At 46.3% G+C, this 72,089-nt stretch overlaps 1 protein-coding gene across 1 annotated transcript; it reads right to left on the bottom strand.

Annotated features, from left to right (window-relative positions):
* Positions 1–50,138: 50,138 nt before the first annotated feature.
* Positions 50,139–52,367, bottom strand: LOC123404716 (AT-hook motif nuclear-localized protein 25-like). Its single transcript, XM_045098663.1, has 2 exons — positions 51,934–52,367; positions 50,139–51,693 (listed from the first exon to the last, which is right to left on the bottom strand). Exon 2 carries the CDS (start codon positions 51,604–51,606, stop codon positions 50,611–50,613), a length of 996 nt encoding a protein of 331 aa, XP_044954598.1. The 5' UTR covers positions 51,607–51,693; positions 51,934–52,367; the 3' UTR covers positions 50,139–50,610.
* Positions 52,368–72,089: the final 19,722 nt, after the last annotated feature.

Genomic DNA, 72,089 nt, shown 5'->3' with positions numbered 1-72,089 from the left:
CCAGATCCTCTTCTGTCTCCCGGATGCCCCTGTGCCCCCCAATCTCGCTCCCGTGCCCTTGTTTCCCCGCCATGGCCGAAGGAGCTCCGATGACCTCGGCTCGAATTCGGGCACGTTATGCATCCCCTCCTCCCCTGAGCCACTCCATGCCCCCCCCCCTCGCTGCCTTGAACCTTCCCTGCAGCTCCCCATCCTCCTTGGTGGCCACGCCGCCATGTCTCCGTCGCCGTAGGCTGCATCTACCATGGCAGGAGCTGGCCGCGACCAGGTCCTCCCTGTAGTGTGGAGCCTTTCCCTTCAGGTCGCCGCCTCCCCGTGGGGCTCCGCGAGGCCGGGCCTCGCCGGACGCAGCGCAGGGCGCTAGCTCGAGCGGCGTCGGTGCCACTCTGCTCGACTCCAGTCGACAGAGGCGGGAGGTTGAAGAAGGCATGCGGGCCCCGCGCATCAGCTGCGTGGTGAGGCAGCCAGGTGGGCCGCGCCACTTAAGTGGCAGCGCCTCTGCCCTTACCGCCTCTCTGCAGCAAACGCGCACTTGGGAGAATACGCCTCCGGCGTGCACCTCGCGCGCTCCAGCTGCTCAGTTGGGCCGGCCCGAAGGCCTATCTAAGGCCCTGGGCACAAGATAACCCCCGAGATTGAGCTCCTTTTTCTCATTTTCCTATTTTGCATAACTTCAAAATAAATATAAAAATAATTCTAACTCCAAATTGTTTGATTCAAACTCCTACAGGTTCCTAAAATTCAGGGCTATCCAAATATGTGTCTTGCACATTTTTCCAAGCAACCTTTTTGTGGTGTTTTTATTTAAATCCAGATCTGAATGATTTAAACCCCACCTTGTGAAATTCCTAGAGAATCCAAATCAGCTCCAAATGGAGTGATTCCAATTTCCAGAGACTTATTATATCATGCCCCATTTTGGAAGCTTTGGTCAACATTTTTATCAGGCTTTATTTTGTTGCATCAGATAAATAGCTTCCTATTGCCATTTATCTAGTATTAGAAAATCCATAGAATATTCATTTCAACTCCAAATTCAGTGAAACAACTTCCTAAATATTTCTAAAATTGTTCTCTGTTAAATGAGTGCCACCACTCATTTTTATCCTAATAATTTATGTGGGCTTCATAAAGAATCCCCTACCCCTCCATTCCTCCATCCAGAAATCCCTGATGGTGCAACTCTCCTCTAGCAAGCTTCAGGTATTTTTCTTATGACCAGAGAGGTCGAAGAAAAATATAACTTCCATTTTTGTAGCACCTTATTTCTGCTTGTTGTGTGGCTTACTATGCTTTTTCCGACGATAGTTGACGGAGTAGATGGAATACTCGGAGTTGTATCAGAAGACCTCAAATACCCCAAGAACTTATGAGAGCAAATGCAAGCAACCCTTTGACCATGACTGGGCATATGTTATATTGCATGCTAGTGTTGCAAATATTTCCATTGCATATGATCATAAGTGTCGGTAAATCACTGAAGAGATGTTACCGATAGCTCCTCCGAAGCACATGCATTGAGCTTGATCCTACCACGTATGAGGGTCATGCTAACATCATGTTGACAAGTAAAGCTAGAATAATATTAGCATGAGCATGTTGATGACATAAATCAAAGGTTTATGAAAACCCCGTCGGGTGCCACTAATGCCCGAGGGTGATGATAAATTCGGTGGCCACTTTTGGTGAAGTGGTGCACCGGGTTTGTGTGAGTATGGTTTCGAAAAGGGGATTAGATTTATGATGTGTCGACCGTCCCAACCTTACATGTACGACCACTTTACCCCTTATGGGACGGGGCTGTGTTGATTACTCTGGTCGGTGCTAGTAAAGAGCCACACTACTAGTGGCAGGAGTGATGTGTGGCCACTCTCGTCATGGGGTCATGCCAGGTAGGGCGACTATACCGTTTTTACGTGTTCCAGGCACAGCGTTGGTCCCCGCATGGTTGATACTGTCCAGAGTTGGTGCTCGTAAGACGTACAACATGTGGGTTGGGTACCAATCGAGTGGACCTCTTTGGCTAGTACCGTCAGGGGAAAGGCATTGATCGGGTACTTACCTCGGGTATGTTATATACCACGAGTCGTGGATGACACGGAAGTTTCCCGGATCTCGTGGGTCGAGCGTACTACCTCTGCAGAGTGTAAAACTATTCGAATAGCCGTGTCCACGGTCAAGGATAGTTGGGTGGTGCTGCTTAAACTACGTCCAGTCATTTCCGCATAAACCAAGTGTGTGTGAGTGTGTGGTAAATGGAGTTTTATGAAACAGTTGATATGACCAAGTTTGGTGACTAGGCATATAGGGTGAACTCGGAGTGTTTAGCCCTTGGCAGATATATTGATATCTGTAACCTATTCTTCAAAGTGACATTTAACTTATGTTGCATACCAAGATCATGTTTATTACCACCAAGATGATATCCACCAAAGATGCATATTATTGTTATCCTTCACTTGCATTGTTCATATCATGGGTTGTTTGCGAGTACAATCAAAAGTACTCATTGGCTTGCCACTAGTTATTTCATTGACCAGGTATGAAAGAACATGATATGGTGAAGAGTAACTCGGTGACGTTTTTGCGAGCTAGGACGCTTCCCAGTCAGAATTCCTGTAGGTTAAGGCTGATGGCATGGGTTCACGCTTTTGATCAATAATTCCGCTATTGGTACAGTTTGGTGTGTTGGCCCTCAAGGCCCTATATATGTAAGACTTGACCTATAAGGTCATTTATTGTATCAAACGGTATGTATGGATGTAAGACTATTAATATTCAGTATCTGTGTGTTCGGTGAGCATTGATCTCTGGGATCACTGAGCACGTTCATTCAGCGATCTCGACTCGTAAGTCGGGGTCCCCACAGAGTATCTAGGTGACATTGGGGTTTATTGATATGTATCATAGGTGCTATTCTAGTACGAACTCTAGGGTTGTTTGTGACACTTATAGAAATAGCTCAAAACATTTATCGGAAAGAATAACTTTGAGGAGGTTCTACTACCTACACTAATTTCATCTTATTTTCTCCGCTACTTATGAACTTTGTAGTGATTATATGTTGCACGTTGAGGGATGATTATATGATTCTATTTTGTTAGCATTGTTGAGAGATTGCACTAGTGAAAGTATGAACCCTAGGCCTTATTTCCAAGCATTTATACAATGTTTTTCTCGCTGTTTCACACTTGCTACCTTGCTGTTTTTACATTTTCATATTACAAAAACATATATCTACTATCCATACTACACTTAAATCACCATCTCTTTGCCGAACTAGTGCACCTATACAATTTGCCATTGTATTGGGTGTGTTGGAGACACAAGAGATTGCTTGTATTTGATTGCAGGGTTGTTTGAGAGAGACCATTCTCATCCTACACCTCCCATGGACTGATGAAGCGTAGGTCATTCACTTGAGGGAAATTTGTTGTTTTCCTACAAAACTCTGCACTTGGAGGCCCAACAACGTCGACAAGAATAAAGTTGCATAGTAGACATCAATACCATGGTCAAGTTTGCAACTACCATGGCCGAGGTGTCTCACCTCAATACCTGAGAGAACCAACTATGGCAGAAACCGAGAGGTTCTTGGCAATCTTAGAAGCAAGAGGGTGCCCAGGTTTGCTTAGGTCTCTTGACTGCATGCATTGGAAATGGAAGAATAACCCGAAGGATTTGCAAGGGCAATATTAGGATCATGTTAAGAAGCCCACCACCATTCTTGAACCAGTTGCATCACATGATCTTTGGATTGGGCACGATTTCTTTGGCATGGTCGAGTCTGAGAATGACAACAATGTTTTGCAACGATCGTCGTTGTTTGCAAGGCTGATTGAAGGAAAAGCTCTTCCTTGCCACTATACTATCGATGGACATGAGTGCACCATGTCTTACTATCTGGTTGACGGTATCTATCCTTCATGGACTACCTTTATTAGCAACATCTCTAACCCAAAAGGCCAAAAATAAGTCTCACTTTGCCCAAAGACAAAAAGCGGCTAAAAAGGATGTTGAGAGGGCATTTGGAGTTTTGGAGGCCCTTTTTTGCAATTGTTTGTGGACCTGCAAAACAATGGGATCCAGAGTATAAGAGAACAATTTATTCTAAGTAGTTTAGGTGGTTGATGACAATGCCCCTTGTGGATTAATCGTGTGCATTAAACTTTCAGACAATTATCAGGTGGCATGAGACGATTATTATCCCCTAAGTGGTTGAAAGATAAGACGGTGCTTAGCTATTTATTTAGTGTTGGTAGACTTCAGTCATGGGTAATCTCGTGCTATCAAGAGGGCTTCCACGTAGGGAAAGATTCGGTGGAACAAACTAACACACACTTACACCCCATCCGATTCCCGGAGCAATGGGGCCTTCTTGAAGTGCCCAGAAGTTGTATAAGGGGAAGTATCGCTCCAGCGGTACTGCCACCCTCTAGGACCGGTCTCTCTTCCTCTTATATTATTGTTCTGGTATCTTTGGGGTCTTTTATTTTCTGAGCGGAAGTACCGCATGGAGGGGGAGCGGTAGTACCGCTCTAGCGGCACTGCCACCCTCCCCTACCGCTCCCACTTCCGCTTAATTTGTTCATGTGGTATCATTGGTCCCTATCATCAACATTGAGCGGAAGTACCTCTTGGAGATGGCTGGTAGTACTACTCGGCTGGAACTATTGCCCCTTTGGTTGTGTTCTATCACATCTGATGGCTGGTACTTCTGTGCAAGCAGAAGTACCGTCCCCTTGCATAGTACTACACCTTAGTTGCGACTTTGGGCAAAATAACGACCAATTTGCTTCCCACTATATATAGAGGTATTCTCCCCTCAGGAGACTTCACATTTTTCCTCTCCAAGCTGCATTGTTGCTCATGAGCTCAAACTTGCCTGATCTCTCTCCCTAGCCATCGATTCTTGTTGATGGTCTAGTGTTTGGATGTAGCGACCCGACTCAAAAAGAGTCAAGCCTCTGTGTATCTGTCCCATCCCAGGATCGGTATGCTGGCACACACAATACATCAATGTATATATCAAAGTGCAATCACATGTAAATAACGTAAATCTGATATATACCTCAAAATCTCAGCGGAAACTGTCAAAGGGAGTGCAGTCCCAAAAAACACCAACGGCAAGTTGAGTGCAGACCGTAACCCTGAATCGTACTCTTACTCGTCGATGAAAGTATCTGCAACATAAGACGTTGCAGCCGTGTAGGTCAGCATATTGAATATGCCGGCAGGTCACAAAAGACAGGTTTAAAATATCATCTATACTATATGCATATATGACAGGTGGGGCAGTAGTTTAAGTTTTGTGGAAAGCAAATTTTTTCCTACAACAAGAGAGAGGGTAAAAGCAAAATTTACTACATTGTTGGTTGTTCATGAGAAGGTTCCACCAACCATTTCTTATACCCAAATTATAATATTACCCACATCAACAATAAATGGTGTTGACAATTCCTGATAGCTTCAGTTCCTTTGGCTCAAGTTGTCCATGACCATGGACACGGCTAATCGATTAGGTTTGAGTACTCTATAGAGTTTTTCACACGTTCTCCACAAGATTTGATCGCCTCCGTTGCACTCCTCGCACTTCAGGATGTTTGAGAACCGGATGATCAAAACATGGTCTTTCAACGGGTTCCTCTGAGCCTTTGACGGTGCCCATCCAATCCTACCGTTCTTCTACATCTCGTAGCACCGCCTGTCTAGAGTCACCATGTTGTCCAACCAAGCTAGAGCCCATAATGACTAGTGGTTGTGTAGGTAAGCCTTGGGTCTTGAAGTATCCATCCATCTCTTTGTTCCTGGGTGAAGCTTTCCGCAAGATGTCATGGCGCTTCTCCATGCTGGTTTTTCCCAGGGAGCCCATCAGAACCGTCCTTCACCCAGAGGTATAATTTTCTCTGAGGTCTTGCAGGTCTTGGAATCTTCAGGTCTTGATTGTTAAGTTCTCACAACACTCATGATAAACACTCAACCAAACCCCGTCTACTAGGAGCATAGCAAAATAACGTCCCGGCCAAAGTAACAAGGTGATGGGTGCCTATCACATGATACTACATGAAGATCCAAATTTCCAAGTACCTACTTTGCATGCAATTGCGTGAAGGAGGCAGAACTACAATGCATATCAAACATAGGTAGAAACATGTTCAACGTGACTTGCCTTGTTGACGATTGTCGAACTCGAGCGCGTCTAGATAACAAACTTCGCACTTCGGATAATCTAACGAAGCAAAACCACACAATAAGCATCACAATAACAAGTAATCAAAATAACACAACAAACACAAATAACTATAACACGTGAGAGGAATTTGTTTTGTTTTGTGAACCAAAACAGAATCTGTTTTGTTGAAAACCCCAAGATAAAAATACCCTAAAAATTCTGAAATTAAACCTACTGATAAATAAGATCACTGGTGATTAGTAGCAAAAAGAATCAATTAAAAATCTATTTTTAAACTCTAGATATAAGCAAAACAAGATTTAAACCAAATATTTTTAAATTCAAATTTTATATTTTCAAACATGGCAAATTTTATATCTATGGAAATTACATTAAATTTGGGATCCAATGCAAAAAGAATCACCTCAATTGGAGTTATAGATTAAAAGTTATAATCAATCTAAAAATAGGTTCTAATGTGTTTCACGAATTAAAAACAGAAAAGAAAAAAAACAAAGGGGTGATGTGGCAGGTCCTGATTGGCTGATGGTGTGCACGAGTTAGGCTTATCTAAAGGTCGGTCGCTATATAAGAAAAACCCTTTCGGTTTTTATAATCTAACTAACAAAAAATAGGTTTTGTGACTAGACCAAAGGGGTAAGTTAAATCTAATCTACACCGTTGATATAAGATCTAATGTTGGAAAGAAAAGTAGAGACAAAGAGGAAGAGCTTACCTGCTACACGGAGCTCCGGTGATGGCAGGTGATGCGGCGGCGAGGTGGGGGGTGCTCCGGCAAGGGAAACCGATTGGGAGAGGTGGAACCGACGGAGGAGCCTCGGCGGGGTAGTTTTTTTCCACGGGGGGAGCAACGGAGATCTGCTTGGCATCGAGGGGTTCCTCGAATGTTCGTGAGGTTCCAGCAGGAACGGCGGGGGATGGCGTGGGCATGCAGGGGCGAGGAGGTGGGAGGAGGCGGCGGTGGGGAGGCGCGGCAGGTGAATGGGGAGGTGACGGCGGGGGTTCCAGTGGCTGTGGGGGCTTCCTGGTGATGGGGGGCTGCCTCCAGGGCCTCTGGTTCGGTCCTGGAACGGGCTCAGGCGAGATGGTGGTGGCGAGCTAGAGGCGAGGGGAGGGCGAGTTAACTAGGGAAGTGGAATGAGGAGGGTGTGGGGGTTCTTATAGGGGCGATGGGGAGTGCGGGGAGGCAAGGGATCTCACGAATCCCAGGGAGGAAGGTTCCTAGAAGGTGTGTGCCATGGCCAGGGAAAGGAATGACGTGAGGAAGAAGAAGGTGGAGTTATGGGCCAGATAGTTTTCCTAATATGGCCCAGATAGTTTTCCTAATAAAAGCTAGTTTCCTATTTATTAAAAACAGGAAAGAAATTCCTGAAAAGGAAATTAATCCTTTTTCAAATAAATAGGTATTATATACCAAAATTCTAAGAAAAATATTTCCCACCACGTGGATATTTTATTTTCGAAAAATATTTCCTACCACGTGGATATTTTATTTTCGAAAAATAAAAACTTCACAAAAAATTATTTTTTTGAGAATCCAATAAAATCCAAATTTTGTCTTTAAAATTTTTGGCACTATTTTTCTTCTGACTTTTTATTTATTTTGGGGTGTCACGTTGCCTCCTCTCTTTCTTTCTTGGCAAGCATAGTGTGAGGAAGAATTTTAGTGGGTGAAATCTTGTGCCAAAATAAATTCGAATCAACTACCAAAATAATCTCTACTGCCACCATGATTCAAATTCTTTATAGTTGAAGAAGTCATGTTATCTTCTCTCACGGATTTTAAACGGAGGAATTTGAATTCACGGGAAAAAGGGGAAAGTCATTTTATTCCCTCTCATTCAAAAGTTTGAAAAAGTTTCAAACTTCACTCAAGTTTCAATCACTCAAACAGGCAAACAATCAATCTAATAATTGTATTAACATTCCAAAATTTGGGATGTTACATTGGAGGAGAAGGCCTTGATCCACACTTCCACCAAGAGACAAGTTGTTCCCCCCCATTAGTCCGTCATGAATCTTGTTACTCTTGGGTGTTTGAGCACCCTAGACGGAATAGGTCACCTCGAAGCCATAGGCCATTATGGTGAAATTTCGTGGTTTGGTAGGAAGCCTCCAATTTAGTTGTGGAGATTGTCCTAACCTTGTTTGTAAAAGTCCGGTCACTACCTTCAAGGGCACCACTTAGTGGAATCATGGCATCTCGCATTGTGTGAGGGCATGAGGAGAATACAGTGGCCTTAGTGGCATCTTGGGGAGCATTATGCCTCCACACCGCTCCAACGGAGACATACTTCCCCTCAAAGGGAAGGAACTGCGAAAACACATCCTTGTCTTCATCGGTTCCAGTTATGGTTACTTCTTTCCTTTACTTGTATTAGTTAATTGCTTGTTATTATTGTTGCTAGCATCATATAGGTTGCTCACTTAGTTTCATATCTAGACAACCTATTTGTTGCTAAACTCAATTTATTAAAGAAAAGCTTAAAATTGTTAGTTGCCTATTCACCCCCCCCCCTCTAGTCAACTATGTCAATACTTTCAATTTGTATCAAATCTATTCTCTTTATTAAGGTTTTCACCACCCAAAGAGTATGGCTAGCGATGAGGAATGGGTTGCGGAGTTGCCTGAGCCCGGGGTTGTGAACTCGGTCGCCCGAGAGGATCTAAATGAGGCTTTGTCCACCTTTAGATCCTAAGTGGTTATGGAGGTCAAAAACATGCTCAAAGATTTCCTTGATGGTTTCAAACTTTCTACCGGTCCATTGCATGTGGTTAATCCCACAGCTTTGGATTCGGGGACCAACTCCGAAAAGGAGAATGCTAGTAGTGATAGAAATAAATTGCCTCAAGGAACGAGTGGGGCAAATACCTTTGCCTCGGTTCCTCCTCCCGTGGTCTATGGAGGACCGGTTCACCCACCGCATATTATTAAACTTTATCCTCCTCCCAAACTTGTTAGGAATGATTTTCTTCTTGGGATTTACGTATCAAGGCTCATTTGAATCATAGCTCAACACAACTTTGGAGAATCATTGAGCAAGGCTACTACCCACACGATCCAAGCAACGTTACTCCAAGAGAAGAGGTCGACAAGCAGCTCAATCACTCCGCCTTGTTCATCCTTCAAGAAGCAGTACCCATTGAAGATCTTGCTCATTTGTGTCCCTACACTTGTGCCAAAGATTGTTCGGAGCACATCATTTCCATGTACTATTATGAAGTGATCCTTGATGAGGCCAATGAATTTATTATGATTGAGGATGAGGACCATCGTGAGCTCAACTGAAGAGTGACAACGCTTGTCATTTCTCTTAAAGATCATGGAAGCAAGGATGTGGATGACAACTGGATCAAGGGTAAGTTTCTCAAGGGTATCATGCCTTTCAACAAGTCCATGGCCTCCGTCATCCATCAAAGGTCACATTTTCACTCCGAGTCCTCAAGTGATGTCTTGGATGAGTTCATTGCCATGAACATATTGAACAAGACCGCTGACAATGCTCTAGCTCATGTCCAACGGTCAATAAAAGATTCATCCAACCTTGCTCTGAAGGCCAAGGCTGTTTTGAAGGAAGATGATGAAGAAGAAGAGGAAATTTGCCTCGAAGACACCAAGTATGCTTATCACGAGCGCATGACTCTTCTGTTAAGGCAATTTTGGAGAAAAGAGAAACTCAAAGTCCAACTTCTCCAAGAACAACTCAAGTGGGTCATGTTAATAAGAGTATGCTTAATAAGAGTACCTCTCCGATGAGGATGATGATGATGACGAAAGTGGTCATGTTATGGAACGGCCTCAGTGACTATTGCATCCTCCTCTCCAACAAAGGTGTCCCTCTTCAACGACACCAACGAGAACTGCATTGCCAAGTGCCTTATGACCAAGCCATCCAACAAGGCAACCTCAAACATCAAAACTACCATTTCCACTACCCCTTCTCCTATGGATACTAGAGATGAACAAGAGGAGGTAAATGTTGAGGAAAAATAATTTGATAGTTTCATGAGGAAGGTTAAGGCTAAATCCAAGAAGCATTTTGTTGCTCTCTTGGAAGAACTAGGAGAGGCTAGTGAACTAACTGAAAATCATGAAGAAACTATCTCTATGTTACAAAGACATAATCCTGACTATGCCGATGAGATAGCGGATCTTTCCATTGCTCTTGAGAAACAGCAAGGTCTCTGTTTGTCCCTTGCGGAGTCACACAACGTTGACCTTGCTAAATTACAAAAGGGTCATGATCATGCTCTTACTCTTACTCGTGTGCTCCAAACCGAAGAGGTTGCACTTGGGGTTGACCTTGATAGACTTAAGGAAGAGTTTTCCACACTTGACAAGGCTCACAAGTCTTTTAAGAGTGTTCATGCTTCTCTAAAAGAGTCGCATGTTCAACTCCAGGTAAAACTCACTAAGGAAATAGCCACATGTCTCCTTTTGTTTTAGTTGATAATGCTCATACTACTAACCCTTGTTGTGAGCATGTGCATCCTGTGAAGGAGAATGCCAAATAAAAAGAGCAACTTGAGAAAAGGCCTTGTGACATGCATTCAAGGCGAAAAGAATCTTAATGACCTTTTGAGCAATATAAGGAAGTGGTTGCAAAGGAAGGAGTTGGGTTTGCACCCAAGTCCAAGAAGAACAAGAAGATCAAGACCAAGCAACCTCCTCCTCTTAGGGAAACCTTTGTTAAAGCTGAGGAGGGTACTCATGAAAAGGAGATAAAGCTAAGGGTGGTAATTCCAATAAGGGAAAGAGCCTCCTTCCCAACAATGCCGGTGACTTTAACCCCTCTTATGTTTTATGTAGTCCTAGTGATATAAATGTCTTTGCTAAATTTGTTGGTTCCCCTTACGAGTACATTGAATTGTCTATGTGGGTTCCTAAGATCCTTGTTACTAACATTAAAGGACCCATTAAAGAATGGGTATCTAAATCCAATCATTGATCTTATGTAGGAGTTTTCTTCCCGTGGAGTGTCATGGCTGCTTGATAGTGGAGCAACAAATAATATGATTGGAAGCAAGGATATGGTGGTGGACGTTTATCCCGACCCATCTGTGGCTACCCAAGTCTCTTTTGGTGATGATGCGATTTCGAAGGTATTGGGTCTTGGCATGGTGGTAACTTCTTCGGAACTTGCCATTGAAAAGGTCACTCCAAGATTTGTTTTTCTTCGTGTTTGAACTCTTGTGGTCATCCTTCTCTCCACTGCATAGTGAACTTATAGATGTTTGTGTGTCATCCTTCTCTCCACTGCATAGTGAGATAGGTCTTATCTTGCTGGTTTTGTGGCTGTCTTTTTGGTCGCACGCGGTACTACCGCTCCAGTGGTACTACCATGCAGGGCAGCAGTACTGCCACCATGGGGAGTCCCTCGATGGTTCAAGTAATGGGAAGGGGGAGTTCTAATTCCCCCATACCCATTAAATTACCCTCCCCTCGACTCTCTCTCTCTGTGTGCCAACCAAGAGCACCAATGGAGGCCGGCTCCGGATCTCCCATTCCGTGCCGCCCTCCACTTTTTGGTTTGGCGAGATCACTCCCCCCGTCTCCCTCGTGCCATGGATTCTGGTACTTCCCTCGATCCCTGATCTTTGTGGTGTTGTTTTTTGAATCTTGATATAGGGCAATGTTTTGGGGAACGTCGCATGGGAAACAAAAAATTTCCTACGCGCACGAAGACCTATCATGGTGATGTCCATTTATGAGAGGGGATTTCTCATCTACGTACCCTTGTAGATCGCACAGCAGAAGCGTTAAGAAACGCGGTTGATGTAGTGGAACGTCCTCACGTCCCTCGATCCGCCCCGCGAACCGTCCCGCGATCCATCCCACGATCTAGTGCCGAACGGACGGCACCTCCGCGTTCAGCACACGTACAGCTCGACGATGATCTCGGCCTTCTTGATCCAGCAAGAGAGACGGAGAGGTAGATGAGTTCTCCGGCAGCATGACGGCTCTCCGGAGGTTGGTGGTGATCTAATCTCAGCAGGGCTCCGCCCGACCTCCGCAGAAACGCGATCTAGAGGTAAAACCGTGGAGGTATGTGGTCGGGCTGCCGTGGCAAAAGTCGTCTCAAATCAGCCCTAATAGCTCCATATATATAGGAGGAGGGGAGGGGAGGCTTGCCTTGAGGATCAAGGAGCCCCAAGGGCTGCGCCACCAAGGGAGGAGGAGTCCTCCTCCAATCCTAGTCCAACTAGGATTGGAAGGTGGAGTCCTTCTCTACTTTCCCACCTCCTTTTTTTTCTTTTCTCTTTGATTTTCTATCTATGGCGCATAGGGCCTTCTTGGGCTGTCCCACCAGCCCACCAAGGGCTGGTGCGCCACCCCCAAGGCCTATGGGCTTCCCCGGGGTGGGCTGCCCCCCCCCCCCTCCGGTGAACACGTGAACCCATTCGTCATTCCCGGTACATTCCCGGTAACTCCGAAAACCTTCCGGTAATCAAATGAGGTCATCCTATATATCAATCTTCATTTCCGGACCATTCAGGAAACCGTCGTGACATCCGTGATCTCATCCGGGACTCTGAACAACATTCGGTAACCAACCATATAACTCAAATACGCATAAAACAACGTCGAACCTTAAGTGTGCAGACCCTGCGGGTTCGAGAACTATGTAAACATGACCCGAGTGACTCCTCGGTCAATATCCAATAGCGGGACCTGGATGCCCATATTGGATCCCACATATTCTACGAAGATCTTATCATTTGAACCTCAGTGCCAGGGATTCATATAATCCCATATGTCATTCCCTTTGTCCTTCCGTATGTTACTTGCCCGAGATTCGATCGTCAGTATCCCATACCTATTTCAATCTCGTTTACCGGCAAGTCTCTTTACTCGTTCCGTAATACAAGATCCCGCAACTTACACTAAGTTACATTGCTTGCAAGGCTTGTGTGTGATGTTGTATTACCGAGTGGGCCCCAAGATACCTCTCCGTCATACGGAGTGACAAATCCCAGTCTCGATCCATACTAACTCAACGAACACCTTCGGAGATACCTGTAGAGCATCTTTATAGTCACCCAGTTATGTTGCGACATTTGATACACACAAAGCATTCATCCGGTGTCAGTGAGTTATATGATCTCATGGCCATAGGAACAAATACTTGACACGCAGAAAAAGTAGCAACAAAATGACACGATCTACATTCTACGTTTATTAGTTTGGGTCTAGTCCATCACGAGATTCTCCTAATGACGTAATCCAGTTATCAAGCAACAACACCTTGTACATAGTCAGAAGACCCTGACTATCTTTGATCAACTGGCTAGCCAACTAGAGGCTTGCTAGGGACAGTGTTTTGTCTATGTATCCACACATGTATATAAGTCTTCATTCAATACAATTATAGCATGGATAATAAACGATTATCTTGATACAGGAATTATAATAATAACTATATTTATTATTGCCTCTAGGGCATAATTCCAACAGTCTCCCACTTGCACTAGAGTCAATAATCTAGCCCTCACATCACCATGTGAATTACATTGTAATAAATCTAACACCCATACAGTTCTGGTGTTGATCATGCTTTGCCCGTGGAAGAGGTTTAGTCAGCGGGTCTGCTACATTCAGATCCGTGTGCACTTTGCATATATTTACGTCCTCCCCTTCGACGTAGTCGCGGATGAGGTTGAAGCGTCGTTTGATGTGTCTGGTCTTCTTATGAAACCGTGGTTCCTTTGCTAAGGCAATGGCACCCGTGTTGTCACAGAACAAGGTTATTGGATTCAGTGCGCTTGGCACCACTTCAAGATCCGTCTTGAACTGCTTCATCCAGACACCCTCCTTAGCCGCCTCCGAGGCAGCCATGTACTCCGCTTCACATGTAGAATCAGCTACGATGCTTTGCTTGGAACTGCACCAGCTTACCGCACCCCCATTAAGAATAAATACGTATCCGGTCTGCAACTTAGAGTCGTCCGGATCTGTGTCAAAGCTTGCATCGATGTAACCCTTTACGACGAGCTCTTCGTCACCTCCATACACGAGAAACATCTCCTTAGTCCTTTTCAGGTACTTCAGGATATTCTTGACCGTCGTCCAGTGATCCACTCCTGGATTACTCTGGAACCTGCCTGCCATACTTATGGCCAGGCTAATGTCCGGTCTTGTGCACAGCATTGCATACATGATAGATCCTATGGCTGAAGCATAGGGTACGGTGCTCATATGCTCTCTATCTTTATTAGTTGTTGGGCACTGAGTCTTACTCAATCTCGTACCTTGTAAAACTGGTAAGAACCCTTTCTTGGACTGTTCCATTTTGAACCTCTTCAAAACTTTATCAAGGTATGTGCTTTGTGAAAGTCCTATCAGGCGTTTCGATCTATCCTTGTAGATCTTAATGCCTAGAATGTAAGCAGCTTCTCCTAGGTCCTTCATAGAGAAACTTTTATTCAAGTAATCCTTTATGCTCTCCAAAAACTCTAAGTTGTTTCCAATCAGTAATATGTCATCCACATATAATATTAGAAACGCCACAGAGCTCCCACTCACTTCCTTGTAAATACAAGATTCTCCAACCACTTTTATAAACCCAAATGCTTTGATCACCTCATCAAAGCGTTTATTCCAACCCCGAGATGCTTGCACCAGTCCATAAATGGATCGCTGGAGCTTGCATACCTTGTTAGCATTTTTAGGATCGACAAAACCTTCGGGTTGCATCATATACAACTGTTCCTTAAGGAAACCATTAAGGAACGCCGTTTTGACATCCATCTGCCAGATTTCATAATCGAAAATTGCAGCTCTTGCTAACATGATTCTGACGGACTTAAGCATCGCTCCAGGTGAGAATGTCTCATCGTAGTCAACTCCTTAAACTTGTGAAAAACCCTTTGCCACAAGTCGAGCTTTATAAACGGTCACATTGCTGTCAGCGTCCGTCTTCTTCTTAAAGATCCATTTGTTCTGAATAGCCTTGCGGCCCTCAGGTAGTACTTCCAATGTCCACCCCTTGTTTTCATACATGGATCTTATCTCGGACTTCATGGCCTCCAGCCATTTGTTGGAATCTGGGCCCACCATTGCTTCTTCATAATTTGTAGGTTCATTGTTGTCTAACAACATGATTGACAAAACGGGATTACCGTACCACTCTGGAGCAGCACGTGGTCTCGTCGACCTGCGCGGTTCGACAAGAACTTGAACCGGAGTTTCATGATCATCATCATTAACTTCCTCCTCAACCGGCATCGCAACGACAGGGGTTTCCCCTTGCCCTGCGCCACCATCCAGAGGGATGAGAGGTTCGACAACCTCATCAAGTTCTATCTTCCTCCCACTCAATTCTCTCTCGAGAAACTCCTTCTCGAGAAAAGCACTGTTTTTAGCAACAAACACTTTGCCCTCGGATTTGAGATAGAAGGTGTACCCAACTGTCTCTTTTGAGTAACCTATGAAGATGCACTTTTCCGCTTTGGGTTCCAGCTTTTCAGGCTGAAGCTTTTTGACATAAGCATCACATCCCCAAACTTTAAGAAACGACAACTTTGGCCTTTTGCCATACCACAGTTCGTATGGTGTCGTCTCAACGGATTTTGATGGTGCCCAATTTAATGTGAATGCAGCTGTGTCTAATGCATAAACCCAAAACAATAACGGGAAATCGGTAAGAGACATCATAGATCGCACCATCTCTAATAAAGTACGATTACGATGTTCGGACACACCATTACGCTGTGGTGTTCCAGGCGGTGTCAACTGTGAAACAATTCCACATTATCTTAAGTGAGCACCAAACTCGAAACTCAGATATTCACCCCCACGATCAGACCGTAGGAACTTGATCTTCTTGTTATGATGATTTTCAACTTCACTCTGAAATTGCTTGAACTTTTCAAATGTTTCAGACTTGTGCTTCATTAAGTAGACATAACCATATCTACTCAAATCGTCAGTGAAGGTGAGAAAATAACGATATCCGTCGCGTGCCTCCACGCTCATCGGACCGCACACATCGGTATGTATGATTTCCAACAAGTCACTAGCACGCTCCATTGTTCCGAAGAACGGAGTTTTAGTCATCTTGCCCATGAGGCATGGTTCGCACGTGTCAAGTGAATCAAAGTCAAGTGACTCCAAAAGTCCATCGGTATGGAGTTTCTTCATGCGCTTTACACCAATATGACCTAAGCGGCAGTGCCACAAAAACATGGCGCTATCATTGTTAACTCTAACTCTTTTGGTCTCAATGTTATGTATATGTGTATTATCACTATCAAGATTCAGTATGAACAATCCTCTCACATTGGGCGCATTACCATAAAAGATGTTACTCATAGAAATAGAACAACCATTATTCTCTGACTTAAAAGAGTAACCGTCTCGCAATAAACAAGATCCAGATATAATGTTCATGCTCAACGCAGGCACTAAATAACAATTATTCAAGTTCATAATTAATCCTGATGGTAACTGAAGTGAAACTGTGCCGACGGCGATTGCATCAACCTTGGAACCATTTCCTACGCGCATCATCACTTCATCTTTTGCCAGCCTTCACCTATTCTGCAGTTCCTGTTTCGAGTTGCAAATATGAGCAACAGAACCGGTATCGAATACCCATGCACTACTACGAGAGCCGGTTAAGTACACATCAATAACATGTATATCAAATATACCTGATTTTTCTTTGGCCGCCTTCTTATCAGCGAGATACTTGGGGCAGTTGCGCTTCCAGTGACCCATACCCTTGCAATAGTAGCACTCTGTTTCAGGCTTAGGTCCAGCTTTGGGTTTCTTCGTCGGATTGGCAACAGACTTGCCGCTCTTCTTTGAATTACCCTTCTTCCCTTTGTCGTTTCTCTTGAAACTAGTGGTCTTATTCACCATCAACACTTGATGCTCTTTACGGAGTTCAGACTCTACGACTTTCAGCATCGCAAACAACTCGCCGGGTGACTTGTTCATCCCTTGCATGTTTTAGTTCAACACAAAGCCCTTATAGCTTGGCGGCAGTGATTGAAGAATTCTGTCAGTGATAGCCTCTTGCGGGAGTTCAATCCCCAGCTCAGCTAGACGGTTTGAGTACCCAGACATTTTGAGCACATGTTCACTGACAGACGAATTCTCCTCCATCTTGCAAGCATAGAATTTATCGGAGGTCTCATACCTCTCGATCTGGGCGTTCTTCTGAAAGATAAACTTCAACTCCTGGAACATCTCATATGCTCCATGACGCTCAAAGCGACGTTGAAGTCCCGGCTCTAAGCCATACAAGACTGCACATTGAACTACTGAGTAGTCCTCCTTACGTGTTAACCAAGCGTTCTTAACATCTTGGTCAGTTGTAGCGGGTGGTTCATCTCCTAGCGCAGCATTAAGGACTTAATCCTTCTTCCCAGCTTGTAGGATCAACTTAAGATTACGAGCCTAGTCTACAAAGTTGCTTCCATCATCTTTCAACTTAGCTTTCTCTAGGAACGTATTAAAATTTAGGGTGACTGTCGCATGAGCCATGATCTACAACACAAATATATTCAAAGTGGACTTAGACTATGTTCAAGATAATTAGAGTTTAATTTAATCAAATTATTTGCTAAACTCCCACTCAAAAAATACATCTCTCTAGTCATTTGAGTGGTTCATGACCCACTTACACTAGCTCAAGTCCGATCATCATGTGAGTTGAGTATAGTTTCAGTGATAAGCATCCCTATGCTAATCATATCAACTATATGATTCATCATCGACCTTTCGGTCTCATGTGTTCCGAGGCCATGTCTGCACATGCTAGGCTCGTCAAGCTTAACCCGAGTGTTCCGCGTGTGCAACTGTTTTGCACCCGTTGTATGTGAACGTTGAGTCTATCACACCCGATCATCACGTGGTGTCTCGAGACGACGAACTATAGCAATGGTGCACAGTCGGGGAGAACACAATTTCGTCTTGAAATTTTAATGAGAGATCACCTCATAATGCTACCGTCGTTCTAAGCAAAATAAGGTGCATAAAAGGATTAACATCACATGCAATTCATAAGTGACATGATATGGCCATCATCATGTGCTCCTTGATCTCCATCACCAAAGCACCGGCACGATCTTCTTGTCACCGGCGCCACACCATGATCTCCATCAACGTGTCGCCATCGGGGTTGTCGTGCTACTCATGCTATTACTACTAAAGCTACATCCTAGCAAAATAGTAAACGCATCTGCAAGCACAAACGTTAGTTTAAAGACAACCCTATGTCTCCTGCTGGTTGCCGTACCATCGACGTGCAAGTCGATATTATCTATTACAACATGATCATCTCATACATCCAATATATTACATCACATCGTTGGCCATATCACATCATAAGCATACCCTGCAAAGACAAGTTAGACGTCCTCTAATTTGATGTTGCATGTTTTACGTGGTGACCATGGGTATCTAGTAGGATCACATCTTACTTACGCAAACACCACAACGGAGATATATGAATTGCTATTTAACCTTATCCAAGGACCTCCTCGGTCAAATCCGATTTAACTAAAGTTGGAGAAACCGACACTCGCCGGTCATCTTTGAGCAACGGAGTTACTCGTAGCGATGAAACCAGTCTCTCGTAAGCGTACGAGTAATGTCGGTCCGAGCCGCTTCGATCCAACAATATCGCGGGATCAAGAAAAGACTAAGGAGGGCAGCAAAACGCACATCACCGCCCACAAAAACTTTTGTGTTCTACTCGAGAATACATCTACGCATGAACCTAGCTCATGATGCCACTTTTGGGGAACGTCGCATGGGAAACAAAAAATTTCCTACGCGCACGAAGAACTATCATGGTGATGTCCATCTACGAGAGGGGATTTCTGATCTACGTACCCTTGTAGATCGCACAGCAGAAGCGTTAAGAAACGCGGTTGATGTAGTGGAACGTCCTCACGTCCCTCGATCCGCCCCGCGAACCGTCCCGCGATCCGTCCTACGATCTAGTACCGAACGAACGGCACCTCCGCGTTCAGCACACGTACAACTCGACGATGATCTCGGCCTTCTTGATCCAGCAAGAGATACGGAGAGGTAGATGAGTTCTCCGGTAGCGTGACGGCGCTCTGGAGGTTGGTGGTGATCTAATCTCAGCAGGGCTCCGCCCGACCTCCGTAGAAACGCGATCTAGAGGTAAAACCGTGGAGGTATGTGGTCGGGCTGCCGTGGCAAAAGTCGTCTCAAATCAGCCCTAATAGCTCCATATATATAGGAGGAGGGGAGGGGAGGCTTGCCTTGAGGCTCAAGGAGCCCCAAGGGCTGCGCCACCAAGGGAGGAGGAGTCCTCCTCCAATCCTAGTCCAACTAGGATTGGAAGGTGGAGTCCTTCTCTTCATTCCCACCTCCTTTTTTTTCTTTTCTCTTTGATTTTCTATCTATGGCGCATAGGGCCTTCTTGGGCTGTCCCACCAGCCCACCAAGGGCTGGTGCGCCACCCCCAAGGCCTATGGGCTTCCCCGGGGTGGGCTGCCCCCCCCCTCCGGTGAACACGTGGAACCCATTCGTCATTCCCGGTACATTCCCGTAACTATGAAAACCTTCCAATAATCAAATGAGGTCATCCTATATATCAATCTTCGTTTCCGGACCATTCAGGAAACCCTCGTGACGTCCGTGATCTCATCCGGGACTCCGAACAACATTCGGTAACCAACCATACAACTCAAATACGCATAAAACAACGTCGAACCTTAAGTGTGCAGACCCTGCGGGTTCGAGAACTATGTAGACATGACTCAAGTGACTCCTCGGTCAATATCCAATAGCGGGACCTGGATGCCCATATTGGATCACACATATTCTACGAAGATCTTATCGTTTGAACCTCAGTGCCAGGGATTCATATAATCCCGTATGTCATTCCCTTTGTCCTTCGGTATGTTACTTGCCCGAGATTCGATCGTCAGTATCCCATACCTATTCCAATCTCGTTTACCGGCAAGTCTCTTTACTCGTTCCGTAATACAAGATCCTGCAACTTACACTAAGTTACATTGCTTGCAAGTCTCCGAGTGGGCCCCAAGATACCTCTCCGTCATACGGAGTGACAAATCCCACTCTCGATCCTTACTAACTCAACGAACACCTTCGGAGATACCTGCAGAGCATCTTTATAGTCACCCAGTTACGTTGCGACGTTTGATACACACAAAGCATTCCTCCGGTGTCAGTGAGTTATATGATCTCATGGTCATAGGAACAAATACTTGACACGCAGAAAACAGTAGCAACAAAATGACACGATCTACATGCTACGTCTATTAGTTTGGGTCTAGTCCATCACGTGATTCTCCTAATGACGTGATCCAGTTATCAAGCAACAACACCTTGTACATAGTCAGAAGACCCTGACTATCTTTGATCAACTGGCTAGCCAACTAGAGGCTTTCTAGGGACAGTGTTTTGTCTATGTATCCACACATGTATATAAGTCTTCATTCAATACAATTATAGCATGGATAACAAACAATTATCTTGATACACGAATCATAATAATAACTATATTCATTATTTCCTCTAGGGCATAATTCCAACACAATGCATGAGGATTCCATGTCTACTTTTCTTTCTCGTGGCATGAGAGGGATGTGTGATGGATACTAGTTGTAATAGATTAGGTAGAGGTATCAGAAAATTGGGGTCTAGGGCTTCGCACTGCCGTCCCCATTGTCATGGATGTTTTCTGCCACCTGGGCGGCACTACCGCCTATGCACGAGTGATACTACCATTGTGGCGGAAGTACCTCTCGTGCCCCTACGGTACTATCGCCCAAGCAACAGAACCCAGTTTTTCCTCTACATCTATCTATTCTATTTTGTTTGATTCTTTGACTTATGCAGTCCTTTTACACCTATTTTTCTTGTCAATCATCTTGTGAGTTCCAGGTGATGGTAGCTCTCCTCCATTTGCTCGTCGCGTGAACCCTCATCGTGGATCCAACCGACCATGCATTTCTGATGAGGCAACGGCTGGTTCTAGTACTCAACCGTAGAGGCAGTCTTTGAAGAAGAGTATCAGCAAGAAGAAGGGTCCCAAAGAGCCTCTACATATGACTCATGAAAAGTTTGTGGTTTTTCATAAGAAGGATCCCTATTGCTTTCCTCAGGACGAGGCTCTTGCTGGGCGTCCGTTCTGGAACAAGGCTCAGTCTCTCACTTATACCAAGATCATCAAGAAAAGTACCTGATGGGGTTATAGTCCCAGGGTAGGGTCATAGGCCTGCCCTATAGGTCCTACCCAAGGACTACCCTTCATAGAGGGAAAGGCCCTTAGACAGTTCCGACTGAACTAAGGACCCCCCATCATCCAGTCGGTGACGAGCATTCGGAGCATATTTATCGTACCGACTGAATTCCACTCTGTACATCGTAACCTCCCAGGAGGGCAACGGTCGTACATTTTCATACACCATTATTAGCATTTAAGGCATACGTTACCTGTAACGTAGGCATTTATTCGCCACTACTCCACCCCTGTCAACCGGGCCGTTGTGGAAGGCAGCGCACTCTATATAAGCCGCTCTTCCCCACTGGTGGAGGGGTTGGCATTTACTGTAATCCCATGTTCCACTCCACACTAAGCTCCCAAGAGCACTGAGACGTAAGGCTTTTACCTCCACCGTAGAGGGGCCTGAACTCATACAACCTCGCCGTAGCTAAGGCTCTGCCCATCCTTTCGTACCCTACACATCTACTGTCAGACTTATACCCACGACAGTTGGCGCCCACCGTGGGGCAGGCATCTAAGCGACTTCCGGCGAGTTTGCAACTTCACCTTTCATCATGTCGTTCGGCGGAGATTTATGCATGGGTCGTGAGATCCTCTTCGGCGCACTCTCCTTCATCATCGACGATTCGGTATGGCTTCGAGATGCGTCTCTCGACGTCGAGGCGCTCCCCAATCGCGGGGCTACGCACTTCCGTGCCGGTGCCCGCGGCGTCCTTCTTCTCCAGCAGTCGGCCCCGGTGTCGACCTTCGCCCCCGTCACGCGCCGCAACAAGCGGTCCCGCCGTCCGCGGCTTCAGCGTTGGGTGCGAAACGCCCAGGCGCGACACAGCGTGTCTTCTCAAGTGGCGGTCCTCGAGTCAGTTGTGGTCGCGCCGTCGTCCTAGTGCTTGGACTCAGTTCCGACTGAGTTACCTTCCGAGTACTTGGGTCGCGGGCCTGCAGCCGAAGTTCTCATGGCCAATTCCCATGAAAGTCCCCACCGTACTGGTCGGAACGAGCACGAGGTCGGCGAATCGTCCGGCGCTCGCCGTCAACCCCACCGTTCTGCCAGTCGACGCACTCGTCAGAGCAACGTGGACGTGTTCCGCACACCCGTCCTCAACCTGGCTGCCGCTGCCAAGATAGCCGACTCCCTCCAACCGACTGATTCAGAGGCTGGTAGAGGGATCGAGCAGATTCGTGCCCTGTTGCACACGGCGCAGCAGCAGAATTCGGCAGTCTCCCAGTCGCACAACAGGATCCACAACAGTTCTCTTCACGCGAACACGCATCGGTCGGTTTACAGCCCCCACTCTCATCAGCGACGCAGAGGGGGCAGCCGTTCCACGAATCCCGAAGATCGTCGCCGTTCATGCACCCCTTCACGGGGTGGCCCTTACGGGTGCCGACATCACGATGATCGGCGTTCAGTCGGTGACACGTATGATCCAAGGCCCGATGCAAGAGGGTACATCGCCCAGAGAAGGTCGACAGGAGTCGAGCCCACCGTGATGGTCATGATAGAGACCGTACGAGTGGAAGCAGGACCATGGTCTCTGGCCCGAGTGCTTCAGTCGGGCCATCCGTTCGGCTGACATCCCTCCCAACTTCCGATTGGCGACGGGGATCAGCAAGTTCACAGGAGAATCCAAGCCAGAAACGTGGCTGGACGATTACCGAGTGGCGGTCCACATCGGTGGCGGGGATGACCAGGTCGCCATGAAACATCTCCCCTTGATGCTCGACGGCTCGGCACGAGCGTGGCTGAACCAGTTGGCTCCAGCAAGCATTTACAGTTGGGCAGATCTGTCCCGAGTGTTCATCGGGACGTTCGAGGGCACGTGCAAACGCCCTGCTAGTCTCATGGAGCTCCAGCACTGCGTCCAGAAGCAGAATGAGCCCCTGCGCGATTTCATGCAGCGCTGGATGACCCTCTACCACACGGTGGAGAACGTCACAGAGCATCAAGCAGTCTGCGCCTTCAAGGCAGGCATGCGTTACAGAGATCTATACCTGAAGTTCCGTCGGACAGGCGACATCTCCATGAGCAAGATGATGGATATAGTCGCATGCTATGAAAATGGCAAAGAAGAGGATCGCATACGTAGCGGCAAGCACAAGGCAGTCGCCGATGGAGATGGGAACAGCAATCGGAAGCAAAAGCAGAAAGCTCCGTCCACTCCGCAGGCAGAGGCAGCAGCCGTTACCAATGCCAAGTTCAAGGGCAAGGGGAAAGCTCAATACACCCCCAAGAAGAAGCAGTTCGAAAACTCCATCCTGGATCAGCCATGTCCAATCCACACGAAGATGAATGAAGAAGGCAACGCCATATTCCCGAAGCACACCACTCGGCAATGTCGCCTCCTGATGCAAGGGTTCGGCGAAGGGCAACCGAGTGAAAAGGACAACGAGCGGGATGATGAGGACAAGGAGGATCCGTTCCCCCAAGTCCATGCAACATTGATGATTTTTGTTGACGTGGAAAGCAAGAGTCGATTGAAGCTGGTGAACAGGGAGGTGAACATGGCCACCCCAATCAACCCCACGTTCCTCAAATGGTCTCAGACTGCGATCACCTTTGATCAGTCGGATCATCCAGCACACATGCCCACCCCGGGGAGGCAGGCTCTGGTAGTCGACCCGGTGGTGGAAGGAGTCCGACTGCGCAAAGTCCTCATGGATGGCGGCAGTGTCTTGAACATCATGTACGCCGACACTCTCAAGGGGATGGGCATTCCGATGTCCAAACTTAGCGAGAGCAGCATGCAGTTCCACGGAGTCGTCCCAGGACGAAAGGCCAAGTCACTCGGCCAGATCGCGTTGGACATCGTTTTCGGCTCCGACAAGAACTTCCGCAAGGAAAAGCTGACATTCGAGGTGGTGGACTTCCAGAGTGCATACCATGCAATTCTGGGCCGTCCGGCGTATGCACGTTTCATGGCCCGTCCATGTTACGTGTATTTGAAGCTGAAGATGCCGGGTCCCAAAGGTGTGATCACGATCACACGCAATCGGCAGCGGGCCGAAGAGTGTCTGCAGCAGGGGTCGCGGATTGCCGATCAGCAGATGGCTATCCTCGAGCTGGATGAGTACAAGAAGACAGTCGACCCCGCTGACTTGATGCGTTTGAAGAAGCCAGCTTTGGAGTCCGCATTCTAGTCGGTGCGCGACACGAAGAAAGTCAGCATCCACCCGACGGACGACACCGTCGCCCCGATGAACATCTCCACCACCCTGGATCCAAAATACGAAGCCGAGCTCATCCAATTCCTCTATGAGAACTGGGACATTTTTGCATGGAAGCCCGCTGACATGCGAGGTGTACCCAGGGAGTTGGCTGAGCACCGACTGCATGTGGATCCTGCTGCTCGGCCCGTCCGAGAACGCCTGCGTCGGTCCGCCGCGCACAAAAGGAAGGCAATCGGAGAGGAGGTGGCTAAACTTTTGGCAGCCAACTTCATTCGCGAGGTACACCACTCCGAGTGGCTCGCCAATGTTGTCATAGTGCCCAAGAAAGAAAAGTCCCTCCGTATGTGCATCGACTTCAAACAACTCAATAAGGTCTGCCCGAAAGATCATTTCCCGCTCCCCCGCATTGATCAAATTGTCGATTCAACTGCGGGTTGCGAGCGTTTATCATTCCTTGATGCCTATTCGGGCTATCATCAGATCCGTCTGTATGGTCCGGATGAATTAAAAACAGCCTTCATCACCCCATTCGGGTGTTTCTACTACATCACTATGCCATTCGGTTTGAAGAATGCAGGAGCAACTTTCATGTGCATGATCCAAAAATGCCTCCTTGACCAGATCGGCCGGAATGTGGAGGAATATATGGATGATATCGTAGTCAAGTCACGCAAAGGTTCCGACCTGCTGACTGACTTGGCAGAAACATTCGCCAACCTTCGTAGGTACGATATCAAGCTCAACCCTGCCAAGTGTTCATTCGGTGTTCCCAGCGGAAAGTTACTCGGTTTCTTCGTTTCCGAACGAGGGATCGATGTCAACCCCGAAAAGATCGGGACCATCGTCTGAATGGAGCGGCCGGTCAGAATACATGATGTTCAAAGGCTCACAGGTTGCCTAGCGGCTTTGAGCACGTTTATCGCTCGACTCGGCGAAAAGGCGTTACCTCTGTACCGACTCATGAAGAAATCCGATACTTTCGAGTGGACAGACGAAGCCCAAATTGCATACGATGACCTCAAAGCCCTGCTTTCCACCCAACCGGTTCTTACTGTCCCTCTCAGTAAAGAACCCCTTCTTCTGTACATCGCGGCTACAAATCAAGTCGTCAGCACTGTTCTCATAGTCGAACGTGAAGAAGAAGGCAAAGCGTACAAGGTTCAGCGGCTAGTATATTATGTCTCCGAAGTCCTGACTCCTTCCAAGCAGAGGTATCCCCATTATCAAAAGCTTATTTACGGGATTTACATGACTGTGAAGAAGGTGGCTCGTTATTTCCAAGACCACTCGGTGTCTGTCGTTTCTGATGCTCCGTTGTCGGAAATCCTCCACAATCGAGACGCATCAGGCCGAGTGGCGAAGTGGGCTATGGAGATGTTATACTGCGACATCAAGTTCGAAGCCAAGAAGGCTATAAAGTCTCAAACTCTGGCTGACTTCATAGAAGAATGGGTAGAACAGCAGCAACCGACTCACATCTACTCGGCTCATTGGACTATGTTCTTCGATGGGTCCAAGATGTTGAATGGCTCCGGCGCTGGCGTAGTAATCATATCGCCGAAAGGTGATAAACTTAAGTATGTGTTGCAGATACATTTCGATTCCTCCAACAATGAGGCAGAGTATGAAGCTCTCCTTTATGGATTGCGCATGGCCATCTCACTCGGCGTCCGTCGCCTGATGGTCTATGGCGATTCAGATTTGGAGGTTAATCAAGTGATGAAGGAGTGGGATGTCAGGAACCCCACCATGACTGCATACTGCAACGCAGTAAGGAAGCTCGAGAAGAAGTTTGAAGGTCTGGAACTTCACCATGTTCCGCGACTGAAAAACCAAGCAGCTGATGAGTTGGCAAAACTCGGATCCACTCGGAGACCAGTCCCGAGTGATGTCTGCCTCGAGCGCCTACATCTCCCTTCGGTGAAAGAAGATCCTTTTACAGAGGAACCGATACAACCGAAGAGTTCAACAGATCCGACTGAAGTCAAGGTCCCTGCTGTGGTTGATTTGATCATGGAGATTCTTGCTATCATCCTTGATTGGACTGTGTCGTTCATTGCGTACATCCTGAGGCAAGAATTACGAGAGGACGAAGTCCAAGCGAGGCAGATCGTCCGCAGGTCGAAGTCCTTCACCCTCATTGATGGACAGTTGTACGAGGAAAGTATTTCAGGCGTCCTTCAGCGATGCATCTCCCCTGAGGAGGGACAGTTGATCCTGGAAGAAATTCACTCGGGAACCTGCGGCCATCATGCCTCCTCAAGAGCAATCGTCGCCGAAGCATTCAGAGCCGGTTTCTTCTGGCTGCAGGCGAATGAAATGGCAAAGGATATGGTCGACCGATGCGAAGGCTGTGAGTTCTATTCGAACATGTCCCACAAGCCAACATCTGCGCTGAAGACAATCCCTCTTGTTTGGCCGTTCGCAGTGTGGGGATTAGATGCGGTCGGTCCATTCAGAACAGGCCAAGGGGGATTCACTCAATTGTTGGTGGCAGTCGACAAGTTCACCAAGTGGATTGAAGCTAATCCCATCAAGAAGCTCGACGCCCTTACGGCCATCAAATTTGTTAGAGACATCATCTCCAGATTCGGAGTCCCGCATAGCATAATCACTGACAATGGCACAAACTTTGACTCGGACAGATTCAAAGGTTTTTGCACAGGCCAAGGTATCCGAGTGGATTTTGCATCTGTGGCGCACCCCCAAACCAACGGGCAAGCAGAGCAGGCGAACGGACTTATTCTTCAAGGGTTGAAGCCTCGACTCCTACGAGAAGTTGGACATGCCGCCAGCGCATGGGTCACCGAGCTGCCTTCGGTGTTGTGGGGCCTCCGCACAACTCCGAATAGATCTACAGGGTGATCCCCGTTCTTCCTCGTTTATGGAGCAGAGGCGGTCCTTCCGAGTGACTTGCTTCACAACTCTCCACGAGTCGAACTCTTCTCCGAAGCCGAAGCAGAGCAAGCCAGGCAAGACGGAGTGGATCTACTAGAAGAAGAGCGCGAGATGGCACTGACTCGCTCAACAATTTATCAACAAGATCTGCGGCGATTTCACGCGCGGCACGTCAGGAGTCGCACATTCCATGCAGGCGACCTCGTGCTCCGAGTGGACCAGCAGAGGCCTCACAAGTTGGCTCCCGCCTGGGAAGGACCCTTCATCATCTCTAAGGTGCTGAACAATGGAGCATATCGACTCTACAACCTCGACAGGGAAACGGACGAGCCGCGAGCATGGAATGGAGATCTCCTGAAGCGCTTCTACACGTGACCGCCGACGGAGGCAATGTAAAGAACAAGTATCATTGAAGTAATACAAAGCAGACTGATTTTTTGCAGGTCCAAAATTCTTCCGCGTTTGCAGACTCCGGTCTAAAAAACTCTCTCCGAGTGTGCGCTAACAGCCGCACTCGGGGACTTAGCTGCGACCTAGAGTCGCCTAAGTAAAAAACTCTCTCCGAGTGTGCGCTAACAGCCGCACTCGGGGACTTAGCTGCGACCCAGAGTCGCCTAAGTAAAAAACTCTCTCCGAGTGTGCGCTAACAGCCGCACTCGGGGACTTAGCTGCGACCCAGAGTCGCCTAAGTAAAAAACTCTCTCCGAGTGTGCGCTAACAGCCGCACTTGGGGACTTAGCTACGACCCAGAATCGCCTAAGTACAAACTCGCTCCGAGTGTGCGCTAACAGCCGCACTCGGGGACTTAGCTGCGACCCAGAGTCGCCTAAGTAAAAAACTCTCTCCGAGTATGCGCTAACAGCCGCACTCGAGGACTTAGCTGCGACCCAGAATCACCTAAGTACAAACTCGTTCCGAGTGTGCACTAAAAGTCACACTCGGAGACTTAGCTGTGACCCAGAATCGCCTAAGTACAAACTCGCTCCGAGTGTGCGCTAACAGCCGCACTCGGGGACTTAGCTGCGACCCAGAGTCGCCTAAGTAAAAAACTCTCTCTGAGTGTACGCCAAAAGTCGCACTCGGGGACTTAGCTGCGACCCAGAATCACCTAAGTACAAACTCACTCCGAGTGCATGCCAAAAGCCGCACTCGGGGACTTAGCTGCGACCCAGAATCGCCTAAGTACAAAACTCGCTCCGAGTGCGCACGAAAAGCCGCACTCGGGGACTTAGCTGCGATCCAGAATCGCCTAAGTAAAAAAGCTTCCTTCGAGTGTATCCTCGATATCCACTCGGAGGCTTAGCAGACCCTCATTGAGGCTCATGTGGATGTGAAGACAACTGACAACTACATGAGTATCAACTCACTCCGAGTGCGCACGAGATGCCGCACTCGGGGACTTAGCTACGATCCAGAATCTCCTAAGTAAAAAAGCTTCCTTCGAGTGTATCCTCGAGATCCACTCGGAGGCTTAGCAGACCCTCATTGAGGCTCATGTGGATGTGAAGACAAATGAAAATTACATGCTCCGCATGTTTGCCATTGGCTTCACCAAGAAACGCCAAACAAAAACCACGAGCCAAAATCGTGTCAAAAAAACTTGGCAAAAGAAGAGCAAAATATTCGATTCGAATTCAAAGTTGGATCGGCTCGGTGTGAATCAAGCTTATCCACACCGAACCACAAATGTGACGGCCAACAGCAGTGGCCAAAGTTTGATACATATACCACTCGGCATACCGAGGTAAAGTTTTTCAAGCGTCATCAGGACTGGCACCGGGACTGGCAGGCTCCACAAAGGTCTCAAGGTCGACCCCGTCCGCGATACGAGTGGCTGTCTCCAGGAAGGTCTCCATGAAATCTCCGAATCGAAGCTTCTTGGAGTTGGCGACCTGCAACGCCTTCAGCTTTTCTTCGCGAGCTTCCTTGCAGTGCACTCAGACCAGCGATAGCGCTACGTCCGCACCACAACGAGCGGCAGACTTCTTCCATGCCTGCACTCTGTTCGGGACGTCCTCCAGCCGAGTCATCAACCCTTCTATTTCCTGCCGGGAATCGTCTTCGGGCCACGGCTCCTTGTCGATTTGGCCGATGACTTCTCTCAGACGGCCGATGAAAGGTCCCACTCTACCAAGGCGAATATGTACTCGGAGCATGTCCCGATTGGCTTCGTCGATGAGTGGAACGTTCGGAACAACCGACCGTTCAATGTCGGCTGCTTCAGCCTCAGCGTCCAGAAAAAAATCTGCAAAGAAAAGACGAGCAGAAAGTAAGCGCAGAATGAATTACAAAGTCAAGAAGCACTCAGCAAAAAGCTTACCACCGAGCAGTGCAATCATCTTCCTTGCCCAGTCATTGACATACTTCTCCTGCGAAAAGCATCGACGGTTCATCACCTTCATCTGACCCATCAGTTCAGTTATTTGCTTGCCCATTTTCTCAATTTCGGCCACCAATGCCTTGTTGGTCTCTCGGGACTCCTCCAAAGACTTCTATCGGTCAGCAAGAGCCCCCTTCACACCAGCCAAGTCATTCACAGCCGCCTCCAATTCCACAGCAAGCTGAACCTTTCCAGCCTTCAGAGCATTCTACGCAGATCCCATTTCGCAAGTCTTCTGCCAAATCAGCGCAAAGGGAAGCTCAGACACATTCAACAAGGAAAACAAACAAAGCTCAAAGTTCTTCAGACCCCTGCCGATGCAAGCACTCGACAGCGGTCTCGGGGACTACACCCAGTGGGTTCACTAAGAGTGACCCCACTGGCATGAAGCTCGAACAGGCCGGCCCTATTGAGCTACATGACAAACAGACAAATCTACGAGAATGTTATTACCCGACCTGAGTAACACTACTCTCGGGGACTACATCCAGTGGATGCACTCCGAGTGCCCCCACTGGTAATATTCGGGCAGACCAGCTCTGATCTGCTCAGATAACGGGAAATACATATAAAGACAATGGCCGGTGCAAGCACTCGACAGAAGTCTCGGGGACTACACCCACTGGGTTCACTCTGAGTGAACCCACTGCAAAATAATCCTAGTGTATCCGAGTATATCACTTAAACCCCCAGTGGGTTACAAGAGGAAAGTAAACACTTACTAGCGCACTTACTCGGATGTCGTCTCGGAGCTCCAAGCTTCTCTTGTACAAAGACGCGATGGAGTCGTACGCTCCCTTGGCATCACCCACCATCAACTCCACCTGCACCATGGCCTCCTTGGCGGCTCCCACTTGGTCTTCCGGGAGGTGTCGGGTGTCGTACTGGACGGTCGATGGACGTGGCATGACAGAAGACTCCTTGGGCATCCCAAGTCCCGCTCCAGTCAGTTCCGCCGCGAGGGGCACCGCATCAGTCGACGGCATCGGCTCGGTCGGCGGCGCGTCCATGGTGGGAGCAGCAGCAGATGGAACAACCTCAAGGACAGGCGCCAAAGTTGGCCCTGATCCCATTTGGTCGTCCTCCTCCAGATGAATCACCTCCGAAGGAAGCCCGACTGAACAACATGAGGTTGCAGAAAAAGGGAAAGATTAAAGACAGCACTCGCGAAACAATAATGCAAACTCTCGGAGTCGTCACAACGTACCTTGCTGGGATGTGGCAGCGTTATCCATATCCATGGGATCATTGTCCTGGCGCGGCAGAGAGGTGGCGGAGGTAGCAGCTCTGTCGAGTAAAATCCACTCGACCGATAAGCATGAGTTCAATCAAATACTGAAAGAAGATGGGAGAACAAGACACTTACGCTGAGGCAACTGGAACAACGATCCTCATCCAAGGCAAAGCTTTCCGAGGCTTGGACCCACTCGGTTTGGCCACCTTGGATGGTTGGTCCGTGGGCTCGGCAGCAGCGTCCCTGGTCCTCTTCACGCTCCGAGCACTCGGAGCCACGGGAGGAGCTGGCGGAGCACTCGGAGCCACGGGACAAGCACGCGGAGCACTCGGAGCTGCTGGAGGAGCCGGCGGAGCCGCGGGTTCGTGATGGCGCTTAGTTCGAGGCTCTGATGGTGGAGGTGGCGAGCTCTGCTCCCCAACCTCCCCCTCCTCCTCTTCAGTCTCCTCCTCCATCTCCCCACTGTCGGAGACGTAGTCGGCGCTATCCACGCTGCCCTCCTGGCTGCCCTCCTCTTCCTCAGCGGGATTCCCGTTCGAGACGGGAGAATGCCAATTGGTCCACTCCTATACAAAACACAGTCAGCAACGTCGAACGTCAGGCGGTGATACAAGAAAAATGATAGATCTAAGAAGATTGAAGGCACTCGACAAGATGCACTCACCTCATTCGGAGGAGGATTGTCGGCGCGGAAGGGCCTCACTCGCCGGGCTCCTTGGGGGTTGTTGCATGCGCCTGTAATGCCGCGGACCCACGCTGTCATGGTCTCCCCGGTCACGCACTCTGGATGAGTCCGAGTGGAATCCTCGGGCCCCACGTAGTGCCACATGGCGTGGTGTCGGGCTTGCGGCGGCTGGATGCGCCGACCCAGAAAAGTCTCCAGCAAATCTGTGCCGGTGACTCCCTTGCGGACGACAGCTATCAGCGCGTCGACCAGAGGTTGGATCTGGATCTTTTCCAACTTTGAGAGCGCAAGCTGCCTGGGAGGGGCCGGACGGTCTAGGCTAAAGGGCGGCAACCCAGTCGCGGCATTCGGACAAGCTATGTCCTGGCAGTAGAACCAGGTCGACTGCCAGTTCCTAACTGACTCGGACAGCTGGAGAGGGGGATAGCTACTCTTTGTTTTCTTTTGGAAGCCTAAGCCCCCGCAGAGCTGGAGGAGATGGGTTTTATCGTCCGACTGGCTAAGCTTTTTGACAGTCTGAGACCTAGCGGAGAAGATGTACTTAAAGAGCCCCCAATGGGGGGACATCCAATAAAGCACTCGCACAGAGTGACGAATGCGGCGAAATGGGCTATCGCGTTGGGAGGAAAAAGATGGAGATGCGCCCCGAAGTGATTCATAATACCTCTAAAGAAGGGGTGGGGAGGCAAGGAGAAGCCCCTGTACACGTGGCTGAGCAGCAAGACGCGCTCTCCCTCCTGCGGCGCCGGCTCCGTCTCACCCTCCGCCGGCAGCCTCCACGACTTGTTGGCAATCATGCCTTGCTCCACCAGCTCCACCAGGTCGTCCGCCGTCACCGTGGAGGGGAGGAAATCCCCCTGGATCCAACCCGCCGGTAGTGCTCGCTGTCGCCACTGAGCAGGGGCCGCCGCCTTCTTCTTCTTCTTCTACGACTCGAGCTTGTTCGTCTGCCCCTTCGTCATGGTGAAGGCGGCAGATCCGCAGAGGAGGAGAGGAAGGAGGAGGCTTGGAACGCACAGGGAGCTATGGGAGAAGCGAGGCGAGTGCGAGTAACAAGGGCAGCGCAACAAGAAACCCCCACCGGAGAGGCTTAAATAAGGTTCCGACTGGGTCACTAACAGGTGGCCCCAAAATCTTATCCCCCGACCGGCTGCTGCGATATTAGTGGATAAGATAAAGGCGCGGTAATCGAGGCGGCAGAAACTACTCGATGACGATGTCGACATCCCCGGTGAGCGCGCGGCAACCGAAATTTGAAGATCCCAGAAAATCCGCCGCTGTCAGTTTGACCGGTCACATCGAAAGATTCCGCGGAAGCACTCGGTCCCTGACGGTTCGTTTCATTGGTATATTCACTCGGATCACTGGTCGAAAGGATAAAATGGATCGAGGCAAACAACGCCAAAGTCACATCCATACCAGTCGAATCCGTACTTGAGGCACCACTTTGTCATTCCAACCCCGATCCATTCGGGGACTAATGATGGGGTTATAGTCCCAGGGTAGGGTCATAGGTCTGCCCTATAGGTCCTACCCAAGTACTACCCTTCATAGAGGGTAAGGCCCTTAGACAGTTCCGACTGAACTAAGGATCCCCCATCATCCAGTCAGTGACGAGCATTCGGAGCATATTTATCGTACCGACTGAATTCCACTCTGTACATCGTAACCTCCCAGGAGGGCAACGGTCGTACGTTTTCATACACCATTATTAGCATTTAAGGCATATGTTACCTGTAACGTAGGCATTTATTCGCCACTACTCCACCCCTGTCCACCAGGCCGTTGTGGAAGGCAGCGCACTCTATATAAGCCGCTCTTCCCCAGTGGTGCAGGGGTTGGCATTTACTGTAACCCATATTCCACTCGACACTAAGCTCCCAAGAGCACTGACACGTAGGGCTTTTACCTCCACCGTAGAGGGGCCTGAACTCGTACAACCTCGCCGTAGCTAAGGCTCTGCCCATCCTTTCGTACCCTACACATCTACTGTCAGACTTATACCCACGACAGTACCAATCTCTTTGCAGATGCCAAGAGTACTCATACAGGGCACATGACTTCCCAACCTCACACCGCGTGTTTTGCTGAAGCTCACATTCTCTATCAGCAGTGGGGTATTGGTCCTATCATCAGCTTCAACAAGGACTTTGACAGCGAGATTGTGGCTCAATTTTATGGCACTGTTCACTTTCACGAGGATGAGGTGAGGCGCCTCACATGGATGAATGGTGGTCGTGTGCTGCACTCCAACTGGAAGACCTTCATCAACTCTCTAGGCTACGCTGACCGTGGTCCGGATGAGCCTGTTGGACTGAGGCCACATACTGACGGTGTTGCTACTATTCACTAGTACAAGCTTATTCGTCACCCCAAGATTTTGAAGACTGCCAAGGGTAATCACACCAAAGTCATTCCCTTTTCTCGACATCATGTACAGGATTTTCCGCAACACTATGTTTGCTCATGTTGGCAACAAAAACCAGGTGCATTCTTATATTTTGAACCTATTACTTCTCTGCATGAAGTAGTGAGGCCGCCAGTCCACTTTGGAAGTTTCAACATTATGTGGATAGAGCTGCGTTCAGCTGTTCTTGACAAGAAGAAAGTTCCCATCTATAGCCCATATGTGTATAAGCTGATGGAGGGTACATGGGATGGTACCTTTCCTACTGAGCTTTTGGTGTAGGGGAACATTGCATGGGAAACAAAAAAAATCCTACGCACACGCAGGACTTATTCATGGTGATGATCATCTATGAGAGGGGAAATCGGATCCACATACCCTTGTAGACCGCTAAGCGGGAAGCGTTAAGAAACGTTGTTCATGAAGTCGAACGTCCTCGCGATCCGAATCTCAAGCATCCCACGAACTCTGCCCTGATCTAGAGCCGAACGGACGCCACCTCCGCGTTCAACACACGTGCAGCTTGATGACGATCTCCGCCTACTTGATCCAGCAAGAGAGACGAAGAGGTAGCTGAATTCTCCGGCGGCACGACGGCGTGGCGGTGATGATGGTGGAGCTACTTCAGGAGGGCTTCGTCGTACCGTACCGAACTAGCTACGGGGTGTCACGAAGTGGCGGAGCGAGAGAGGGCCCCGCCTTGGCTTGAGGTGTCAAAAATTCTCTCTTACCTCCACTATATATAGGAGGGAGGGGAGGGATGGCGCCCTAGGGACAAGCCCTAGGGTTTGGCTGGCGCAAGAGACGAGGAGGAGTCCTCCTCCAATACAACTTGGAAGGAGGAGTCCTCCTTCCCCAATTCGGTTTGGCCCCACCCTCCTTTCCTTTCTCCCTTCGGCTGAATACGCGTCTTTGGGCTGGCCACCAGCCCACCAGGGGATGGTACGCCAACCTCGGTCCTATTTGGTTCTCTCCCGGGTGGGTGGCCCCTCCTGGTGGAACTCCGGAACCCATTCGTCACTCCAGTTACTTTACCGGTAATGCCTGAAAACCTTCCAAAAGCCCAATAGATACCTCCTATATATCAGTCTTCATCTCCGGACCATTTTGGAAACCGTCCTGACATCCGGGATCTCATCCGACGCTTCGAACAACATTCGGTTACCAACATCAATAATTAAACTATATCGAAAACGTTACTGAACCGTAAGTGTGCAGACACTGCGGGTTCGAGAACTATGTAGACATGACCGAGACACTCTCCTGTCAATATCCAATAGAGGGACTTGATGTCCATATTGGATCCTACATATTCTAAGAAGATCTTTATCGGTTGAACCTCTATGTCAATGATTTAGTTAATCATGTATAACATTCCCTTTGTCCTTCCGTATGTTACTTGCCCGAGATTCGATCATCGGTATCTCTATACCTATTTCAATCTCATTATCGGCAAGTCTCTTTACTCGTTCCATAATAAAAAGTCTTGCGGCTAACTCTTTAGTCACATTGCTTGGAAGGCTTGTTTGTGATGTTGTATTACCGAGTGGGCCCCGAGAAACCTCTCCGTCATATAGAGTGACAAATCCCAATCTTGATCCATGCTAACTCAATGGACACCTTTGGAGATCCTATAGATCACCTTTATAGTCACCCAGTTATGTTGCGTCATTTGATACACATAAGGCATTCCTCCGGTGTCAGTGAGTTACATGATCTCATGGTCATAGGAATGTATACTTGACATGCAAAAAACAGTAGCAATAAAATAACACGATCACATGCTATGCTCATAGTTTGGGTCTTGTCCATCACATCATTCTCCTAATGATGTGATCTCGTTATCATGTGACAACACTTGTCTATGGCTAGGAAACCTTAACCATCTTTCATCAACGAGCTAGTCAACTAGAGGCTTACTAGGGACAGCGTTTTATCTATGTATCCACACATGTATTTGTGTTTCCGTTCAATACAATTATAGCATGGATAATAAACAATTATGTTGAAACAGGAAATATAATGATAACTATTTTATTATTGTCTCTAGGGCATATTTCCAACAGTCTCCCACTTACACTATAGTCAATAATCTAGCTTCACATCACCATGTGCTTTACAGTGTAACGAATGTAACACCCATACAGTTTTGGTGCTGATCATGTTTTGCTCGTGGAAGAGGTTAAGTCAGCGGGTCTGCAACATTCAGATCTGTGTGCACTTTGCAAATATTTATGTCCTCCTCCTTGATGTAATCGCAGATGGCATTGAAGCGTCGCTTTATGTGTATGGTCCTCCTGTGAAACCTTGGTTCCTTGGCTAGAGAAATGGCACTAGTGTTGTCATAGAACAGATTTATTAGATCTAGTGCAGTTGGCACAACTCCAAGATCTGTCATGAACTGCTTCATCCACACACCTTCTTTAGCCGCCTCCGAGGCAGCTACGTACTCCGCTTCGCATGTAGAATCAGCTACGATGCTCTGCTTGGAACTGCACCAGCTTACCGCACCCCCATTGAGAATAAATAGGTATCCGGTTTGAGACTTAGAGTCATCCGGACCAGTGTCGAAGCTTGCATCAACATAACCCTTTACGATGAGCTCTTTGTCACCTCCATAAACAAGAAACATTTCCTTAGTCCTTTTCAGGCACTGCAGAATATTCTTGACCGTTGTCTAGTGCTCCATTCCTGTATTCCTTTGAAACATGCCTGTCATACTTATGGCAAGGCCGACATTCGGTCTTGTGCACATCATTGCATACATGATAGACCCTATGGTTGAAGCATATGGGACGACACTCATTGTTTCTCTATCTTTTGCACTCACTTGGCATTGAGTCTTACTCAACTTTATACCTTGTAACACAGACAAGAACCCTTTCTTGGATTGTTCCATTTTGAACTTCTTCAAAAAATTATTAAGGTATGTGCTTTGTGAAAGTCCTATCAAGCGCCTTGATCTATCTCTATAGATCTTAATGCCCAATATGTAAGCAGCTTTTCCCAGGTCCTTCATTCAAAAACTTTTATTCAAGTAATCCTTTGTGCTTCCCAAAAGTTCTATACTGTTTCCAACCAACAATATGCCATCCACATATAACATTAGAAACGCTATAGAGTCCCACTCACTTTCTTCTCAATACAATCTTCTCCAAAACCTTGTATAAACCCAAACGCCTTTATCACCTCATCAAAGCGCTGACTCCAACTCCGAGATGCTTGCACCAGTCCATAAATGGGTTGTTGGAGTTTGCATACTTTGTCAGCATTCTCTCGATTGACAAAACCTTCTGGTTGCATCATATAGAACTCTTCCTTAAGAAACCCGTTAAGGAACGCTGTTTTGACATTCATTTGCCAAATTTCATAATCCAAAAATGCAGCTATTGCTAACATGATTCTAACAGACTTAAGCATCGCTACAGGTGAGAAAGTCTCATCGTAGTCAACTCCTTGAACTTGTGAAAAACCCTTTGCCACAAGTCGAGCTTTATAGACAGTCACATTACCATCCGCGTCCGTCTTCTTCTTAAAGATCCATTTGTTCTAAATGGCCTTTCGCCCTTCAGGTAATACTTTCAAAGTCCATACTTTGTTTTCATACATAGATCCTATCTCGGATTTCATGGCCTCTAACCATTTGTTGGAATCCGGGTCCACCATTGCTTCTACATAGCTCATAGGTTCATTGTTGTCTAACAACATGATTGATAAGACAGGATTACCGTACCACTCAGGAGCAATACGTTCCCTTGTTGACCTACGAGGTTCAATAGCAACTTGGTCTGAAGTTTCATGATCACCATCATTAGCTTCCTCTTCAACTGGTGTAGCTTCGACAGAAACTTCTTTCTGTCCTGCGCCACCATCTAGTTGAAGCAAAGGTTCTATAACCTCATCAAGTTATATCTTCCTCCCACTCAATTCTTTCGAGAGAAACTCTCTCTCCAGAAATGCTCCGTTTTTAGCGACAAATACTTTGCCTTTGGATCTGAGATAGAAGGTGTACCCAACTGTCTATTTTGGGTATCCTATGAAGACGCACTTTTCTTCTTTGGGATCCACCTTTTTAGGCTGAAGCTTTTTGACATAAGCATCACATCCCCAAACTTTAGGAAACGATAACTTTGGCTTCTTTCCATATAACAGTTCATATGGCGTCGCCTCAACGTATTTTCATGGTGCCCTATTTAAAGTGAACGCAGCTGTCTCCAATGCATAGCCCCAAAACGATAATGGCAAATAGGTAAGAGACATCATAGAACGCACCATATCTAATAAAGTACGATTACGACGTTCGGACACACCATTACGTTCTGGTGTTCGAGGCGGTGTCAAGTGTGAAACAATTCCACATTGTTTTAAGTGAACACCAAACTCGTAACTCAGATATTCACCTCCTCGATCAGATCGTAGGAACTTGATCTTCTTGTTACGATGATTTTCAACTTCACTCCGAAATTGCTTGAACTTTTCAATCATTTCAGACTTGTGCTTCATCAAGTAAATATAACCATATCTACTCAAATCATCAGTGAAGGTGAGAAAATAATGATAACCATCGCGCGTTTCTATGCTCATCGGTCTGCATACATCAGTATGTATGATCTCCAACAAGTCACTTGCACGCTCCATTTTTTCGGAGAACGTAGTCTTAGTCATCTTTCCCATGATGCATCGTTCGCATGTGTCAAGTGATTCAAAATCAAGTGACACCAAAAGTCCATCAGCATGGTGTTTCTTCATGCGTTTTACACCAATATGACCTAAGCGACAGTGCCACAAGAAAGTGACGCTATCATTATCAACTCTACATCTTTTGGTCTCAATGTTATGTATATGTGTATCATCACCATCGAGATTCAACATGAACAAACCCCTCACATTAGGTGCATGACCATAAAAGCTATTACTCATATAAATAGAACAACCATTATTCCCTGACTTAAATGAGTAACCGTATCGCGATAAACAAGATCCAGATATAATGCTCATGCCTAATGTAGGCACTAAATAACACTTATTTAGGTTCATCACTAATCCCGACGGTAACTAAAGTGAGAGCGTGCCGACGGCGATCGCATCAACCTTGGAACCATTTCCCACGCGCATCGTCACTTCGTCCTTCGCCAGCCTTCGTTTATTCCGTAGTTCCTGTTTTGAGTTGCAAATTTGAGCAACAAAACCGGTATCAAATACCCACGCACTACTACGAGAGCTGGTGAAGTACACATCAATAACATGTATATAAAATATACCTTGTTTGGCGTTGGCCGCCTTCTTATCAGCCAGATACTTGGGGCAGTTCCGCTTCGAGTGACCAGTCCCCTTGCAATGATAACACTCAGTCTTCAGCTTGGGTCCAGACTTGGGTTTCTTCGTCGGGGGGGCAACAGCTTTGCCACTCTTCTTGGAGTTACCCTTCTCCCTCTTGCCGTTTTTCTTGAAACTAGTGGTCTTATTGACCATCAACACTTGATGCTCTTTCTGGATTTCTGACTTTGTGACTTTCAGCATCGCAAACAGGTCGACAGTGACTTATTCATCCCTTGTATGTTGTAGTTAAACACAAATCCTTTGTAGCTAGGTGGCAGTGATTGAAGAACTCTCTAAGTGATAGCTTCTAGTGGGAGAGAAATTCCCAGCTCAGCCAGATGGCTAGAGTACCCACACATTCTGAGCACATGTTCACTGACACACCCGTTCTCCTCCATTTTGCAAGCATAGAATTTATCGGAGGTCTCATACCTCTCGATCTGGACATTCTTCTCAAAGATAAACTTCAACTCCTCGAACATCTTATATGGTCTATAAAGTTCAAAATGTCTTTGAAGTCCCGGTCCTAAGCCATACAAAACTGGACATTCAACTAATTAGTCATCCTTGCGTGTCTGCCAGACATTCATAACTTCTGGCAACGCCGGTTGGGGTGGTTCATCACCTAGCGGTGCATCAAGAACATATTGCTTTTGGAAAGTTGTGAGGATAATCCTAAGATTACGGGCCTAGTCAACAAAGTTGCTTCCATCATATTTCAACTTAGCTTTCTCTAGGAACGCATTAAAATTCAGGGTTGCTACAACGAGAGCCATTGATCTACAACATAAAATTTTGCAAAGATTACTTAGACTATGTTTAAGATTGAGTTTAGCTAATCATATTACTAATAAAATCCCACTCAAATTGACATCCCTCTAGTTATTCGAGTGTCGCGTGATCCAAATTCACTAACTGAAGTCCGATCATCATGTGAGTTGAGTTTAGCTTCAATGGTGAACATCTCCATGTTCATCATATCCACTATATGATTAGTGCTTGACCTTTAGGTATCTTGTGTTCTGAGGCCATGTCTGTACATGCTATGCTCGTCAAGTTTAAACCGAGTGTTCCGCGTGTGCAACTGTTTTGCACCTGTTGTATGTGAACGTAGAGTCTATCACACCCGATCATCACGTGGTGTGTCGAAACGACAAACTGTCGCAACAGTGCACACTTGGGGAGAACACAATTTTATTTTGAAATTTAAGCGAGGGGTCACCTTATAATGCTATCGTCGTCCTAAGCAAAATAAGGTGTGTAAAAGGATTAACATCACATGCAAATCATAAGTGACATGATATAGACATGAACTTGTGCTTCTTGATCTCCATCACCAAAGCACCGGCATGATCTCCATCGTCACCGGCGCCACACCATGATCTCCATCATTGTGCTGCCATCGAAGTTGTCGCGCCAACTATGATGTTACTACTAAAGCTACTAACTAGCGATAAAGCAAAGCATCACCAAGAGCAAAAATAATTAAAGACAACCTATGGGTCATGCCGGTTGCCGTAGCATCGACGTGCAAGTCGATATTTAACTATTACAACATGATCATCTCATAGATCCAATATATCATATCATGTCTTTGGCCATATCACGTCACGTGCATACCCTACAAAAATAAGTTAGACGTCCTCTAATTTGTTGTTGCTTGTTTTACGTGGCTGCTATGGGTATCTAGTATGATCGCATCTTACTTATGCAAAACCACAACGGTGATATACAAGTTGCTATTTAACCTTCTCCATGGACCGCCTCGGTGAAATCCGATTCAACTAAAGTTGGAGAAACAGACACCCGCCAGTCATCTTTATGCAACAAGTTGCATGGCAGCCAATGAAACCGATCTCTCGTAAGCATACGAGTAATGGTGGTGTGGGCTGCTTCATCCAACAATACCGCCGCATCAAGAAAAGACTAAGGAGGCCAGCAAATTGAACATCAACGCCCACAAACTCCTTTATTTTGTACTCGAGATATCATCTACGCATAAATCCAGCTCTGATACCACTGTTGGGGAACGTTGCATGGGAAACCAAAAATTTCCTACGCACACGCAAGACATATCCATGGTGATGATCATCTACGAGAGGGGAGATCAGATCCATATACCCTTGTATATCGCTAAGCGAGAAGCGTTAGTAGTCGAACGTCTTCGCGATCCTAATCGCAAGCGTCCCACGAACTCCGTCCGATCTAGCGTCGAACGGACGGCACCTCCGCGTTCAGCACACGTGTAGCTCGATGAGGATCACCGCCTTCTTGATCCAGCAAGAGAGACGAAGAGGTAGCTAAATTCTCCGGCAGCACGACGGCATGGCGGTGATGATGGTGGAGCTACTCCGGCAGGGCTTCATTGTACCGTACCGAACTAGCTACGGGGTGTCACAAAGTGGTGGAGGGAGAGAGAGCTCCGCCTTGGCTTGACGTGTCAAAAATCCTCTCTCACCTCCACTATATATAGGAGGGAGGGGAGGGGTGGATCCCTAGGGACAATCCCTAGGGTTCGGCCAGCACAAGAGAGGAGGAGGAGGAGTCCTCCAATACAACTTGGAAGGAGGAGTCCTCCTTCCCCAATTCGGTTTGGCCCCACCCTCCTTCCCTTTCTCCCTTCGGTCGAATAGGCCTCTTTTGGCAGGCCATCGGCCCACCAGGGGATGGTGTGCCACCCTTGGGCCTCTTTGGTTCTCTCTCGGGTGGGTGGCCCCTCACGGTGGAACTCCGAAACCCATTATTCACTCCCGGTACTTTACCGGTAATACATGAAAACCTTCTGAAAGACCAATGGGTACTTCCTATATATCAATCTTCGTATCTGGAGCATTCCTCAAACCCTCATGATATCCAGGATCTCATCCAGGACTCCAAACAACATTCGGTTACCAACATCAATAATTCAACTATACCGAAAATGTCAACGAACCTTAAGTGTGCGGACCCTGCGGGTTCGAGAACTATGTAGACATGACCGAGACACTCTCCGGTCAATATCTAATAACGGGACCTGGATGTCCACATTGGATCCTACATATTCTACGAAGATCGTTATCGGTTGAACGTCTATGTCAAGGATTCAATTAATCCTGTATAACATTCTGTTTGTCCTTTGGTATGTTACTGGCCCGAGATTCGATCGTCGGTATCTCTATACCTATTTCAATCTTGTTACCGGCAACTCTCTTTACTCGTTCCATAATACAAAATCTCGTGGCTAACTGTTTAGTCACATTGCTTGCAAGGCTTGTTTGTGATGTTGTATTACCGAGTGGGCCCCGAGATAGCTCTTCGTCATACGGAGTGACAAATCCTAGTCTTGATCCATGCTAACTCAATAGACACCTTTGGAGATACCTGTAGAGCACCTTTATAGTCATCGAGTTATGTTGCGACGTTTGATACACACAAGGCATTCCTCCGGTGTCACTGAGTTACATGATCTCATGGTCATAGGAATGTATACTTGACATGTAGAAAACAGTAGCAATAAAGTAACATGGTCACATGCTACGTTCATAGTTTGGGTCTTGTTTATCACATCATTCTCCTAATTATGTGATCCCATTATCAAGTGACAACACTTGTCTATGGCTAGGAAACCTTAGCCATCTTTGATCAACGAACTAGTCAAATAGAGGCTTACTAGGGATAGTACTTTGTCTATGTATCCACACATGTATCTGTGTTTCCATTTAATACAATTCTAGCATGGATAATAAACGATTATCTTGAAATAAGAAATATAATAATAACTATTATTGCCTCTAGGGCATATTTCCAACATTTGGTGAGGGCCACATGGTTCATCATGGCGTACTCAAGCTCCGTGTGAAGGAAAATTTGGGGATTCTACCTCCTGTTCCAGAGATTGCTCCCACAGACTCGGATGATGAGCCCGAGCGTTACTATGAGTTTGTAGCTAGGTCTGAGAGTGGACCTTCTTGGGCATCCAAGATGAGGAGGAAGATGAAGGATCTCTTATGTTTCCAGGTTAAGGGACAATATAAGGCACATGTTGACGCCAAGAAGGAACACAGTCACAACAAGCTAATCATGAGGTACATCGGCCTTGATGTCCAGAACGGACCAGAGGACAAGATCACTGATGAGGAGGAGTGGATCAAGGCGCACTGTCAGTGCACTGAGTCTGAGGACCGAGCTCACCATCAGTTCTGCTTCTTTTCGTCCTCTTTGCCCCTTTTGGTGTCTCGATGCCAAAGGGGGAGAGAGTGGTTAGGTTCGATTTGCCGAGTCAAGAGTGCTTTATCGTTTATTTGCTATCTCCTCTCTTGAACTCTTTTATTTGGTTGCTTTGGTTTGTGTTACCGAGACTTATGTGAACTAAAGTATGGTGTACTACATATGCTATATTTCCTATTATGTTAGGTCAACTTTAGTTATTATGTGAGTTTAGTTTTCCTATACTTGCATCCATGTTTAACACATTTCCTGTTTATACAAGTATATGGTCGTGTCTATAAAATATGGGAGGTGTTGATCCTAGTGTGTGCTTTTTTGCATTCCAAAAGCATATTCAAATATAGCGCACAACTAGGGGGGGTCTGTCTATATTTTGTAGATATTGTATTGCCTCAGTTTTTCTAGTTTATTCATGGTATGGCAAATCTCGTATTATCATCAACCCACCAAAAAGGGGGAGATTCTAAGAGCACATTAATTTATCCTAAATAGTTTTGGTGGTTGATGACAATGCCCCTTGCGGACTAATCGTGTCCATTATAATTTCAGAGAATTATCAGGTGGCACAAGACGATTATTATGCCCTTAGTGGTTGAAAGAGAAGATGGTGCTTAGCAATCGATTTAGTGTTGGTGGACTTGAGTCATAGGTAATCTCGTACTATCAAGAGGGGATCCACGTATGGAAAGGTTGGGTGGAACAAACTCACACACACTTGCACCCCATCTGATTCCCGGAGCAATGAAGCCTCCTGAAGTGCCCAAAAGTTGGATAAGCGGAAGTACCGCTCTCGGGAGCGGTAGTACAACTCCAGCGGCCGGTACTGCCGCCCTCCAGGGCCGGTCTCTCTTCCTCTTATATTATTCTTCTCGTATCTCCGAGGCCTTTTTATTTTCTAAGCGGAAGTACCGCCTGGGGGAGCGGTAGTACCGCTCCAGCGACACTGCCGCCCACGCCTACCGCTCCCACTTCCACTTAATTTATTCGTCTGTTATTGTTGGTCCCTATCATCAACACTGAGCGGAAGTACCGCTTGGAGCTGGGAGGTAGTACCGCTCGGGCGGAACTACTGTGCCTCTAGCTGTGTTCTGTCACCTATGGTGGTCGGTACTTTCATGCAAGCGAAAGTACCGCCCCCTACACGATACTCCCATTTGTTGCGACTTTGGGCAGAATAACGACTAGTTTTCTTCCCACTATATATAAAGGTCTTCTTCCCCAAGGAGACTTTGCCTTTTTCCTCTCCAAGCTCCATTGTTGCTCCTAAGCTCAAACTTGCCTGATATCTCTCCCTAGCCATCGATTCTTGTTGATGCTCTAGGTATTGGAGGAGAAGGCCTTGATCCACACTTCCACCAAGAGAAAATTTGTTTCCCCCATTAATCCCTCGCGGATCTTGTTACTCCTGGGTGTTTGAGAACCATAGACAAAAGAGGTCACCTCGAAGCCATAGTCCATTGTGGTGAAGCTTCGTGGTTTTGTTGGGAGCCTCCAATTCACTTGTGAGATTGCCCCAACCTTATTCGTAAAGGTTCGTCGCTGCCTTCAAGGGCACGACTTAATGGAATCACGGCATCTCGCATTGTGTGAAGGCGTGAGGAGAATACGGTGGTCTTAGTAGCATCTTGGGGAGCATTGTGCCTCCACACCGCTCCAACGGAGACGTACTTCCCATCAAAGGGAAGGAACTTCATAAACACATCCTCGTCTTCATCGGTTCCACTTGGGGTTACTTCTTGCCTTTACTTATATTAGTTACTTGCTTGTTATTATTGTTGCTAGCATCTTATAGGTTGCTCACTTAGTTGTATATCTAGACAACCTATTTGTTGCTAAACTCAATTTTTTAAAGAAAAGCTTAAAATTGTTAGTTGCCTATTCACCTCCACCCCCTAGTCAACCATATCAATACTTTAACGGAGACCTTGGGGGAGGTGATGACATGTTGTGTGATCATGCACAAAATGATCGTCGAGGATGAGGGTGATGATGTTTCCACGGCTCTGGAATTTAAGAACATGGATGATCAGATCCAACTTTCGGAACATAATCCATCCACATTTGAAGAGTTTATTCAAATGCATCAACAAATTCGGCATCGCCAAGCTCATGAGCAGTTGAAGGAAGATTGGATTGAGGATTAGTGGACGTTGAAAGGGGACAAGAGTGTTGGGGTGTAATATTTTAACTTTTTTAATTTTTACAGTATGTATGGATGATTCGTGCTATTTTCTATCCAAATTTTAATGAATATCGTCTGATTTACATAAATTTTGTCTCGTTTGCTAAAATGAGGGATGAAATGTATGCGCCTACGGTTGAATGACATCCTCTTGCATCCTTGTCTACGGACTGATGCCCCTGTCCTCGAACAGATACGGGAGTAAAGTTACACGTCCGCCTTGGAGCCCCGAGTGCTAGTTGACGTTGCTTCCTGCCTTGCGATCATGTTTGCTTTCCTCTCACCTCATGCAGGAAACGTTAATTGCTATACCCAAACGAAAGCAGTGATTGAGTGCCTAAGGTGCAGATGCACCTGATTGTGAACTGTAAAATTATTTAATCTCAAATTTATTGGCCTCCAAGATGCTTGAATGTGTGATGTGCGTGGAAAAAATCATGATGTCTGGACATTCCTTGCGGTCGTAGAAAAAAGGATAAAAAATTGGTTGTGCAAAAACTTTGAAAAAATTACAATGTATGGGCTTGATTTTGTATTCTTTTTTTCCCTAGATATTCTTGAATGTTCAAACAAAACAAAAATTTGCACACTCTTTGCGCGCTTGATCATCTTCGATGCCAAAAAAATCCAGAGTTTTTTTAATCAATTTACTATATTTTTGAATTTATTGTTGATCGGGCATAGATGAGCCCAGGCTCGTACATGAATTATCGTTCCCGAACCCATAACTCAACTGTCGAAAACCCATTGTGTGAAGAGAATTGCCTTTGGTTCTTGAGTGCATATATACCCTATATTAGATTATTTTAATATTTTTGGAGAAGTCAAAAAATCTAGAACTATTTTTGGAACAAACTTGACTTTCTTTTGCACAAGTATATAATTTTTTCTTGACTTAAGGGCCAAAAAACATAAATTTCATTGCTATATACTCCCTTAGTGATCTAAATGCTCTTATATTTCTTTATGGAGGAAGTACAAGTTATTTTCACACCTATTTGGCCTTCATTTTTTTCTTTTTTTACGGAAGTCAACGGGTATTTTTTTTCCTTCATCATTATTTTATCAATACAATAGAAAGTCAAATTTATTTTTATAAACCAGTTTTATTCTTATTTTTTTATAATTACTAATTTATTTTGCATATTGGGTGTATATACACCAAGGAACCATCTATATGTGTTATATGAGACTTATTTATGAAGGTTTTAGGTGACATAGCACCACTGTTGAGCTTGTAGCCAACTTCTCTATTTGCCTTGCCCATATGTTGGTGGGGGTACTTATTCTGTTAAACCATGTTACATACCATCCTAGGTGGAGTATTTCTTTCAAACCATGCTATTTTGTTGTTGTTGAAACTTTTAGTTGTGTTGTATTTTTGCATCTTCTTATGTAGGGGTCGGATTAGTAATCATTGCAGTTGTGTCGTATTGATGCAATGTGTTTGAGTCCATAAAATTCTCTATAAAAAAGTAATCAACGTCGGTAACTATGTTATGATTGAAAGGGAATTGACTTTGTTTACACATTGCTTGCTTAGGTAAGGTGGATAAGAGTAAAAAGGAACCACCTGAGCAACACAACTAGTAGTAGAGTCAGTTGTTACATACAACATCATTAATATTTCACCCACCCCATCCTCTATACTTAAATAGCTACAACCCACTATCTATTTTTTTAGCCATGTAACCATGACACATAAGCAAGTATGCATGCAAGGCATAAATAACATCTTTTGCATTACTCTAGCATGCAATGGAGCCACATCATCAATTCATGCATATTAGCCATAAGTAAATCTTTGCATTAGAGTTCATCCTCCATATTCTATTAGAAATTACATTTTAACTTTAATTTCGCTCTCTTTTTATACGCTTTGCATTTTATTGATTTTAAGCTTACATTCACTTTTCATTACTTTTAGATTTCTTTATAACAACTACTTATCCAATTTTAGCAATGTTTCCGCAGCAATACGCGGGTCATCATCTAGTTCTCTAAAAAGGGAGTTAGAGCATGTCCTGCTTCTAGCTATAAATCTAGAACATACCTCTCCTCTATAGTCGTGTACTTTTCGCCTTATTATGCTTGCTCTATGTAGTTTTTGCTCTCCGACCGATTGACCAACATGGCTTGGTTTGAACAATTAGAAGTAATGGACTTATGACAACAAATAATATTGATAAATATTGTAAACATGACTTTGATTATGATTACAAGTAGGCTCAGTCAATCACATTTCATGCATGGTGTTTTTTTTAAGTAAATGAGTTTTTGTGATTTTTGTTTTTGGAGAGGGTCTGGTTGAAAGTGGACCTTTATGTGTACGAAATTCTCTAGTGGTTTGGGATATATTCGGTTTTGAAGAACTTTTTTAGAGGGAGGCTAAACTTTCATGGTAGGATATATAAAGAATTTATGTTAAGTGCTGATTCTTACCGAGAAGAAAAATATATACAAATGGCTTTTAACTACAATATTGCGCCCCCTTTGTAAATTCCGTATATATCATGGTGAAGGGCAAAAAGATGGATCACTTAACTAGGAAATAAGTGTGTATTTGTGATGATAAATAATTGGTGGATCATTTATCTGTTCATAGTGCAGTGGCGAAACATGCCATGTGTGGATCAGTTGCTTCTTCTCTACGAAGTGGCAAAATGTGTTTGGTGGAAGATGAGTACATACGTTGACATTTCATGTTTAACTTTTCTTCTTGGCCTATATACCACAACAACAAATATAGTTCCCACGTTTCAGTAAGCAGTTCCGTTCTCACGCTAACGAACAGAAAGATTGGACACGGTTTGAACATGGACGACAGCACGTAGCCCCAAGTACTGTCGTGCATTATTCAGATGTATATACTGTGTGACCTGATCAGATTTTTTTCCCCATGTGTGCATCATAGCTCCGGCACCCACCTAGCTAGCGGGAAAATGAAACCGATAATCCGTTTCCAGACCAAATCATTCCAGCGGTACAAGACAGCTTCAAAGTAAAATAGTTTCACAAAAGGTGATGAGAAGTAGAAAGTTCTCTCAAGTAGTAAAAAAGGTACTAAAACACCCAGCACACTTTCTTTTTTAACAAACCCAGCACACTTAGTGCCAGCCTTTTTTTCCCCTCTGCTCCGTGCATATAGTACTACACCCAAAACCCAAGATTTGATTTATTTCTTGTTTACACGATCTCACGGCTCAAGTGGAAATCGCACCAGCACCTCGATCGTTTTGAACGCAGTGCACTGTGCCAGACAAGTGGCCATGCATGATACCATGAGAGAGGGAGAGAAAGAGAGAGGGGGGCTGATGCTTGACTTGACCAAAGAAAGGAAGAAGGCAGGTGAACAGGCGATGGATGGCTTGGCATCTGCAGCGTCTTCAAGGGCAAAAGTTGCAAAAGCTCTGAGCAAGTTCCAAAGCCGAGGGGAGATAGAGAACGCCCTTCCCAGAAATTATGCAAAAGCGAAAGCTTCCTCCTCTTTTTTTCCATTTAAGGGTCTGTCTGGGGCTGGAGCCCCTGTTCCAGAAATTCTACTTGGGAGGATCCAGTACAAAAGCAGAAGGTGAGAATCTCGTCTCGCGCCCAGTGTGAATTTCGGGCTTGGCATCTTCTGGCCCAGTTTACCTTCTCTACTGCAGATTTAATAAATGATCGATACAGTAGCATCACTGCCACTGCCACATCTGTGCTTTGCACTTTGCTACCTACACAATGCATAGCCTCCTGTGGCTCTACATATAATCACACACTCATAATTGAAGGCGATCAGAGGCCAAATTGACTGAGCACTGGAGTGTCAGCTGCTCAGCTGAGCCCCCAGAAGCCATTGAAGACTGCATGCAGGTGAAACAAATAGAGAGGGACAGAAGGCTTTTGGCCTGAGCTAGGGAGGGAGTGTATGCAACTAAGTAGTAGGAGTACTGTATGCACCAAAAACTGAGTGCTACCACCACCATCATGTGGCTCCTCATAGGAAGAAGAGCTTAATTCATGGACCGAGACAGCCTAAGCTGCACAAATGTAAAGCACAGTGCTCCAAACACATGCACGCTTTTAGACCAAGCTAGGGCTTGCAAATTTTGACCAGCACGAGGACACCAACGATTCAAAGAATTGACCGTAGATGTGCAATTTACTCTGGAATGCATGTGCAACTCTGGAAGCCACCATGCATGCATGCATGAATGAAGTTTGCCATGGAAAGGAAAGGGAAGCAAAAGATTCAAGGAACATCATTCTACAGCAAGATACATCCAGATCACAGAATAGAGCATTACAAACGGAAACGAAGAGGAAAGAAAAGAAAAACACTCGATGTTGCGAGAAAAACAAAACACTGGATCTCACTGACCTTTTAACTTATTGCGAATTTGATCTTGGACCGACTGTTTCTTGTCCCTTGAATATAATCAGTTTCCTTGCTCCCTGAACATAATATACCTCTCATGACCACTAATAGATCCTCCTCCTGTATACCCAATCTTTGCAACGCATGCATGCGCGACGCATACGTGTGAATAGCACCAAGATCACAAGGCCAGTCCAATGAACAATCCAGCAATGCATGTAGTAAACAAGCACTCCATCTGTACTGGACATCAATAGCTTCTCCGCCATTTTCAAACTTGTGTGATGTCTTCGTCATGTGGAGTGTAGAACTGCGGGTTGCACTGCCTAAACGTGGATCAGAGGTTCAGAACGGTGGCCTGACTCCGCCACCGCCGCCGCCCCAGGCTCCAAAGGTGTCTCCGGGGAGCTGGTAGTTCCCCACATTCCCGCCGGCAAGGTTGTAGAGCGACATGCCCCCAGCATCGCCTCCGGTCACGCCGGAGGACTGTGATGCCGCTGGTTGCTGCCCTGGTGGCCCACCTGACTGTGCCACTTGATCTTGCGCTTCTGCTCCAGCAGCGGCGGCCGCCACCTCCTCTTCCTCCCCCTCCAGCGGGAGCCGCTCGTAGACGGCATTCGAGAACGACGCGGCCATCAGGACGACGGGCCCCGCGGCGACCAGAGTTCCCACCACGCTCCCGCCGATCACCTGGCCCTGCCCGCCGGAGAGGAACACGGTGAGACCACTGGCGCCAGGGGGCGCAGGCGGTGGCAGCACCGTGCCGGTGAGGGAGAGGATCTCGAATCGACCCCGCAGCGTGGCCACCACGCTGCCCGGGGGCGACGCGCCAGGCTGCCGGAGCGCAACGTTGACGACGGCGCCGCCGCCGCTCAGCACGCAGACGCCACGGCCGCGGCGGCGCGCGTACTCGGCAACGCAGTCGACGATATCGGCCCCCGCGGAGACCTCGAGGACGTGCGAGTGCAGCGCGTTGGGGCTGTCGCGCGTCACGATGATGGGAGGCTTGGGCTTGTTCTTGGACCCCGCGGGTCGGCCGCGCGGACGGCGTGTGGGCCCGCCGGAGCCGCCGCTGCCGCCTCCTCCGCTGCCACCGTCGACGGGGACCATGGCAGACGACGACGGCTGGTCAGCGCCAGCGCCGCTGCCGCTCCCGCCGGCGTCCTGGTCGCCCACAGGGTTCTTGTCCGGCGACGACATCTTGGAGTGCTCCATCTTGACATGGGAGTTGGGCGAGAGCGGCGAGGGCTGCTGCTGCTGCTGCTGCGGGCGGAGCAGGTGGTGGAAATAGCGGGAGCTGCCGGCGCCCGGGCTGCCCCCGCCAGGGTCCATCCCGGCCATGGCCGCTTCATCTGGCCGCTCCCACCACTTGCCGGCCGCCAGCTTTGCCGTCGATCGGTCGCCCTCCACACCTTTTCTTCAGCGCCACTACACCGATTTTCCACAGCAGGTCAATTAGTTCGCATGCTGCAGTGCAGCACAGCTATACGAAAGGAGAAGCGACGCGAAATGGAAGATCTTATATATATCCATGGGGGAGCTTTTCTTTTCTTCCTATCCTGGCGGCCGGCGTCGTCAACTTGACGACTTGCCTACGCTCTACAGCTCTAGCAAATGATGCACCTCTAGCTAGCTAGTAAAGCAAGCTCGCGAGCTCATGTTCCTTACCTCCAGCACAAGCTTCCCCGCGACGACGGCGGCGCTTTGCGGCAGAGACGCGCCTCCCCCTGCACCAACAGCGACGACGCCGCGTGCTTTCCCCGTGAGCTAGCGCGCAGCCAGCTGCAAGACGGATCGGTCGAGGCCTCCACGCGTAAGAGGTGGCGCGGGGTAGAGATCGAAGAGGCCGGACGTGGCGGCGTAGGAGCTAGGGAGCGGCGAATTAAAGGCAGGCAGGCGAGCTGGGAGGAAGAAGGGGGGACGGCGAGGGATGGGATGGTGCTGCTGATAAGGCCCGGCCTCTCTCTCTCTTTCGTAGTCTCGCTATCTCATCTATGTACGAGCACGATGGCTCCCGATTCCGAGAAGTCCCACCCCCCACCAACTCCGTTTTTACTCGCTCCAGGTCGGGCCGGGGAAGCGATGGCCCGCGCAATCCCAAAGCGACGGGCGCGCCCCAAGCCCGGCCGTGGACTCGTTTGTCGCGTTAGTTGGACCGGCCGGCCGGGCAGGACACGGGCGCCCGCGCGGGGGACCCTAGGGCAGGATGGCTAGGGTAGAGCCACAACGGCACGAGGCCAGGCCGAGCGCGCGCGCCCGCGGACACGTACCGCGCGTACGTGCCGCGCTCCGCTGCCACCCTAGCGCACGCGCTACCTCCAGACCGCAGAGTCTGGTGGACAGTAGGCAGACAAGGCTAAATGAAGGCGTGAACTAGAATAGGGGCGTGTCTAAATTAAGGGCGTTTTACTGTGCTGGAGTACGTACGCATAGGACAACCGGCCTCGTACGAGTCCACATATGCTTGGGTTAATTAACCTAACCAGTAACCTCGCCATGCATGCTGTCATGATCATCACTCGACCGATTTAAAATGTTCTGGTTGGATTTTTTAGGAATTTTTTGTTTTTGTCATTCAGATTTTGCCAATTTTTCTTATGCCACTTCAGAATTTAATATTTTACTTTCGTTACTCTTAGTTTTTAATAATTATCAGAATTACCATTTTATTGTAAAAATAAAAATTTCAAAGTGGTAATTGTGATAATTGTCAAAAGTTAAGAATGACAAAAGTGAACTAAAATTAGTTTGATTTTTCCATTAAATGGCAATTGTGACCATTGTCAAAAGTTAAGAGTAACAAAAGTGAGATGTCAAAATCTAGAGTGGCATAAAAAAATTGATAAAATCTAAAATGGCAAAAACAAAATTTTCCATTAACCCCGTCATTACAAAGCAATACATGAATAAATTAATGAGTCTCCGGGCATCATCTTCATAACATCTATCACTATACCTATCAACTTAACGAGGAGTGTGCAGTCGAGATCTCACATCAAAACCCAACATCTAGAACCGGAGGCTTCAACTAAGCCGCAGTCGTTGGTTCTCGAGCACACACTGGTCCATCGCATTCCCAGCGGGCATCACATGTGCGCTCTACAGAGGATGTCATCACCGTCTTCCGCCGATCCATGTTTGAAGCTGGTCGAGGCATCGATCTTGTCAGGCCCGGCGTCGATGCCATCACGACACCACACAACATCACCTGCCTACGCGCGTCCATCATCACGCAACTGTCATCGAGACCCTGCAGTGTCACGCCATCGAGATACCATGTCGCCGATGCGTCACAACTATACACCGCTGATACTGTCCACTGATCCGTCAAGCCAATGCACACCTCTAAAAATGATGCCCCCAAGGGAAAGAACACAAGAGCGTCGCCGTCATCCGATCAACTGATATAGGGTTTCCCCTGATGTAGCAGATAGATGTATGTATCTTCTCCACGGTGATGCCTCCAAGAAAGGGACGCCAAAGAAGAGCGTCACCATCACCGGCCTTGGCAACTAGCCTAGAGCAAGGTTTTCATCGAGATCTGCTCGACAAACCTCCATCCAGCATCATGTGCATGAACCACCACTAATCTTCGCAGTCACTCAACAAGCTGGCCGCATCGACTATGTCAGATCTGACTGGAGGACAAATCACACATGCAGCCGACCCGTCCACTAGGCCCTCCATGCCGCCACCACCGATCAGAGGTTAGATGACCCACCGCTACATAATCGTCCACAGGCGCCGACTACAACAATTGTCGCATCTGAAGAAGGGCCAGCCACCATACCGGCAAGACCCGAATGGTCGGGCCTTCTCGCGTCAAGGAGCCTCACACCACACCCATGCCCCACTAGAGATGGAGACCCATGCCACCGTCGTCGGCCCTCAGACTTAGCCCGGCAACGTCCCTGGGAAGCGACAATGGAAGGGAGGAAGGAGGTGGCACCACCCGAGTCACCCGAGCGGGGGCGGCGCGGGGGTCGGGATGGGATGAAGAGCGGATGCTGGGAGGATTCCGGATTTGCTCTATGTTGTGAAGGAGGTGGTCGGAGAAGGGAGATCGAGCAGCGACGGCGGTGCCTCCCACCGCGAGAGGGGCTCGGATGCGTGTTGTGGGTGGAATCTGGAGACTAATTGGAAGATGGATGCTACCTTTAGGGCATCTCCAACGGCAACCCTCAAATTTCCTCTCGCATCCATCCGCAGACATGAAGGGAAGTGGTAGTCCGCAGACATGGATGCGGGAGGCCACCATCCAACGTTGTCCACATATATTTCAAACACTTTGTGAACCAATCACAGAAAATTCATGCAAACACGAACGTTTCATACAAATCGGACGACATTCATGCAAACAAGGCGGATTTTCATTAGATTTCGGACATTTAGAAGAAAAAAACACGTTTCAATCGGACCCTAAACCTATCCTACAACGACGGCTGACGTCCAAACCCTTGTAGTCCTACATCCACTATCTCCATGAGAATCGCCGATAAGACTGATAAAGTGACGACGCGGTCTCCGGCAAGGAAAAGTAGAAAACAGAAGACGGACATGGCCACATGGGACACCAGGCCATGGGGCCCCCATGCCCGACTCATCCTCATAGGAGTATGGGCCTTGTCTGTTACCGATGGACGTGAGGCCCACGATGGAGATGGTGCACCAGTGATGTGGTCGTCGAACCGGCCCGCCCGATAGTTCGTCGATGGGGCATAGAACGCTCAGCTAGCGTTTTTCTCGTACACGATCTCCTGCAGCTGCGACTCCGCAGCGGCCGCTTCCTGACGAGCAGCGGCTTCAGCAAGGAGGGCGTCGTAGAGCGCATGCTACTCCATCACAAAGTTGCGGTTCGCCACGGCCTCCTCGCTCGTGCACTCACCGTCGATCTGCCCCCCCCCCAGCCGATGTTGCTTCAGCGCCCGCTCGAACATCGACATAGGCGTCGGCACAGGCTGCACCTTTGCAATGGAGGTGTTGTACTACGTGTGCGCCTGCTCCATGGTGAAGCCGGCGTTCACAGGAGCGGGCGCCGGTACTATGTCATCGAAGCTTGTCTTCATCATGGTATCGTCCTCGTTGTCGGAGACATCGGGCAAGTTGGACGGCAAGCCTGCCTCGATCCACCTAGCACGACAGTTCTACTAGGTGGCGGCAAGGGCGGCCACCTCGTGCTTCATCCCCAAGAAAATGCTTTCCCCAGAGCTTTGCACCGTGCAGTCATGGCGGGTGCGGTGCAAGGCGGGAGGATGAGTAGCGGCTTATGTTGTGACGTGGAGTTAGCGAGGTGTGGCCGTTTTTAAATAGCAGATTCCGGTGAGGCCACGCGTCAATGCGCGACACTCGAGTGGGTTTCCTCAACCGACGAGTCTGCTTAATGACGGCATACATACGTACATGATAGATATTTGCCCCGTCCGATCCATTATCGTGTCGCCGTCATTGAACAAACACGGACACCAAGGATGCATCACGGGTGCGCCCTTCAATGGCGAAACCAGTAAGAGGTCACGTCGGCTCAGAGTCGGCTTCAATGTGGAGCGGCACGCTCTACATCAGCACAGAATGTGGGCAGCTGTCGCCGGACAAGATCGCATGCGGGCGAAGGAGGATGAGGCTTATGTGGGTGAGGGTGATCAGAAGTGGGCCTGGGTGCTGTCCGGAAGCGTGCAAAGCTCATCACGTTCATTTCTAATTTAAGGGAGAAAATGCATCTAGACCGTTGTGCAAACTGATAAAGACACGCGTTGAATGATTCTGAAATATGTCCTCGCACCGGCCGTCTTGGCTAACCCTAGTCGTCGCCCCAAAAAAAGGCTAGGGCTCCACCATCTCCCGGCAGGGTCATCGCTGGTCTGCTCCATCTCCAGTGGCCTTAGGGCCATCGAGGCGGAGTGGATCTCAGCCCTTGCTGGTGAGAGGGCTCCGTTTTTAGATCTTTCTTCAAATTTTGTTAGGGTTTATGTTCTGCTCAGGAAGACGAGACGGTGGCGGCTCCCTGAAGAAGGAATAAAGGTCTCCCCGCCCAGCCCCCGTTCCGGTGATGCGCCTAGAATCGTTGGTGGGCGTGTTGAGGTGTACCTCCATGTAACGTCGAAGATGCGGTCCTATCCTTATTTTGGCGTGAGGGCCTCGACAGGGATAGAAACACATCTCGTCGTTTCGCAAAACTGGATATCGTTGCAAGTACAGGTACTGAAAAGATGAGTATATGGAATTGGCTTACACTCGCCACAAGCTACATCAGAGTCACATCAGTACAAATCATACAATCATCATGAAAAAGAGCAGGGTCCGTCTATGGACGAAAACAAACGATAAAAGAACGACGTCCATCCTTCCTATCCGAGGCTACCGGCGTGGAACCCATACTAGATCGATTAAGAAGAAGAAGAAACTGCCAATGAACAATCAACGCGCTCGCGTCAAGTAACCCTTTACATGTACGTGCAACTGGTGTTGTAGTAATCTGTGAGCCAGAGGGGACTCAGCAATCTCATTTCCACAGGTATCAAGACTAGCAAAGCTTAATGGGTGAGGTATGGTTAAGTGGTGAGGCAGCAGCAAGCGACTAAGCATTTATGTAAGGTGGCTAACTTACGAGTACAAGAATAAAGAGGGGGTGATCTACGCATAGCGGACGTGAACTAATGATGATCAAATGAATGATCCTAAACACCTACTTACATCAGACATAACTCCACCATGTCCTCGATCGGAGAAGGAGCTCACGAAAGAGACAGTCACGGTTACGCACTCAGTTGGCATATTTTAATTAAGCTTACTTCAAGTTATCTAGAACCATATGTTAAACAAAGTTTCCACGTTGACACATAACCGCGGGCACGGCTTTCCGAAAGATTTAACCGTGCAGGGGTGCTCCAACTAGTCCATCACAAACTACCACACGCTGCGACCGAATGACCTCGATAAGGGAAAACCCGTGATCTCCTCGGGTTCCTATTGGAAAACCTCAACCTCGAGATAACCCAAAGCATCCTCGGAATCCCTCGCACAAGATGCTCGAGAAAGGTAAAACAAGTCCAGCAAGGCCGCCCGGCATGTCGACGATCCCGATATGAGCCGTGTATCTCGTTCTTAGGACACGACGAATGAGCACTACGTACGGTGGCCGCATAGACATCCCCCGAGTTGCCTCAGGTGGCCCCGCAAGTGGATCTGCTTTGGAACAGCATCATCAGCACTGGCCCTCCCTGTATTATGTTGAATTACTCCTCGGGTTCATGACGCCCTATGTTTTTCAGTATTAACAGAATTATTATGTTGGGCAAATATAGTACCTATGTTGGGCCTTGCGAGACGAGCTTTATCCCAAAATGATAATCTAGGGGGTCCCCGTAACGACCTCAAGGATGTTAGGAGCACTCATTTATGAAACATAACACCGGTAGCCAAAACTAACGGCGGCAAAGGTGGAACAAAACACCAGGCTAGAAAGGCCAAGCCTTCCACCTTTTACCGAGTATATAAGTGCATTAAATTAATTAGCAATGATATGGTGACATAACAAGGAACCTATGTTATCACATGGAAGCAACTGCACCTGCAACTAGCAACGTTATCCAATGGTTAAGAAAGCGGCAACATAGCCAATCAGTGGTTTGCTAGGTTGTAGAAAGGTTGAAGGTTTTCATGGCAATGTTGGGAGGCTGATATTTAACAGGTGGTAGGCAGTGAGATATAACGATAGAAACAAAACAACTAGCATGACAATGATAGTAATGGTATCTAGGGAAATGATTATCTTGCCTGAGATCCCGCTTGGAACAAGAACGATTCCGTGCAGCAGACAAACTGACGTAGTCGAACGGGTCCTCACATTCTGACATGCTTGCGGAACTCTATCGAGACGGAGCAAACCAGAAACAAGCATCAACATAGATATTCACCACGGCACATGCACGACATGATGCAATTCACATATGATGCATGATCAGTTTGAATATATGCAAGACATGGCATGGCAATTCACACGTCAAACGCTACACATTAAGTGAAACTCAATATGCAACTCGTTGCATATTGATGAAACTCCATGTTTAATTATTTAGTTCACTTCCGTTTATTTCCTCGGCAATATTAAATGTTGTTAAACATGGCAAGGGGTGAAGCACAAATTAAACTACCTATCTAGACATTTTAAATGAGGCCGGAAACGACATATAGCGTCACCAAAATGACCCCATGCGTTAAATTCTAATTCTGACCAGATTTATCCTAATCACATTTTATGTTTGTTAAACAGAAAAACAACATGGTTCACGTGAAATTACACGTCGTTTTGGTCCATTTACATATATGGCTCATCTCCAACGGAGCTACGGTTAAATAACTACGACCTAAATCGTTTTTAGCACGTCGACATGCAAACCGATGCAAACAGCATGTTTAACTATTTTTATCATGCACGAAAGTTGGAAATTATTAATCTACGTGAAATTCTACACGTTTTACATATATAACTCTCTCCGATCCGACGCACGGATTTGAAACTACGGCCGTTTTACAAATATGCATTTTTTTCTGAAAATGAATTAAATCGAAGGACCTAAAAAATTCTAAACGGGTCGAAATGCATATGGGCCAAAATAGTGCATGGGCGCAGGATACCTAAATAGTGCACGGACCAAAAACAAATTAGAGGGGCTTGGGGAGGCTCACCTCGTGGGCTTTAGGTTGGCATGCCGCGGGAGATGGGCCGGCTACGAGATGGGCCGAGGGAGGCCGGTCGGCTGGGCCGAGGGCAAGGCCAAAGCAGGGCGCTGGGCCGACTTGTCGTCTTGGTTGGGCCGCAGCCCACCTGGCAGGTCAACGGGGGCCTGGATTGGAGCCTCTTCTTCACGCCCCCGCACTGCGAGAGGCATGACGGCGGTGGCAACGGAGCTACTCCGGCGAGGGTGAGGCTGTCTGGCCATCGTGGCTGCCGAGAATGGCACGGGCGAACGGATTTGGGGGTTGGGAGCCCAAATCTGGCCGGCGGCGAGCTACGTCGACGACGGGGCGAGGCAAAGCTTCAGATCCATGGTGGTGGTTGCAAAAAAACAAAGAGAGAGGTGAGAAGGGAGGAAGGAGAAGGGAAAATGGTAGACTAGGGGGAGGAACATGCGACCTGAGGGTTCACCGGCGTCGGATCTCGCCGAGCTCCGCTGTCCATCCTGCTCCAGCTAGCGGGAGGCGGGGCTACGAGCGCTCGGAGCTCGCGAGGTCGCAGGAGCGAGCGCGGTCGGGGGCGAGCGGCTGCAGAGGCTGCGCGCGGCTGCGGGCTCGTCGGGGCCCGATTCGGCCCGCGGCGGGCCCGAGCAGGGCTGCGTCGGCGGGGAGCATCCTGGGGAACGCGTGGCAGCTGGTACTTCTCGAGCTTGCGTTCGTTTTTCCCTTGAAGAGGAAAGGGTGATGTAACACAGTAGCAGTAAGTATTTCCCTCAGTTTGAGAACCAAGGTATCAATCCAGTAGGAGTATCAAGGCAAGTCACCAATGTACCTGCGCAAAAACAAACAAACTTGCACCCAATGCTATAAAGGGGTTGTCAATCCCTTCACGATTAATTGCAAGGTTAGATCTAAAGGTGGAAAGTGCAACAAAATAAAAGTGTAGAGTTGAAAATATGATGTGAAGTAGACCCGGGGCCATAGTGTTCACTAGAGGCTTCTCTCATGATAGCAAGTATTACGGTGGGTGAACGAATTACTGTCGAGCAATTGATAGAACCGCGCAAAGTCATGATGATATCTAAGGCAATGATCATACATATAGGCATCACGTCCGAGACAAGTAGACCGATACTGTCTGCATCTACTACTATTACTCCACACATCGACCGCTATCCAGCATGCATCTAGTGTATTGAGTTCATAACAAACAAAGTAACGCCTTAAGCAAGATGACATGATGTAGAGGGATAAATTCATGTAATAGATATAAACCCCATCTTTTTACCCTTGATGGCAACAACACGATGCGTGCCTCGCTACCCCTTTTGTCACTAGGTGAGGACACCGCATGGTATGAACCCAAAACCAAGCAATTCTCCCATTGCAAGAATTATAGATCAATTTGGCCAAACAAAACCCACAACTCGAAGAGAATTACAAGGATACGAAATCATGCATATAAGAGATCAGAGGAAACTCAAATAATATTCATAGATAATCTGATCATAAATTCACAACTCATCGGATCTCGACAAACACACCGCAAAAGAAGATTGCATCGGATAGATCTCCATGAAGATGATGGAGAACTTTGTATTGAAGATCCAAGAGAGAGAAGAAGCCATCTAGCTACTAGCTATGGACCGAAAGGTCTGTCGTGAACTACTCACGCATCATCGGAGAGGCAATGGTGTTGATGAAGAAACCCTCCGTGTCCGAATCCCCCTCCGTCAGGGCACGAGAACGGTCCCCAGATGGGACCTTGCGGAGACATAAGCTTGCGGCGGAAGAAAAGTATTTTCGTGGCTCTCTCTAGCAGTTTCAGATTTTTGGAGAATTTATAGGCGGAAAAAGTAAAGCAAAGGAGCCACGGGGGGACCACAAGCGTGCTAGGCGCCCCCCCCCAGGCCGCGCCTAGAGGGCTTGTGACCTCCCCAGGGGTCCTTTGCCTTGGTTCTCAAGTTCCCTGTGTATCTTATGTTACGCAAAAAATCATTTCGAAGATTTTATTCCGTTTGGACTCTGTTTAATATTCTTCTGTGAAAAGGGTCAAAAACACGGAAAAAACAGGAACTGTCACTTGGCACTGAGTTAATAGGTTAGTCCCAAAAAAGATATAAAATGCATACAAAACATCCAAAGTTGACAAGATAATAGCATGGAACCATAAAAAATTATAGATACGTTCGAGACGTATCAAGGATCCCCAAGCTTAACTCATGCTCGTCCTCGAGTAGGGAAGTGATAAAGACTGAATTTTTGATGTGGAATGCTACCTAACATATTTGTCCTTCGTAACTTCTTTCTTGTGGCATGAATGTTCAGATCCGTAAGATTCAAAACAATAGTTTACTATTGACATGAAAACAATAGTACTTCAAGCATACTAGCAAAGTGATCATGAACTTTTGAAATAACAAGGCCAAAGAAAGTTATCCCTACAAAATCATATAGTCTGGCTATGCTCCATCATCCCCACACAATGAATTTAAATCATGCACAACCCCGGTATTGACCTAGTAATTGTTTTCGCACTCTTACTTTCTCAAACTTTTTCAACTCTCATGCAATACATGAGCGTGAGCCATGGATATAGTACTATAGGTGGGATAGAGTGTGGTGGAGGTTGAGAGGCAAAAAGGAGGAGATGGTCACATTGACTCAGCATATCAACGGGCTATGGAGATGCCCATCAATAGATATCAATGTGAATAAGTAGGGATTACCATGCAACGGATGCACTTAGAGCTATAAGTGTGTGAAAGCTCAAAAGGAGAACTAGTGGGTGTGCACCCAACTTGCTTGCTCACGAAGACCTAGGGCAATTTTGAGGAAGCCCATCATTGGAATATACAAGCCAAGTTATATAATGAAAATTCCCACTAGTATATGGGAGTGTCAAAACAAGAGACTCTCATTCATGAAGAACATGGTGCTATTGTGAAGCACAAGTGTGGGAAAAGATAGTAGCATTGTCCCTTCTCTCTTTTTCTCTCTCTCTTTTTTTGGGGCTCTTTGGCCTCTTTTCAAAAAAAATTGGTGCGCATCTTTGGCCTCTTTTTTTTTATTTCCTCACATGGGACAGTGCTCTAATAGTGATGATCATCACACTTTTATTTACTTACAACTCAACACTTAGAGCAATGATGACTCTATAGGAAATGCCTTCGGCAGTGTACCGGCACTACAAGAAATAAGGTCAATTATGACTCCCTATATTGGTCATTGATTCGTCATTGTTGTTATTTATTGACCTTTTTTGACCAAATTTACAAGGTCAACAGTTGGCCGTCAAGAATGAACAAACATGACCTTTCTTAAAATTTGGTCGTAGGTCCCTATTGACCAAAACTTTGGTTTGGTCATTACCCATTTGTGTGAGCCACGTAGGATCTGACGTGGCATTACTAGTGACCAAATGGAATCATCATAAATTTGACAGCCCAATCCACCAATCTAGCCCACATGGGCCTGAATCAATACCTATTTTATTATTGAAAATATCTGATTTGTTCGGGTTGATGCATTATTTTGCAAGAAGCATATCTCATGAGAGGCCCGTTAAAAAATAAATGCAACAGAATAAAAGATTGCAGATAAGCTATATATTTTATTTCAGTAGCACATCACATGAAACATAGTATATCAGCCATCGACTCCTCTACATATCAAGGCTCAAGGCCAACAACTGAACATCAAAATAATTTAACAAGTGCAGAACAAAATAGTTCTACAAGTACAAGTGCACAACAAAAGGACCCAACAAGTGCACAATCGCACATCAACATAGTTCTATAGATTGGATGAGAAACACAAGTTTTAGCTGATCACAGATAATTTCAATGAGAAACGAAGCTTCTTTTGCCATCCTTCTGTCCTCAGCTTCTTCTGAGTTCGAAAAGATAGTTTCAATTGAAGCTGAAATAGTAGAAGTCGGGGCTATATAAAAGCGCCTAGTTAATTTTATAGATCATAATATGCTAACTTGTATGAATAAGAATAACAGAGAAACGAGACTTGGTTCCTTTATAGCTATTCAATATCAGGCATGAAGAGGACGTTAGTTGAAATAATTTTCTATCAGTTCAACATTCCAATAAAATAGGTGTCGAGAAAAGGTTTAAACAGATCTTTTAGTTGTTTGGCAAAGTTGGCCACACTGCATGGACACTACACAGTTTAATACAGTAGCACATAAAAAAGTAACGCATATATACTTGCCATGATATATCTAGCTGAGAGTACCCCATATAGATCCTAGCACTTAGCTAGCTAGCTTGTAAAACTGGCATAACGCAGCAGCATGGAGGCAAGTTTCTTTATATGTGGCAGCTTGATAAAAAGCCTCACAGAATATCTTGATAGAATAACAAAGGTAATCAGCTGGATAGTTTTTATCCATTTTTTAGTTTAAGTGATATAATTCTCTATAGTTAGCTCAAGTAACATGAAGTTTGAACAAAAAAATACCGAGTTAAGCAACCAAAATAAACTATCTGTCAACACAAATAAAAAATGCAAATCACGCAAAAGAAAAGGACTCTATTAGGCTCTGCTTGATGTATTAACATTGAACTCTAGCATATGTTACTGCATCACATGTTACAAATGCTACATAATAATCCATAATTTGTTGTGAACCACATGCAAGATTTAGGATATAACAAGAAGAGATGCATCACACAGCCAGAATAATCCATTAAAAGCTACTTCCCTGTACTTAGTACTGATGTTGCCACAACATGCCTTTTATGTCTGTAAAGCCAGCCCTGTTGAAAAAACCATAACAAAACTGCATTAGTAGCTGCAATACACGACGAGACAACAGGGATACATACATACCAACAGAAATACCACACACGTGCTCATTACAAGACTGAACATTTACACTTAATTTGTTACATTGTGTGGAAAATCTGCTCTGTGCAGGTAGAAGAACAGATCATAGTATGTGAAAAAGTGAACCTTTACACATTGTTTTAACTCAATATATATATGTGGAAACAAAGTGAACATTTACACTCTGTATTGGTGAAAGAACAGATCATGTTCAGTGCTAAAAACTGAAACATGTACACTCTGTTTTAACTGGAAAAAAATAACATTTACTCATATTGAGTGCAAAAACTGAAAGATATGCCCATATTTAGTGGAGAAACTAAATATACTAGCTGTTAACCCGTGCACCTGCACGGGCTAGTTTCATTTTATATAGCTAGTAAACTATACTTGTTTAAAACTTATCTCCACTTGAACATGTCACTTTTAAAATCTGTATTTAAAATAAAGAGATCATAAAAATAATTCCAGACTAAAAACATTAGTTACGTGTGTGCATGGTTTTGAACAATGTTACAACCGGGGGACTTTTGAATAGGTTCTATAGTTCTCATGTTTTTATAATTTCCTCATTTGATGATTAAATGTGATTGGGTGATAATATAATTGTCATAGACTATAGCTTCAAGCAGGCTGTAAGATAATATATTAGGCATTAAATTCTAGAAATAAACTTAGTGGAGTTTATGCACACACATTTTGCAAGCCAGTCACACTAACTTATCCCACATCTATATGGTACACATGAAAGAGTATGCGAAGCACTGCCTTGACACGGTTGTAGATATATACTCTTATCAAACTATATTTAAACAGAAGGGAACATGTATACTTTCAAACACCTTCTTCTCAAAATAATATCTATACTCAGCACTATATTCTATTGTATGATTAAATTCCATTGATGTATTCCCGCAAAAAAATCCATTTATGTAATCAACGAACATATATTAGAGAAGCAAAAGTTGTGGTCTCAAGTTGCAGTGTACATATATATACCTTATATATATATATAAACATAGGTGGCATGCGGTATTCTAATCAACTTTGTTTTACAACTATAAGCAAGTTTTCTAATATTACTTTGTCAGGTGAGATGAGAGTTAGACCACTACATCTTGTTACATAGTCTCCCTATAAGGTGTAAGTTGCAGCTGCTCCCCTTGTCAATTTCTTCACACCCATTAAATCAAGAGGTTACATACTTATTCCTTGGCAGAAAACGGAGCTTCTTTCTTAAACATATGTGGTTGTGATCTGAAAACCTTATTTAGAAGACATAATTCTGGCCCTTTTATTGCACTGACTAATAAAGTAGCAGCTAACGTTTACCTATATTGTTGTATAAAGTAGCAGCTGACATAATTCTGGCCCTTTTATTATAAACTAATGAAACGTACACCTGAAAAAGGCACAAATCATAAAATTAATGATAATATGTAAAACCAACACAAAGGGCTCGTAATCGATGGTAGTTTGGCTTAACCAAGAAGAAACCATCATTGTACTCTTCGATCGGAGAACTTTTACACCTTCTCCACACTACTTATCTAAAATTTTACAACAACTATGTTAAAAATAAAGCATGAGTTCATGTTTAAGTTTTTATTGTTTGAAACACCAAGTTAAAGTACCCTATAATACCTTCCATATTAGCATGTGCTCATATATTTCATTGTGCTAATTATATTGTACTTTCTAAACTACTTAGGATATTAAAAATGAATAATTATAATTTATTGGTATTTATCTAATATTATTTACGCCATCCATATATGTAAAAACAAAGTCCCACTCTCCATATATGACACATAGGTAGAATTGATGAGGTGTCATCCAGTCACCTCCAGTCATATGATTACGACGTTATATTTGGTCATGCTAGCACCGAAATATGAGCATAAGCACTTTGGCACATCTTAATGACCATTTTGTGCAATAGGATCATGACCTTATGGACACAAAAGGTCATAACGTTATGGGGTTTGGACCCTCTTAGACTTTCCATGACTAATCTCTGAAATTTGGTCATGGATCTATGACCAATTAAACCATCGTCATTTTTGGGGGTCATAATTGAACGTTTTTCTTGTAGTGCAGGATGTGCAACGATCTAGCTTAGCATATGACGTTGAAACATCTCGCTAGCTATCTTACGATCATGCAATGGCAATATGAAAGTGACGGCACATGTCATGAGACTGAACGGTGGGAGTTGCATGGCAATATTCTCGGAATGACTATGAAAATGCCATAATAGGTAGGTATGGTGGCTGTTTTGAGGAAGGTATATGGTGGGTTTGTGCACCGGCGAAAGTCGCACGGCACTAGAGAGTCTAGCAATGGTGGAAGGTGAAAGTGCATCTATACCATGGACTCACATTAGTCATGACGAACTCATATACATATTGCGGAAGTTTTATCAGTAATCGAAACAAAGTGCTAAACGCATACTCCTAGGGGAAGGGTTGGAAGGTGTTAACCATCGCGCGATCCCGACCGCAACACAAAGGATGACAATCAATAAATCGATTATGCTCCGACTCAAAAGATATAAGTGAGGCACATGTGAGCTAAATTGCCTAACTCAAAAGATATAAGCGAAGCTCAATGAGTATTCTAGCAAATTCACGATGAGTGCATGTCCCTCTCAAAAAGGTGTGCAACAAGGATGATTGTGACACAACAAAAAGAAAAGACTCCTATGATACACGACGCTCCAAGCAAAACACATATCATGTGGTGAATAAAAATATAGCTCCAAGTAACGTTACCGATGGATTGAAGACGAAAGAGGGGATGCCTTCCCGGGGCATCCCCAAGGTTAGGCTTTTTGGTGTCCTTGAATTTGGCTTGGGATGCCTTGGGAATCCCCAAGCTTGAGCTCTTTCCACTCTTTATCCCATTGTCCATGAGAACATCATCCAAAACTTGAAAACTTCACAACACAAAACTTAAACAGAAACTCATGATATCATTAGCATAAGAAAACAAACTACCAACTCTTTAGGTACTGTAGTAAACTTGATTTATATTTAGATTGATGTTAGATTACTGTATTCTATCTTTTCCATGGATAGTACCCCCGATACTATCCATAGTTTCATCAAAATAAGCAATTAACGCAACAAAAACAGAATTTGTCAAAAACAGACCAGTGTGTAGCAATCTGTATACTTCGTATACTTATGGTATCTAAAAAATTCTGAACAATTATGAAAATTAGGGCAATTGGCATATCAACCAGCAGCAAAAAGAATCAACTCAAAAGCTCTTTCTGGATAGGAATTAAAAATAATTTTGTGAGCGCAAAGTTTCTATCTTTTTCAGCAAAATCAAACAACCATCACCAAAACTAGTCATAAAGGTTTTACTTGGCACAAACACAAAAAGAACACAAAAAACACAATCATAACAGAATTATGATGGTGTGGACACAACAAAACAGAAAGAAAAAAAGCAAAGATAAATTCATTGGGTTGCCTCCATCAAGCGCTATTGTTTAACGCCCTTAGCTATGCATTGATAATTCAATGATGCTCACATAAAATATAGCAATCGGACACGAAGAGAGCATCATGAAACATGTGACAAACATATCTAAGTCTAACATACTTCCTATGCATAGGTATTTTATAGGAAAACAAATTCTCAAGACAAGCAATAACTGCCATATGCAAGGAAGAAGAAAGAGACAGTGTCAATCTCAACATAACGAGAGGTAATTTAGTAACATGAAAGTTTCTACCACAATATTTTCCTCTCTCATAGCAATTACATGTGGGATCATAATCAAATTCAACAATATAGCTATCACAAAGGATATTATTTTCATGATCCACATGCATGCAAAGTTGACGCTCTTCAAAAATAGTGGGATTATCATCAACTAAAGCCATGACTTCTCCAATCCCACTTTCAATATTATTGCAAATATCATATTCATCATGTGGCTTAAACAAATTTTCAAGATCATAAGAAAAATCATTACCCCAATCATGATCATTACAACAAGTAGTGGACAAAGCAAAACTAGCATCCCCAAGCTTAGGGTTTTGCATATTTTTAGCATGATTGACACTAATAGGATTTATAGTGAAATCATTGCAATCATGCTTTTCATTCAAGGAGCCCTCGTGAATCACTTCATAAATTTCTTCATCACGATTTTCAGATTCACGCATCTCAAGCAAAACTTCATAGAGATAGTCAAGTGCACTCAACTCACTAGCAAATTGTTCATCATAATTTAGTCTTTTGAAAAGACTAGCAAGTGGATGAGCATCCATATCAATAGATTTTCAGCAAGCGAAGATGCAAGCATATTGAAGGCACATATCACACAAGCAAAGGAAAGGCAAACGAAAAAGGCAAATATTTTTGTAAATTTTTGTTTTTCAGAAGTGGGAGAGAGGAAAACGAGAGGCAAAAGGCAAAAAAAGTAAATGGAAGAGATGAGTTTGCGATAGTTACTTGGATAAGCTTCACTTAGAATAGTCCCCGGTGCCAGAAATTGACACATTTAAGGGAGACTATTCTTGACTTGATACTCCCCGGCAACGGCGCCAGAAATTCTTCTTGCTACCTCTTGAGCTTGCGTTGGTTTTTCCCTTGAAGAGGAAAGGGTGATGCAACACAGTAGCAGTAAGTATTTCCCTCAGTTTGAGAACCAAGGTATCAATCCAGTAGGAGTATCAAGGCAAGTCACCAATGTATCTGCACAAAAACAAACAAACTTGCACCCAACGCTATAAAGGGGTTGTCAATCCCTTCACGATTAATTGCAAGGTGAGATCTGAAGGTGGAAAGTGCAATAAAGTAAAAGCGTAGAGCTCAAAATATGATGTGAAGTAGACCCGGTGGCCATAGTGTTCACTAGAGGCTTCTCTCATGATAACACGTATTACGGTGGGTGAACGAATTACTGTCGAGCAATTGATAGAACCGCGCAAAGTCATGATGATATCTAAGGCAATGATCATACATATAGGCATCACGTCCGAGACAAGTAGACCGATAATGTCTGCATCTAATACTATTACCCACACATTGACCGCTATCCAGCATGCATCTAGTGTATTGAGTTCATAACAAACAGAGTAACGCCTTAAGCAAGATGACATGATGTAGAGGGATAAATTCATGCAATAGATATAAACCCATCTTTTTACCCTTGATGGCAACAACATGATGCGTGCCTCGCTACCCCTTCTGTCACTAGGTGAGGACACCGCACGGTATGAACCCAAAACCAAGCACTTCTCCCATTGCAAGAATTATAGATCAAGTTGGCCAAACGAAACCCACAACTCGAACAGAATTACAAGGATACGAAATCATGCATATAAGAGATCAGAGGAAACTCAAATAATATTCATAGATAATCTGATCATAAATCCACAATTCATCGGATCTTGACAAACACACTGCAAAACAAGATTACATCGGATAGATCTCCATGAAGATCATGGAGAACTTTGTATTGAAGATCCAAGAGAGAGAAGAAGCCATCTAGCTACTAGCTATGGACCCAAAGGTCTGTGGTGAACTACTCACGCATCATCGGAGAGTCAATGGTGTTGATGAAGAAGCCCTCTGTGTCTGAATCCCCCCTTTGGCAGGGCACCAGAACGGTCCCCAGATGGGATCTTGCGGAGACAGAAGCTTGCGGCGGCGGAAAAGTATTTTCGTGGCTCTCTCTGGCAGTTTCAGATTTTTGGAGAATTTATAGGCGGAATAAGTAGGGCAAAGGAGCCACGGGGGGCCCACAAGCCTGCTAGGCGCCCCCCAGGCCGTATCTAGGGGGCTTGTGACCTCCCCGGGGGTCCTTTGCCTTTGTTCTCAAGTTCCATGCGTATCTTATGTTACGGAAAAAATCATTTCGAAGATTTTATTCCATTTAGACTCCGTTTAATATTCTTCTCTGAAAAGGGTCAAAAACACGGAAAAAACTGGAACTGGCACTTGGCACTGAGTTAATAGGTTAGTCCCAAAAAAGATATAAAATGCATACAAAACATCCAAAGTTGGTAAGATAATAGCATGGAACCATAAAAAATTATAGATACATTGGAGACGTATCAGCAGCCCGTGAGTGGCTGGGCGCGGCGGCTGCGGCGGCTGCGGCGGCTCAAGTGGACGTAGCGGCGACAAGTGGCAGCGGTGGAGTAGCTGGGCACATAATTCCACGCGTGAGAGGCTAGGGAGGCCAGGATTGGGAGGTGGAGGGGATTTTAAATAGACAAGAGAGTCTAGGGTTAGGTTTAGAGGGGATTGGCTCCGTTTTCGCACCGTTGGATCGCAATCCAACGGTCCCGATCGAAGGGGTTGGCTCCGTGGGTTGCGGTGGCTGTGTAGAATAGGCTAGGTAGGGATGAAAGGGAAGTGTTGCAGACTGGTACACTATTTTAACACCGAAAAACGTCCGACGATAAACCGAAGACGGGGCCGCTACGGTCGACCATTTGGGTACCAGAAAAACTCCGATTGCGACGAAAATTGGCAGGCGGCCTACCTATATTAAAATAAGACCGCACTCCAAGTTCATCCCAATCCAAGAATATTTTAAACACACTTTTAAAAACAAGGTTTTGACGATGCCGCGGGGGCGTGCGAGTGTGGTCGGGCTCAAAACGGGCAACGACGAGAACGGAGAGAACCGGCAACTAATAACGGATGCAAGTTTTGAAAACTGGCGGCAACGGAGTGCCGATGCAATGCAGATGATGCGAATGATGCGATGATGAATGCGACAATCAAACGAATCACACGATGAGAACTGAATAAAAGGGGGAATCTTCTGGAGCATCGGTTTCGGGTTGTCACACTCCGGCGGATCTATCTTTGGTGGATTTGCTCAGATGTGTTCATCATTCGTCTTTGTTCGTGTGTTTTTAGGTTGGATAATTCTGATCTACACTCTTGATCTGCGATGGTTGTTGTTCTTGTGTGTTGGTTCTATGGGCCTTAGCACGACGATTTTCTGACTGTCTATTACAAGAACGTTTGCCCGACTCCAACGAGGGAGGGGCAATGACAGTGGCGCGCCTTCGGCTTGCTTGAGTGCTCTTAGTCGTCACTAGGTGGTCTTCGAATCTGGATGTGATTTTTATTATTTCTAGTTTTCGTTGTACTCCTAGGTGGTTATTGATTGGCTGTGAAATGAGTTAAAAATAGCATTCACACTATGCATGCATATAGAAGTAGTACAACGAAGTACTAATTGGATGCAAGGAGTAAATGCAATGCGCATTAAACCTTGTCTATTGTGGAAATGCACGTAAATTTAACTATGCCTTCTAAACCGTGATGGAGGTAGTACTACCATGATTAAAGATGAATATATTGGAAGTTTTTCCCGAAAAAAAGAATGATTCTGAAATATGCCGACGGTTTGCGGGTCGCCATTGTAATGATCCTAAGAGCATCACTAGTAGTACCCTAAAACCCTCAAACTCTCAAACCAGTTTAAGGGTTGAGAATTGACATTTTTGTCACTTTTAAAGGTTGAAAAACAGGGGCAAAGACTAGAACCCTCAAACCCAACCCTTATAACAGAATATTCCATTATAAGGGTTGAGTTTGATCGATACCGGTGCTTGCATCCATCCTCACATGTGCCCAAGCACGAACCAAGAGAATATCTTCGGCCTCGCTATAGTTTGTCGAGCGCACGACGAGGCGGGCAACGGCGGCGAACGCCTCCTCCTCTATCTCGGTCACCTCCTCCTCATCTTCCCCTTCCTCCTCCTCATCACCCTCTTCCTCCAAGTCATCACCAAACTGAAATGGTTCGAGAGGAGGAGCCCCGAGGTCCACCTCCACGTCCTGGAGAAGCCCAATGAATGACTCCGTTGTTGCAGGCATACCGTCGAGCACCTCGTGCACGACGGGCGGAGGGTCGGCGATTGGGGGCGCGGGCGCGGTCTTCTTTCGGGAGGTGGTCCTCTTCACGCCCGGGGTCCCTCCCGCGACAAGCTTGGCGGCCGCAGCACCCTTCGGCCCAAGCGACGACGTCTTCCGACGGCGCTTGTTGGTGGGCGGCTGCGGCGGGGCGAGTTCGGGCGGGGCGAGGGAGGAGGCAGGGGGCGGGGAGGCTGCGGGCGAGGGAGGGATGACGTGATGGCCAACACGCCGCCGCTTGGCACCGACGTGGGTGGCGGCGACCACCGACGCCTGGCTCGGGACGGGCGACTGCTGGGCTGGCGCGGGGTTTCGCGCAGGCGGCGATTGAGGGCGGGGCGACGGGCGGGCTGTGGGAGGAGGGGGCATGAGGAAGGAGGCGGGCGGCGGCTCCATGGCGCACAGCG

Source organism: Hordeum vulgare, chromosome 6H, assembly GCF_904849725.1.
Source record: "Hordeum vulgare subsp. vulgare chromosome 6H, MorexV3_pseudomolecules_assembly, whole genome shotgun sequence".
Taxonomy (NCBI): Eukaryota; Viridiplantae; Streptophyta; class Magnoliopsida; order Poales; family Poaceae; genus Hordeum; species Hordeum vulgare.
The sequence above is the reverse complement of the archived record's forward strand: the minus strand, read 5'-3'. Positions and strand labels throughout refer to the sequence as shown.

Coding starts and splice junctions, on each gene's coding strand:
- LOC123404716 (XM_045098663.1), bottom strand. CDS start 51,606: ATGGCCGGGATGGACCCTGGCGGGGGCAGCCCGGGCGCCGGCAGCTCC.